The sequence below is a fragment of the Pipra filicauda genome, unplaced genomic scaffold (assembly GCF_003945595.2).
Source record: "Pipra filicauda isolate LSUMZ 115617 unplaced genomic scaffold, ASM394559v2 scaffold304_size882533_pilon, whole genome shotgun sequence".
NCBI lineage: Eukaryota > Metazoa > Chordata > Aves > Passeriformes > Pipridae > Pipra > Pipra filicauda.
In genome coordinates, this window is record NW_024104426.1 from 402,355 (window position 1) to 471,775 (window position 69,421).

The window sequence follows — 69,421 nt, forward strand, 5'->3', positions numbered from 1 at the left end:
AGGAAGGGGTGGAGTCAGCACTCCTGGAGGTGTATAAGGAAAGACTGGACGTAGCACTTGGTGCTGTGGTCTGGTTGACCTTGATCAGCCAAAGATTGGACTTAAAAACTTTGGACATCTTTTCCAACCTTAATGATTCTATGATTGTAAGTAAATAAAGAAAATAAAGCTTTTTGCTTTAGGGATCTACATTGTATCTCAACCCAGGACTTTATTTTACCAGTTCCTGTACAGTCCTCAGGTGACCTGGAACAGTCTCACGCAATACGATCAGCTCTGTTCTCCTCCACATAATATCAGGTGGGAAATTAGAGGTCTGATTTCAAGCCTTGGATACAAATCCTGAGCTCCTACTGACCATCACAGGCATGGTACATACATTTCTGATAGCAAAGCTTTGGTTTGCCAGGATGAGGGGGGAAACAGGAACAAGAGAAATACTCAAAAAGCTTGATTAATAGATTTTGCTGTACAGAAACCTCTAAACTTGGCATAACCTGGGCTGTCATGTATGAAGTTACTTTACAGGGGTTTTAAAGATTATCACAGGAAGATCAGGCTGGATGAAGATTTAATCAAATACGTACTTAAGAGAGGTGTGAGTTTAAGTAATACTCAGCATAAGGAAAAAGCTGAATTCTTTCTATTTTCATTACACATTTTCAATGTATTTACAAAAGCTCTTGGTAGTTTGTATTGTATTATGCAGCAAACTGACTTGTGCAGGGCTCATCTATCTCTGCTCATTGGTATTTAATTATCTTGATCTACCCTTTGGACATTATAAGCCTCTGAGTGTATGAAGTCTGAAAACATAGACACACAAATTGCTTCCCTTTCCATTATAGCCCTTTGTGTTTTGGGCTGCATTATGCTGCTGGGTCAGAGTGACTTTGAACCTCGAGGGGATTTGTGGTCTTAGATGTAACATTACCAGCAAAGAGCATAGAACCTGACAGGGTATATCAACAATTCAGCAATAGAAAAAATCATCTCCTCTTCCTTGAGGATTTATTCTTGAGGTTTTAGAATAAATGAATTGCAATAGGAAAGAGCAAAGGAGAAAAAAAAAGAGGCTTCTGACATAAATAGTAAAATGAAGATACGTAAAACAACTTCCACTACCCCACAGAAAAGACTTCAGCACTGTAGCAGCTATAGCCTGGTTTTCAATTCACCACATGTGTACTGCAGACCACCTGCTTTCCGTGTGTCTCACATCCTCTCCCTCAAACAGGCAAACCTCTGGGAGAGTATGACAGCACTGGGCTGGCCAGTGTGCGTGACTTCCCTTCCAGAGCATGCGATCAGACCCCATTTTGGCACAGGAGCCATGCTGTGGGGTAAATCAGGCACATGCTTGCCCTATAAGGCACAGAGTGATATTGGGTCTCCCAAAAGAAAAGTTGGAAACCTGATGAGAGTAATGACTCCTCCTGGGAAAGCCAAACTACTCAAAGCTGTCACTACAGAGAGGCAAATTACATGAGACAAAAGGTGACCTTTCCCCACAGCAAAGACCATCCATCATCTTTCAATCCACCAAGCAGCCCTTGCATAGTGGTCCTTCTGAGAGAGTCCCTTGGACCTTATGTTTTCACACCTTCTCCCTCTCCATCCTCACAAGCTCTGGCAATGAAACAGGGCAGGGCAGCCTCTCCAAGGTCCTTGTCCTCTACTCCTCCCACTGCTACAACTGCCAAGGCCAGTGCTTCAGTCCTGTTTGGAAACACTACCCCAACCTCCTGCTGAGCTTCAAGGCATCATCCACCTCCCCACCTCCCCCACAGCACTCCTGGGACCCACCACACAGGCTCCTATCCCAGTACAGATTTGTAACCTGGAGTAAATTGCTACACCACCCAGTGGGTCTTAGACCCCACTTTGGTCCTGAAAGCACAAGCATCCCAGTGCCAGGAAAGTGGCAGGAAAGTCCAGAAAAGACAGAAGTTTGAGTACAGGTGTAATCACAGCCTTCCCAGACAGTGTGGAGTGTGCTCTTCTTCATAATGAATGGCTGCAGAGATGAGACAGGTACTCTGTCCAAAACTGCAGCCCTGGAAAATGATCTCCTGGAGAGTCCCACCTCTTACCACATGCTGTAAAATGGAGAGACTGGTTCAAGTGGGGCCTTTAGTAAGTGCAATTTCAAAAATGCCGGACTCTAAATAGGAGCATTTTTACTGCATATTGTGTAATTTACCCCCCCTTCACTTTCCAAGCTCACACCCTCGGTTTTTAGCAGACAGTTCATTGCTCTGAGGTTCCCCTGGCAATGTACAAAGTCCCTGCCTGGCCCTTTAATTCCCACATCATGAGAGAGCTTTCAGCATCTCTAGCCCTCCAGTTGTAATGAAATGTGATTAAAGGTGGTGCTTTTCCTGGGTAAGCCTGACTGACTGCTCTGTCCTTCATCCCCCTCCACATCAGCAGCCTCAACAGCTCTAGGAGCAGTGAGGATTACCTCTGTTTCTCTGAAAAGAGAGTTTTACAAGGAAATCTGGTGACAGGAGCTTAAACAGCAAAACTATTGCACACGTGATCCAGCACAGCCATGGGGTGGGGATTTAGCAGGTGTCAGACAGGAGGAACCCAATGGGCCTCTGATGAACACGGCCATCTCCCCCTTCCTCCCAGCTTCAACCTCTCTGTAGAGAAGGAGAGCTGAGCAGAGTAGACAGGTGAGTAGGTGGGAGCTCTGTATATGCAAGATACATCAGTAGTGGCCTAGTTTCAGCAGTGCTTGGTAGCTGGATTGCCATCCAAGTGTCTGAAAGGCTCTGTAGTCGCCTCTAGAATATATGTCTATTGAAATGACTCCTTCTCCTGGAGGATGCTGGACCAGGAATCTGAATCTGAATCCATGATTTTAGCTTAAGATATTATTTGCAAGTGTATCCTCTATGTGACAGCAAGGTCTGTATGCTATTGCATCTTCAAAACAGTAATATTTTTCTGTTTTTACAGTGCTTGTCCTGGGAGCCCAGCCCAGGGTTATTAAAAAAAGAAGCATTAGAATTTGTCCTGTAGAGATTCCCAGCTGCTTCTTTAAGCTCTGGCAGAGCAGTTTCAGAGGCCAGGCATCACTGAGAAAAATATTCACACTGGCACCAATGGGTCTGGTGCTACTTAATTTCACTGTTAATGATCCAGCTGAAAAGAAAGTATGAGACAAGAGAGTCTGTGTGAGCTCTGAACAGATCACACAGTGACCAGAAGTTTATATGGTTTGATACTGGTAAAACAGTGAAAGTAAACCACAAATAACTACAATAAAAACATCCACAAATTTTCTTCCAGGAGAAGCTGAAGAAAGTGAGGCAAAGGTCTAGCCAGAATTGTATCCATCATCAGACAGTTAGGTTGGCACCCAAGAGGTACAGCCAGAGATGCAGAAACAGAGTCTTTTTTTATGAATTCTTATTCCCTTGCATTACATCAGAAGGCATTTGTGCACAGAGTGCTCTGTGCACTTACACAGCTCCTCAGCAAGTCCATTAGGGGTTGGCTTTTGAGCCCTGATTTATGCTGATACATGCCTTTATCAGGCTCTGAGTGTTGATTATGTACCATTAGCACATCTCCGGAAACTCAGAGATACTAAAGATTACAGCTTGTGAGCTGGAGGAAACAGAAATGGTTTTCATTTGTAATTTGTCGTGGCACAGAGGGTATCAAAGACTCAGCCTATGGAGATAAAACCTACAATCACTTCTAAAACCAACAAGAGATTACTGCTTTTAGTGTAACATCCACCATCCCTAGGACCCAGAACTGCTGTAATACGAAAATATTGACAAAATTGCAGTGAGAGGGAACACATCTTAGATAAAAACAATGCTTTGTGCCCAGAGATACCTCTAAGCAATTGTCACCTGAGGGTAATCAAGGCTTCTAAGACTGCTATGAGGATATCCATCCGTGTGCATGCCATTGGTTCATTTAAAGATACGGTGCCCATAGGTAAACTGAGAGATCAAATCTAATCTCAGTGGTCTTAGGACAGATGAGTTTGAATATGATAAAACTGAACATTGCAATAGCTGCCTCGGTGTAACCTTGATAGCTGAGACTCATATTCCCTCAATGAGCAACATACTTGCCTTTTCTTCCATTTTTATAGCACTGACCTAATTTTCTTGCCTTGTATTCAAATGAGAACCAAGAACTCCTTTACAGCAGCCACTGGGGCCAATCCATAAATCCAAATCAGCCTCAGAACTCCCCATTTCTAACTATTCACTTATTTATGTCATATGAGAAGAAGTTACCTGAGCAAGACGCCATTGCCTGTTGCCATTGCCTGTCAACCCTGAGCATGCCTGCTCTGCCTCAAAATAGACAGTAAATAATGGATGAGTCCAGCTGCCCTTTGGAGCTGGCTCTACCTTCCTGAAGGTTGGGTGTTATAATAGTGAACAGTTAGGCTGTAATACTGAACACAACCCTTTCCTAGTCAGTGCCCCCATCCCCCATCTATGACATGAGAATTGCAAAGCCCTGCAGTGCAAAGTCAAACACAGTCCTGAGGGATTTGGATGCTGGAGACTCACAGATGTCTGAGTCAGGCAGGATTTGTGTTTTGTCGGTGTGAAGCCAAGCTAAAGTTGTTCTGAGAACTTTAATCTATTTTTTATTAAATTCGTAAAATTAAACTCCAGTTAACAAGAGTGCCATACAACCAGGCTCTATTTTACATTTGTAATTAGTCCCATTGACTTCAAAGAATCTGTTTTTGTATAATAGTTGCAGGGTTGGGATTTGGTTTTGCATCCAATTGATATATCATTTAGCACTTGATATCAGCCCTTCAAAGGGAACATTATTGCTTTACATTTCAAAATCACTTTGTAGTGCATTCTGTATATCTTATTATTCAAATTGGAGAGAACAACCTGCAAATTCTCACCAGCTCTAGTCATCTGTGGCTTTATTTTGTGAACTAAATGTCTGTGATGAACACAAGGCTACATTCCCCAAACTCTAGCTGATGTCAGTGCTGAAAAAGCAAAACCAGGCAGGATTAATCCCTGATAAAAATAACCCCTAAAATCATCAATTTTTATTCTCTGCCCTTTGCAGTGGAGTCAGTAGATGAGTAAATACGTCTGATTACTTGTTTTTATAACTTGTGGCATGTTCTTTTCTTAATGTAACTGGACTTCTACAAAAAAATCAAACCTGAACTGAAAGCAGGGCTCTGCTAGTTTTACATGAACAGCTCCATTGTATAATTAAAGTCATTCTCGGCCAAAAAAAAAAAAAAAAAAAAAAAAAGGTGAAATCAGATCCAGGGCCCTCTGGTGGATTGTGAGAAAATTGTTATCTTCCTTAAAATGCTGAGATGAATCGCTGCCTTACAAAGCTCAGAGTTTGCATCAACATACAACCTTTGCCCTTTAACATTAGCTTTATGAAAACAGAACTACAGATTACGACTCACAGGCAACGTTACAGGGAAGGTTTTCCAGAGTAAGGCATAAAGAACCTGTCCAAAAAGGAAAAAACAACAACCCATTCACTGTAATTTCTTTATCTGAATGCTTATCAACTCATTACAGCTGAACACCGCAGAGGAATAGATAAGAAAACAGAGGCAGATCAGAGCCAGTGAAAGATTCTGTAAGAGGAAATGAGCTTTTGACCTTCACACAGTTTGAGGAGTTGGCAAGAAAAATTCAAGCAAGTGGAATGAGTTGAATATATTCTGTGCTTTACACTTGGAAGTCTTACCAACCCTTCCCTAAGGATTACCCTGCCTTCAAGTGCTGGAAAGACCACATGTTCTCACAATCCTGTCATCTACCCCGGGCAGCAGAAGTTTTGTGAGGTCTAGGACCTCAATCAGCAAAGAAAACTGGAGATGGGCTCTAGGGGAGGGGGGGAAGTGAGATAACTGGGCTCCCAGGGCAGCGTGAGCAAGGATAACTCCAAATGGAAGGAGGATTGTGATGCTAAGAGGAAGCATTCCAGGTCAGCAGTGTCTCTGTTCAGCTGTTAGTAGAACAGGTTTCACAAGCTCTTTCTGGAAAAAATTAACCTGGAAACCACAATTGATTCCTTCCTCCATGTCATGTACAGAAGGTAAAGAAGCTTCTGTAAAAGGGTGGAATCCTGGAAAGCCTGCCTTTCCAGCCAGCGGTGATGAGATCAAAATGACATGAACACATAGTAAGTGACCATATGATTCAATATAGAGTTGAAAACTAAAAAGCTGAGAAGAGGCTGCTTGAGGTTTGACTTGTAGAAACAGGGAGGAACCATTTGTGATTCTCGGTTTTTCTGACTTCTCAGAATTTTCTTAGCATTTCCTTCTTGCAGCTGTAATAAACTCCTAGGTTATTTGCCTTTGTGCTCATTAGTGGTGAATACATGGGGAGGGGGTTTACTGCATCTTTAAATGTTCCCTGTTCTATATAAAATAAGTTTTGAAATAGTTTTGATTAATATAATCACTTCTGTGAAAGTTAAACATTTTAAATGACACTATCTCAAAATAGCGATTTGGATTCTGGATTTGCATTTCCAGCTCCCAGTTGAAGCAGTTCAGCAGAATCAGTAGGAGGTTATTCATGATTCTGAACTTATATTTTCAGTGCTGAAAGTATTGCTGTCAGGGCTTTGTCCAGCTCTGGTATTCTCAGTATTGAAAGTTACTTCCAGTGAGATCATGAAAAAGAAATGTGAGAACCTGAAGTCTTTTTTACTTTAATTATTCATCTGCTGCTCTTGGACAGAGCCCAGAATTTCAATGCTTTTAGCAATTTGATTTTGTATTAAGAAAGGGTAACTGCTTGACATCTGTTGTGTAAGTGGGCATGGTCGGATACTAAATGCTCCCAGTGCATATTTATTTAATCAAGGAATGCAAGTTTCCAAGGGGTAGATTAAAAAACATCTCTGAGAAAAGTGAAAGGAGCTTGTACTGATGTGCATGGCAACGAGTCTTAAAATGTAAAGAGTCAAAACTTTTTAATTAAAATCAGAAAACTCATTTGGAGAACTTAATTTCCCAAAAATGTCTGCTTTAACTTTGGCTTATTTTCCACGAAAACATACCATCAATGAAGATAGAATTTGTATCTTCATCTTCTCTTAAAGCTGTGTTCTAGTTCACCAAAAACATCACTGTGAAGCCATTACCTGTTTGTGTGGTAATGACACTTTCTAAAACATGTCTTGTCCCTGGTGCCACAGTGATCCACTGCAAAGGATCCAGGATGCTATTTTAAAAATGCATTAAATCTAAGCACCAGTGACTGTTCTTGTCAGAGAAAAACATTTCAACCTGTTCTTCCACCCTACTGTATCTTCCACATGTTCCAGTCTCCATACCATCATTTTCACCATTGATCTGGAAAACATGTTCCAGCAGCTCTAAACAGAAACCCACTGCTGTGTTTGTCATTCAGATGACAGGAGACCTTTCTGTGTGCCTAAGAAAGGGAAGAAGGGATTGTCGAGCATTTCCAACATTGTATTTTCCCAAAGTGAAACACAAAATTAAATGGCAGCTTAATATTAAAAAAGAAACAACCAAATAAGTCATCTTCAGAGAGAACTATTAAGCTGTTTAAAGATAAAATTGAAATTAGAAACTAATTCTGTAGTCTGCGCTGGACAATCTTTATACCTGAGATCTGATCTTTTAGGTGTTGACTTTCATGGCTAGTGCCTTAGTTTTATGAACTTTTCTGAGGCCACCTGGTCTCAGAATCTGAGGTTCTTCCATGACATTTTTAATGATGTAGCTGGAAATGCTGGTCCTGAAGCTCCTTTTGAAATCATAGCATCACAGAATGGTTTGGATTGGAAGGCACCTTAAAGATCATCCAGTTTCAAACCCCTGCCATGGGCAGGGACACCTTCCACTAGACCAGGTTGTTCAGGGTCCCTGAGAACCCTCCACATGACAAGTATGCCTCCTGCATGCTTATTCCCAGGATGCAGACTCTGCTCACACCAACAACACAGAAACCTAACAACACTTGCCTACAAGCTGAGGTGAGCAAGCAGGAATCCCCAGCCCAACATTCGTGACTTTTGACCACTATTTCCTCCTTTTCTGCAACTTTCAGAGAATCCACCTCCCTGTGTACCACACCTCCAAGGCCCTGTGGCATGGCTCATGTTGAAGAGTGGCATTCAAGACTGCCTTGTTCATTAACCAGCACATCTTGAAAGTACCTGGATTGCTGCTTTATTCAGGTTTATTTTAGACAACCCAAATGGTGAGTCGTCCATGAGTCCCTTTGAGTAAATATTGCATAACCAGTCTCAGGAAGTTTCTCAAGAAAGTAATTCTCTTTCTGCCCTTCAAATGTTTGTGTTCTCAAATCTACCTTCATCTTATAATGCAGAATTGCTTAAAACAATGATATAAGGGACTTCCTGGCTTGCCAGACAGTACTTTTCTATTTCAGGAAACAGTATCATATAAACTATTCACTGTCATTTTAAAACGAGGTAGAGTGTTCTGTCCCTCTTGTTTCTACTGAAAAGCTGTTGCAAAAACTCACTCCTCACAAATTCTTCTAATTTCCATCTTAAATTTATTCACGGGCACTTTACAGCCATTTGTTCTTGTGCCAACAGTGTACTTTAGTTTAAACAACTTTTCCCCCCTCTCTGGTGTTTCCTTTTCTGATGTATTCATAGCTTCCCAAAAGTCACTCTCTATTTTCATTTTGCTGTAGGTTTTAAACTTTGTGCAATTTGTTCAGGTTTTATGCATAACAGTTTTCTGAAACTAGCTACAGTGTCAGAGATGTGCTTTTACTATGGTTAAATTAAAAGAGACTTCATGACATAATGCCTCTGTATATGTACATCAAATAGACCATCCCTGTTTTCTTTTCAATGTGCCACTGTAATTTCATTTTCCTGCTGCTGTTCACTTAAACTCTGGTTTTCTATGTACCTACTTACATTTCTACCTCCCATTGAGAGTAAGAATATAGGGAAGAGGAAGGGCAAAGCAATTTCCAGAAGTATTGGTTTACAAGAGAGAGGTCATTTTTTAAAACTAATTTCCAGATTCCATTTCCTAGATGCTCTTCTTCTCCCCCCCCCCCCCCCCCCCCAGCTGGTGTTTGCATCCTGTTCCAGAGCTGGATCACTCACACATTGTTTTAATTGTGCCTTGAATTGCTCTTTTAGATAATGGAAATTCATTCATGGAGAGTAACTCTGATATAGATTTTTTCAGTCTAGCTCAACTCACTAACTCTTGTCCCTGTGCCCTAAAACAGTCATCTCCAGTAATCAGAATTGTACCTTCAGTCTGTGGTGTGTCTCAGACAACTGCCCACACTTGCCTAGCAGTGTCTTCAAAAGCTTTTCCAAGATGCATCAAGGAAAATGAATTCCAAAGGTCACATACCCCAGAGCTAATTAGAAACCCTCCTTGCTTTTTCCAGGTGCTGAGCTTTAAGACAAGACACAAATAAGCTGTCCAACACTCCCAGGAGCCAAAAGGGGTTGCGAAGTCTGGTCAGCCAGCAGCTGCACTACTGTGAGCCTTAGTTAACCCAACGATTTGGTTATAAAAACTGAAGACAGATAAAGGGAAAAGAGAAAGGAAATAAAGTAAGAATTACAAAGAGTCATAATGAGTCAAGCCAAAGGATTGTTCAGGATCCTGTCTCTGAGAAGATCCAGTTGCAGCTGTTTAGAGAAAGTGCACACAGGGAGACCAGGAGCAAAAATACTCTCTTTCACAAGGACTAAAAATCCTCTGCCCTCCTTCCTCAATATATCCTTGCAGATTTCCTGCAATCTTTACTGAAAGATTTCCTGAGTCAGACGTTGGAAGCACATCCTTCGTTTAACAGCCTTTGATGGAGGTATATCCATAAATTTGCCTAATCACATTTTTAATTCATTTATGCTTTCGGCTTCCATGGCATCCTGTAGCAGTGAGTTCCACAATGTAATTATAGGTTGCTTGAAGAAATACTTCCTTTTGTTTGTTCTGGACCTGCACTACAATTTCATGATGTCCCTGTATAGTAAGAAATAATGGCTATTGTTCCTTATTTACGTCTTCATGCCACTTGTGGGATATATTTTATATATTTTATATACCTCAGTGATTTAGTCATCTGCTTTCCAAGGGGAACACTTCTATTTAACCTCTCCCCATATGGAAATTATTCCATATTGCCAGTCATGCTCAGTACTCTTTTCTGACCATTATCTAGCTATATTAAAACAAAACAAAACAAAAACAAAAAAAAAAAAAAAAAAAAAAAAAAAAAAAAAAAAAAAAAAAAACCAAACCAAACCAAAAACCAAAAACAAACAAACAAACCAAACAAAAAAAACCCACAAAACTTGCCAAGGAGGAACCGGGAAGAGGTCAAACTGCTTGTATGATGTAAGGTGTGGGTACACTGGGGATTTGCTGTTGCAGTGTGATGGGTTTTTTGTCTCACTCTACAGTGGTTTCTAACTTTTTTATCTGGGGTTTTTTTTTTCTTTTCATTGCTCCCAAACATGGAACTGATATTTTTATTGAATTATCACAAAATGAGTCTGAGATCATTTTTCCTGAGATGTGATAGCTAATTTGGAGCTCATTGGTGCATATCTACTCGTGGCTGTTCCTCCTTGTGTGCAGCAGTTTGCAGTTATCAATGTGGAGTTTCAGCTGTTGTTTCACGATCCGGTTGCTTGAATTTTATGAGGTCCCTTTTGCATCTCCTTGCAGACAGCTTTTGTTTTCAGTAGCCTAATTCCACATAATTTTTAATACTTGTCACATCATTGTTCTCCACTTTCCACATCATTTATGAGTATGACAAGCAGCACAGATGCAGCACATATCCCCCCTGAACTGAGAGGGTCTGTCCATTGAACATCATTGTCCCCTCTGCCTCCTCTTTTCAGCCATCATCTCCCAGTCTTTCGCCCTGCAGCTCACTGAGTCTTGCCCCCACTGCCCTCCCTCATGCCCAAGTTGCTGATTCTTCTCACAGCACTAAGTATGTGCTCCAACACTCTGCTTTGACAGATGTTTCAGCCATTTGTGTTCTCTGGTTTTGGAGAGACTGCTCTCTGGTTTTGGAGAGACTCTGAGACTGCCTGTCTCAGACCCTGATGTTCCAGTAATGGAAATATATGGAATTATAGAATCGTTTAGATTGGAAAAACCCTTAAGAACATCGAGTCCAACTGCTAACCCAGCACTGCCAAGTCCATCACTAAATGATGCCCCCAAGTGCCACATCTGAATGTCTTTTAAATCCTGCCAGGGATGATGACCTTGCCACTGCCCTGGGCAGCCTGTGCCAGTGCTTGACAACCCTTTCCATGAAGAAAGTTGTCTTAATATCCAATCTAAACCTCTTCTGGCACAACCTGAAGCCATTTCCTCTCATCCTGGTCACTTGTTGCCTGGTAGGAGAGCCCAACCCTCACCTGGCTCCACCCTCCTGTCAGGGCAGAGAGAGCAAGAAGGTCCCCCCTGGCCATCCTTTTCTCCAGGATAAGCTCTCCCAGCTTCCTCAGCTGCTCCTCATCAGACTTGTGCTCAGACCCTTCCCCAGCTCTGTTCCCTTCTCTGGACTCACTCCAGCCCCTCAATGTCTTTCTTGTCGTGAGGGGCCCAAAACTCAACTCAGGATTTGAGATGTGGCCTCACCAGTGCCCAGCACAGGGGCACAGTCGCTGCCCTGGTCCTGCTGCCACACATGGCTGGACTGCATACAGTATGGAGAGACCACATCACATGTCCAGCAAATGAGGATACTCATCACATGAGCCCCAGACTCAGGCACAGAGGAAGCAGCTCCGTGTCTGCTAAATTGGACCCCGCTGCATTCATCCTTCTCTGATGACATGGTGAGTGACAGAACTTCTTTTGCACACAAGGGTGTGATCACCTCTCACTGATTCTGCCTAGCGATACCTCAGTCCTGTGTGAGAGGCTGGAGAACAGGGTTTGCAGCTTCGCAGGCACATCCCAACAGCTGGAGAGGCTGCCTGGATTTGTTACAACTGCCTTAGCAGGAGTCTGGCCCATCTCCCCTTCTAGTGAAACACTAGGCAAAGGGGCAACAGGATCTAAGCATCTTTTGAATCGAACTGCAACCCCAAAACTCTAGAGAATAAAAGGGTGTGTAAGCTGATGCTAAAAGAAGTTGCTGCTTTCTGCCTGGGCTCCCACCCAACTTGGACCTCTGATATCTCCTCTGGTGACGGAAAGTCTAGAGGTATTAGCAACACACAGAAAGACGAAATTGGTTTTGCCACGAATATTGCCAGGGCCAAACCTCACTGCAGTCAATGAGCAGCGAATGTTTCAACCATCAAACCAGAATTCAGGAGCGTGTTGTGCACTGTTTGCTGCCTCCCCATCCACACATCACCAGTTTCTGATCTGCCTCTCACACCATAATCTTATAAATAATCCTCAGACATACATGTCATTCAGGGAAACTAATTTTGCCATGATTTTAAGGGGAAGAGATCAAGACAGTGTGGACTGTATTTGATGCATCTGGGTAGGAAAGTCAGCATGGCCATTCCTTCCCCTGCAGCAGAAGCAGCATTTGTCTGCGTGCTCCTGTGCTGTCTCTAACTGATTTGATTGAGGCATGACTGTATTATACCATCAGTAACATCTGTAAAAACATCTGAGATGTCTTTGTTTTATTGGAAAACTGAAGACTTCACTTGATCAATGGCTGGTTTTATTATAAGATCTCATGCAGGTATTACCACTCAGCCAGTGGCAGTTCTCCCACCTAAATCCCCTTGAATTAAGTTTTGAGAGGTTTCAAATACACATTCCATCAAATACAAGGGAGATTTTGGATTCCCTCTTTCTATTACATTTTATAATTATATTAAAAAAGCAATCAAATTTCCCTGGCAAGAGAGAATGAGTCTAACTTGATCCTAGTTCAATATGCAGAGTTTCATTATCATCGCCAAATTTAACATCTTTCTCAGTCTTTCTCCTCTATTTTTTCAGCATGTCCCTAGAAATGTGAGCTAGTTTCAGAAGGGAAAAACTGCTGCCTGAGCTTGTCTTTGTTACCTCTGTGGCAGCACAGTCCTAGGTCTGTCACACTGTAGAAGCTGCTGGGGTGTTGGGTGGCCTTTTTAAAGCATCCTTTGTGGTTGACCAGTACCAAAGACAAGTAACAGTAACAAATTAATTCACCTCTGTCCTCAACTCTTGTGCTCTTGAGGCTCAGAGCTTGTCTTCCAAACATGCTAAGGCAGTCCTGAAGGCTTTATTCACTTAATTCTACCACCATCACAGTACAGTACCATACCCTCCCTCTGTGGCTTTATTCATGGGTGTCATGAGTTAGTGAATATCTTAGCATCCCATTATCTTTAAACACCTGAGTGTTTCTGAAATAAGACTTGAAGAAAAATTTTGTTCAAGTTTAGCCCTGAACTAGCATATCAGCCTCCTTCATGGCTTTCCTGATTGTTTTCAAGCATCTTAATTGATTTAAAACTGCAGCCTAAAATTTGGGAAGAAATTACTTGCAAGTATAGCATTGAATTTTTAAAATTACATGTTTCATCATAGTAAATCCAGTGTGTTGGCTACAAACAGCAGAGGGTTAAATCTCTATTTCTTCCAGCACAACTATTTATCATACTTATCTTTTCCCCCAAAATGTGATGGGGAGATGTGATACAAACTACTTACATGTATTTCCCATGAGACTATCTTACACTCACAGCCAATTGAATCTAACTAGCTAAGTTCTTTTTTATATTTTTCTCTAGATTTCTCTTTTCCTTCTATCCTTGTTTTTCATTACGTCTTTTGTTTTCTTCCTTCTACATATAAACTGTAGGAAAAGCAAATAAATCTTGGCTATGTCTCTTGACTTTTCTCCTCTTACTGTGGTTCCTCCCAGACTCCTCCTGTTCTGTTCTCCCTCAGTTTATTGTCTCACAACCATGAGTGTTTTCTACCACTCTGGTACAATGATCTTAATGATTTGTAACTCTCTGTGTTCTCTTTACCTTTTCTGTCTTTCAGGAAATCTATTGTGCTGTGTAATTCCCCTGAGCTGTAATGAAAGAGTGCTCTCATTATCTAGAAGGTATATATAAGTATATATATATATAATTCTTCAATGTATAAGTAAAGACTATATAAGTAAATATCCATCAACCCAAAGCAGTTGTCTTCAAGCAATGGAAATACAGGCACATAATACTTTTAGTGGAGAAACAGAAACTTCAGCCTAGGCCTTATCTAGAAAGCTAATTAGATTTTGAAGTAGGGAACTGGTTCATTAAAAAAAAAAAAAAAAAAAAAGAGCTGATAATTAGCATGTCTTTCCATCTTTTGCTCATCTGTTGGAATTAATTTGGTCTGTGGGCAGCACGATCAGGAAACAAGTCTCATCAGCTCTCTTCATTATATCTGCTCTCCCTCATAATCTCAGAAGGCACTTTTTCTGCTCACATGTGCGTGCTGTCAATAGCAAACCAGCCTTTGTTACTGTTGCTCTAGAGGGGCTTTATAAGGAGTTTAGTTTAGTGAAACAAATAATGTGAATCACAGCTGGCCCAAGATGTGGTCAAGAACATGATGCTGTGTTGCAACCAACATTCTGGGGAGCCACATTTCCTCTTTTCTGCAAGAAGCCAAGCACCTGATGCTGTCAGTTTTTGTGTCTCTTCGCCTGATGGAGAAATTCTCTTCTTTGTTGGGCTGGCTGGAAATTCCCTACTGAGACACACACCCATGATTTATCCCACTCTGGGAATGAATGTTGATTGGCATCAGGCCATGTGACCCTTATGTGCGAATTTTGCTTTTTCTGTGTTTTTTTTTTTTTGCTGTGCTTTACTTTTGTTTGTTGGTTTGGGTTTTTTTGGTGGTGGTGGTGGTGGTTTTAATTTATGTTCTTTTCTTTGTTCATTTAAAAGAGCAAGGAGATCCAGGTCCAAGTGTGACTTCTGATAGGACAAGGGGAAATGGCTTCAAGCTGTGCCAGGGGAGGTTCAGGTTGGGTATTAGGAAAAATTTCTTCACTGAAAGAGTAGTTAAGCACTAGAACAGGCTCTCTAGGGAAGTGGTGGAGTCACCACTCCTGGAAGTGTTCAAAAAAGCAAGTAGACGTGGCATTTCACACAATATAGTTTAGTGGGCGTGGTGGTATTCGGTTGAAGGTTGGACTTGATGATCTTGGCGGTCTTTTCCAACCTTAACGATTCTATTCTATCATTCTATTCTATTCTATTTTATTCCCTCACAAATTATGACAGAATTAGTAAGATGAAGGTCTGGAAATGGAGCGTATGGGAAATTTTCAACATCTATTTCAACAACAGAAGCATCAGAGAAAGACACTTTCTTCACTTCAAAAATGGAACAGTAGAGTACCCTGAGCCCCAATATCTGGTTCTTATATTATGCTCAGAAAGACTGGTGTCTTATATTGCTAAAAGAATTTTCCAGAAATGTGAGTGCAGCCTTTCAGCTGCACTTTTGAAATCATAGTCCCTCTCCCAGAGCAACTGAAGGCAGTTGTCAGGACTCTTGATGCTCAGGGGCTCCACAGCCCTGACACCTCTCTTGACAGAGTCATTCTACATTTCAGGTGGACTCAGTCACTTGGGCTCCTCGAAATTCTCCTTTGCCTTGGCAATATCAGTATCTCAGCCTGTCAGAGCACAGTCACTTCCATCACAGAAACTCATACATAATCCTTTTGCCCCAGAACATTTTTACCTATGGTGATACCAGAAGGAGAATTAAAGACATGTTTTTACTGCATCTTTTCAAAGGAAATATATAAATTGTGGATCTCAAAACTGGGCAGAAATTCTTCACTTCCTTTTAAATTAACTAGAACACAAACAAAAGACCTTAAGTCCTTCTTTGAAAAGTAGAACTGTTTCATAGCAATATAAGTTGGTCATCTCTCAGTCTTCCTTTCCCTAGAAGATAAAATTGTTTAGCAGCCTTTTAGATGTTTCATTAACTTAGTCATTCATGACATTAACTTAGATTACTAATTTTATAATTTTAGTAATTTTAAGTCCTTTAGACTGTGTTATAACTATTTCACAGTGGGAACCTAGTGTCAGCTATATATGATTTCCTGTAAGATTATTTCAAAAATGGCTTTATGTTTTGGAGGTTTTCACTATTTATATTTTGGTGGTTTTTGATATATTAACCTGTTCAAAACTATACATTGGGTTTTCTTCTCCTACATCACAATAATAACTCAGAAGCCTACTTATTCAATTTCCTACTATCAATCTTCAGTTCAGGAATTTGAACAAGAAATGGATTCCTGACATAACATCAAGGGATATAAACTTGCACAATTAATTCAGAGACATGAGGGAAGCTCCTGACACGGTCAGATGAGACTTTGGAACTTCTAGGTTCTTTACACTACAGGAAAGTGTAAAAGGTAATGTAATATGAAAGTGTCATGGAGAATACCACTATTTTCTCTTGCATTCACCAACTTTCTCTGCTCTTTGGGATTAAAATTTGCCATTAGTCTTTGGTTTTGGAATTTCCACTACCAGTGACTTTTAAAAACAGGTTACAGAAACAGTACATAGGGAGTGTTTGAAAGAGTCCATTCTGCCTTGGAGCAAAGGGGTGAACTAGGTGACTTCCCAAGGTGCTTGCTAGTCTTGTTTCTGCGATGCAGGGAAAAAATATTAATGAAAAAAAAAAGAAATTCAAGAGAAATAAAAATATTCTTTTTAAGATTTCTTTAAGCTGGTTATGTAGGAGTCCACTACATACCCAAAACAGTGTCTTAAAGTATCCTTGTTCTGTGAATTACATTAGAAGTTCTCTCCATTAAAAGATACAAATAGCTCAAGGAAGGTTTGCTGACACCAGATCTCAGATGCTTTTCTCATCATATCTGTCAGACTGAGATGATAGGGCTTGGCATCCATGCAGACAGACCAATTAAGGTATTATTTCATCCTGCAAAGCTCAGGGCACTTGTTTCAGTCCGGCAGGTTTTCAATTTCCACGGTGCCTCAGAGATGCAGAGATGTGCTATTCCCCATGGAAGAATGCGAGAAAAGAAAAGCAGGTGCAAATTCCTCACTGCATTTGATTGTTGCTCTCAAGTGTGATTCTTCTGCCCCAAACAATAGACAAAATATTCCAATGACACCTTTTTGAGGTTCACATTTCCTAGAGACCCCTGGTAGCTGCCATTGGAGTGTGACTGCAGGATGTGCTCAAGAACTCGTGAATACTTTCGTTTGCTTCTCCCTACCACTCTGTAACTAGTGTTCTTGATCTCAGTGTATCCAGGCTCCAGGAAAAGAGGATTCTTAAGGATGCCTCATAAGACTGAAGTTATTTTTCCACACCTACTCTGACACTTGGGTTTCATGTCCTGCATGTAGATAAAGTCAGTAGCAGGGAAGAATATGACCAGAAAAGAGTTGTAGTCTTCAGCAGGCACAAAATAGCATCATTTCAAAGGATTCAGTGGAGCTATGCAAGTACACACAAACTGCAAGTTAGAGACAAAATTGAAGCCCTTGTGACTTCATTGTGGAGGCCCCAACCCTGTAAGTGTTCAAGGCCATTTTGGATTGGGCTTAGAACAACCTGGTCTAGTGGAGGGTGTCCCTGCCCATGGCAGGAGGTTGGAACGAGTTGAACCTTAAGGTTCCTTCCAAACCCAAACTACTCTGTGTTTCTATGATTTATGATCCTGTAATGACACCAGGTCCCATGAAAGATTTACTCTTGTTTCAATTAAGCTTGTTCAAACCTCCGATGAAAAGAAAGACAAAAAGGATGGAGAGAGAAAAAGGTGATGTTTTTCAAACAACAGTTTGTTCTCTTATAAAGATTGGAAATATTCACTACCAAGAAGAGAAACACACTTCACATTCCTGTATCTGCAGATTCTCCTTGGAAAGCATGGAAAGTTTAGATCCCCTCTCTTGGAGAAATTAACTTTGCCACCCATAAGCTTTGAAAAATATAGATTTTTAACTTTAAAGAGTTTAGTGGGTTGGATATTACTGATAGGTTATTGATATTATTGATTGCAAGGATAAAATTTTAATGAATAAAAAGCAATACCTTGGAACTGCCCATGCCAAGACTTGCTATGAAAATATCAGGTTGAAATTTCACAAGTTCTGATTTCTAAGATACCTCAGATCCCACTGAGATCAATGGTACAAAAAGATTCAGCGTTAACACAACAATACCCTCACTGATGCTCACAATACTTTATATGCCTGTTACAGCACATTGATCAACTTAAAACATCAGTGGCTGGATATTGTTGCACTTTCCTCTATCTAGCCCTGTGCTATCAGCTGTAAATCAGCCTTCATCACTGAGGATCTGTTAGCAGTGCATCAGCAAGTTTGGTTTCTGGTTCATAGCTAAGTTTGTGGCCCTCTTTTCTGGATCTCAGGCACATTAAATGAACACATTGTTTCAGGAGCTGTTTTATGAGTGCTGCATGCCAAAGAAAAATCCCTTCTTTGGCTTTTTCTCCGTCTTCATCTACTTGATAAACCCATAGATCACGTTGGTTAATTTAAGTAAAGCTCTACAGTAGGAGCTCAGGCTGAAGCAGTTTGCTATGGATGACCCTATATCCCTTTCCTGAGCCAAAGCATTTCAAGGTGGAATTTTTCATCGTGTAGCTGTAGGTGTCAGACCACATTTAGCTGCACTGAAGTGCACATTGCTGGACTGTCACCGTTTAATTAGGTGATTCAAATAAATTTGTAGGTGTGACTTTATTACTTAATGTTCAACAAGCCTGTGCCATTCGCAGATGTAACTGGAAGAGACCTATGCTGCCATTTAGATGCCCAATAAAATGATTAGACAGTTTCATTAAATTGGTCAATAATACCTGAAATTATTTTTCCCATTTTGAGACCCACTTTTAAACCAATTTGTAACCCAATTAATATGTCCTCTGCAAATTCTATTTTATTCTACACTGCTTATTTTCATATGTTTTTGTTGATAATTTGTGTGTGTGTGTGTGGTTTTTTTACCTTGCAGTGTTTTTACAGCAACATTCCTCTGTAGGTACCTAGCTGATGGTTTGTCAACAATTCCCTGCTTTCACTGACATTTTCAATTTCAAGTTACTCTCCCTGTCAAAATTTATGTCAAAAATTTCTGTCAGCTCTGGGACAGTGACCCTAACAAAAAATTGGCATATATCCATTACTGCATAGTGCTATTTTTTGTTTGCATCAAGTGAGTGAGCCAAGACCATGAGTCACTAGGCAACTGCTAATTTATAGATCAATGCTGAGCTCATTTCTGTCTGTTAACACAATATCCAGTCCAGAGCTGGCTGAAGAAGTCACTGCAACAATAAAACATTTTATAAGTAATGCCTTACCTATTGTTTTTAGAAGTACTAATGAAGTTTTATTGGTTTATGTTTTTTTTTTTTAATCTCCTTGCAGACTTTCAACCACTATCCCCAAACAATCATCTGAGATAACTCAGTCTTCCTTCACAACTGCCTCCAATAACAGCTGAAGGGGTGACATTTTCCAGTTGCTTAATGGGAAATCTGTCATTTTAAACACTGAAAAGGTGTTTCACATCAAAATGTTTCTACTGATAAAATTATTAGGAAAAAAAAAGCGAAAGCTATCTCATATATCTTACCTGATACTAAAAGCTGAAGTGATAACAGTTCTATTAATGCTGAGGCATAGAGAGATTAGTTTCCAAAATGTAATCTCTCTTAAACATTTACACAAGGTCTACCATGACAGATTCTTGCTATTTCATCTGACATTTCATCTAAATATGCACTGGTTTACAGAGATGATTCCAGAAGCACTTGGATTAAAAAATGACACAGTGAAAGTCAGAAATATCCCAGTGACACAAAGCAGAAGCAGACAAAAAGCTGCAGATAGATTACAAACACTATTTTTTAAAGGACTGAGATTTTTCTGGAAACAAATACAATAATGACTGCTTAGCAATGGTTGTGAAACCATCAAATATCGACATCAGCAGAAGGCAGAGACAGAAACACATGTCTATGACACACAGTGATCCATGAGATCGTGAAGAACATCGGTTTCAAAAGTTTCCATGACAGTCAGCAAACATACAAGGACAATTCCTAAAGTAAATACACAGCAGTAAAGCACCATCAGCACTTAAACAGTTGCTTTCACTATGCTATTAAATTATTTTAAATTATACTAAAAGGCATTAGCAGAATCAGAGCAGAATGTGCCACAGCAGAAGGTGAAAGATAACGCACTCAGAATGATTAATCCAGTCTGAGATAGGTTTGAAAATCCTTTACATTAAAAGAGAAACCTAGCAACTGCTGCCAGACATTTTTAAAATACTGTACATGCAAATATACATTTTAATGGCTTTATAAACCACCACAAGATTATGTAGCAGTAACATTAGCAAGTTCTTAATGAGCTGAGTTAATGATTAATACAGTAATGCTGCCCTGCATGTTTGCTGCAGTTAAAGAGCTCAGGAATATTATGCACACAGATTTTAGCCTACCAGAGCAGGTCTCTGTGAGATGATTTAGTTACCTAGGAAGGGACAAAAGGGTTGATTTTTACAATAATTCCCTTCTGGTGAGATAACAGTGCTTTCCATTCAAACAGAAATCCCTATACCCAAATTAGATCATTTGGCTTTCCTTACTGCCAATACTGAGTCATCCCCTTAGACACTCAGAAACAAAACCAGTTGCCACTGACAGTACCAATGCATATCTGAATTTGGATGCAATGTCCGGTTCTAATGCTTGTTCATTCAATTACCTTTTAAAAATATTAAACAGATCACAAAATGGTATCAGTTGGCCTTGCTGCCTAAACTAATTTACTGAGATTCTTTGTCAAGGAAAAAGGAAAGAAAAACCAGGTAATTTGCTAGACAAGACCCTCTTTCTTGCAGGATCTGATGTAAAAGCAACAGAATACTTAAGCAAAATTACATAAAAATTTCTCTGGAGAAGGCTCACAGTAGATGTTTCGGGGGGTTGGGGTTTTTTTTTCTCCTTGAATTAGAAAGTGTGCAGAGTTTTCAGAGCATTAATTTCAAATTGTACTATTATGTACTTTTTATGATATGTTAATTCAGAAAAGCCTATTTGGATTCATGGACTTAATTTGTTACAGACTTCTGCTAAAAGAAATGGTACATTTACATATGTATAAATGTGTGTACGTATGTATATGTAAATATATAAATGTGTGTGTGTGCGTATGTGTATATATATATATATATAATGTCTTTCGGTAAGTGAAATACAGCACCCATGAATAGGGAAGTCTAAGACTAAGCCAAAATATCTTTTTCAAGGTAGAAATAAACGGACGGTTTTGCCTTAAGTGGACTTGGAGTGACATCTCGTGTCGTAAAAAAGCAGTGCAAGTAACGAGCTACAGACAGACCTGCTTCGACAGAACTGCAGAAGCTGCTTGACCAGTTTTCTCCCTCTTCACTAGAAATGTCAAAAAACATTAACAAGAAGACTTTAACAAAAGTCTTTCTTATTTTCAATACGTTTAACCTCCATACTCACAAATCAGACGTCCTTGATGGCATTTGTTTCAGTGAGGATTCAATTTTCTACTACTGGGAAGTGTTCAGCAGGTCTGACTGCAACAAAATGAAAAGAAAAAAAAAAAAACCAAACCCACATAGTGATTTAATCATAATTACTCTTAATTTGATAAAATTCATCCAGTGCAAATGGCTCGGTGAGCATTTTTTTTCTCCTTGAGAATGGCCCATTTTAACTGATGCTGACATTTGCAATTGATTTCAGTTAATCCACAGTAAGGTGCTGTGCTGCACTTTGGCACGGTTAATCTCCACTGTCCCCCCCCACAAGATAATCTGCTGTACAGGAATGACACCCTCCCATTGCACAATCCAGAGTAAAACTCGCTAATCCTCTTTTTTTGACACTTCATAAACCAGCTTATCACCCCTGCTCCACTACCCTGCACATGAAAAGAGCAAGAGGAAAAGTCATTGCAGCTTGAATTAACCACCAGCACTGGGTCAGGTGCCTGGTGAAGGGATAGGGAAGCTGTCCAATGTGTTGCTGTCAGACTGTTGGCCAAGCACAGCTGAGGAGCACAAGCATCCAGTTTCCACTGTCCCGTTAGGACTGGAGCACTAATCCTACAGAGACAGGCTGAGAGAGCTGGGGTTGTTCAACCTGGAGAAGAGAAGGCTCCAGGGAGCACAACGTGAATTGGCTAATCTGCAAATGTTGGATAAAACACGAAGTAAGAAATCTGTGAGGAGGTAGCATTTGGAAAGTGAAAATTCAGTTCATGACAATGAAGATACACAAAATGCATGTCTTGAAATATAAGCCAAGCTTTGAGTCCTGTTACCTCTGAGTTATTTATCCTGTTACTTGCTGAGTCCAATACAAGGATAAGTGGGTGCAATCCTCAGATTCCTTATGAAGGTGGTCAGAATAGCTTATACTCCGCTACTTTCTGGATGGATAGAACCTCCAAACCACCTGCCACCATCGTACCTAAATCCAGCAAGACCTTGGAGGACCTTCCAGTGTCTAAAGGGGCTACAAGAGAGCTGGAGAGGGACTTTTCTAAGGGCATGGATGGAGGGATACAACAAGGGGGAATAGCTTCACACTAGCAGAGGGCAGGGTTAGATTGGATATTAGGAAGAAATCCTTGGCTCTGAGGGTGCTGAGGCACTGGCACAGTTTGCCAAGAGGAGCTGTGAATGCCATATCCCTTGGAGTGTTCCAGACCAGGTTGGAATGAGGCTTGGGGCAACCTGGTCCAGTGGGAAGTATATTCAGGGTGTGGTTTACATAGTGTGTGGTTAATACATCATGTAAGTGCTTTCAAAAGGAAAAAAACCAAACCTGCTGCAACAGTCCAGCTCATTATTAGTAAGTGTTTGGTAATTCTAAAGATTAACCATAACAGCTGTGTGATTACTTAAAAATATTGTGACGGGGTTTTTATACTCTTAGTTATATTCTGACACATTTTTTCATACCTGTGGAGGGGATTTTGTTCAGGTTTTTGGTGGATTATGAGCTCTGACTGGTTTGTTTTTACTGTATCTTTATGCTTTGTGCAAATACAATTTACTGAGCTCAGGGATAAGCGGGTGCAATTCCTCACCCTTCCTTATGAAGGTGGTCAGAATAGCTTGTTATTATTTTCTGGACTTTTAGAATCAAAAAAAAAAGGTTGCTTAAATTGCTTTAAAAAGCAATTAAGTATTCCAAGTAATTTCAAATTTCTTCTATTGTAATCCTTGTGATTCCATTAGAAATACAGATTCAGGAATGCAATCTTTAGGAATTTATATCTTCTTTCCAAATTCCTTGGAAATCCAGTGACTTTTACTCTGTGTGAGTGGCTACACATCTGATAATATTACTATACTTTTCCTAATACTAGAAAATAATAGTCACTACAGAGAACTCAAGAGAAGATGCAAGTGATAACTAGAACCAGAATCTTGAAGAAATAATTAAGGAGTCACGATCTGGAACTTCTTACTGAAGTATCAAAAAAAATTCCATTTTTAGATATGTATCAAATTGTTTATTACAGTTTTCTGTAATTTAGAACCTACTTCTGGAATTTTTTTCTTTCTCATTTGAAACAACATTTCTTAAAAATAGAATAATTACATTGAAACCATTACCAGAAAACTGGTTAGAAAGCAGATATGTTAATGACAATAATACACATAACAATTTATCATGAATTGTTGTAGCTGGTACTACTTTCTCTTCGTTGGCATAATTGAAAAGCTTTCTCAGTCAGCAGAATTCTGCACAGAAGGTGGGGTCTCAAATTATTTGGAATTACCTAACAATTTTCTATGCAAGTTATTAGCACCTTGACAAAAAAGAGTGGCATTTTGTTGTTCAGTGCTCCAAAATAATACCTCATCTGAGAAAATAGATGGTCTTCAAAAATGTGCAAATTTGCAAAAGCTTTATCTTTATTGCAATAAAATTTCCAGGATTGAAAATCTGAAAGCCCTAACAAATTTTAGTCTACTTTGGTTGAAAAATAACTGATGAAGAATATAGAGCTGAGTCTGATGTCTTTCTTATGATTTCTTCTCTTCTAACTGGTCTAATGTATAGTATTTTAATAGTATGATATATAAATGTGTCTAATAAGTGGGGAACTTTTAGAATTATTGAACAACAGAAAGGAAAAATTTTAACTTCAATTTATGAAAATTAAGGGTGAAACATTATTTGGAACTACTCATCTGTCAAGGTTTTCACTAAAAGACCTCTGAGGTTCTTGGTGTCAATAAGATTTCTTTCAGTTTTCTTATACCTGCAGATTTTTTTCTCAATTTCACTATTATGTGAAAGGATTACCATGTAATTTTTTATGGGAGTTTTTTTGTTGTGGTTTTGCTTTGGGGGCTTTGGTGGGTTTTTTAGTGTTTGGAATTTTTCTTATTTTTGTATAACTTGGAGACATTAACTCCTTATCAGGAGGAAGTTTTATCCTGGCTTCTTCTTATGCTATTATATATCAAATTAGCTCCTATGAAAAATTAATTTCCCCCCATGCCAACCTTCGAATTGGAGGGTGGTCCAGAACCAGTGAGAGTCTGCAATTAGCAGCTTGGCACATAAAGGGAGAAGGAGAAATGTCTAAATGTCCATTTCTACCAAAAAAACCATGTAGCTTTCTCAATTCCCTGACTCTTCGCACCCCCACAGGGAGATGGAATTGCTGCAGCTCAGTCCATTTTCCCTTGGGAGAGCACATGAAAAAAAGGGAGATACTGATGCCAAGACAAAAGCAGTTAGAGCAGAGGGAGGTGCTGATAAGGATGAATGAGACCAAATCACTGTGAACCTTCAAACCCATAAAAAAAGAGGAGAAATTGAAGCATGATGACAGGTAAGGAAAGGGAAGGCTGAGAAATGACAGCCGACAAAGTACAAGTGTAAAGGCAAGCGAGCGTTTCCAGAAATGATTATTTACTAGCAAGGATGCTACAAACACCAGGGGCATCTCACTGCAAAGAACTGTGGTGTCATCACGGAGAGCAATGATTGACATCAGTGATTTAGTTCTCATGAGATCCCCCAGGCCAAGACATGGGCTGCAGCCAAAAGCTAATGAGCACTCATGACATGAGGCATGATCTGTTAGGTTTCTCCTGCACAACTGTGAAACTAAGGCTAGGGGACTGTTTATTTTCATCACAGTATCATTTACAGAGGCTTTCCAAGCTAATTCCCTTTTGGCAAAATGCATTCTCTCTTTCCATGTCAAAAGAAAGCTATAGTTTGCAGCAGAGGCCAACATTGTTTAGACTCCAGTCAAATTTGTTTTTACATTTGAATGATCTGCCTCTTAGCCTACAGGCTCTTCAGCATTTGCAGTGTTATATTAGATTAAAACTATATTGTTTAAAACATTCACAGGGCTTACACACTCTGCAGAATTTGCAAGAGGTCAAACTCACTGGGAACTTAGGAAAAATAGGAAGGTGATACCAGCCTGTCATCATTCTCATTACTGCCAAGTACATGGTTTCATCTTTCCCTGATCCTAATAAAACTTTCCTACCAACTTGCATGGTTCAGTGTCATATCCAAAAAACACTGATCACTATAAAGTCTGTGTCAAAACTCCCTAGGGCTTGTCTCTGTTTAGTCCAAAATCCTTTCCATTGATGAAGGACAGAAAATACATATCAGTGGGATTTGTGCATAAATTTATTCTTATTTTTCACTGCCTTTAGTATAAAGGGCTTTTAAATTAAATCTAAATCAAGACTGTTCGGTTGTAAATGTAAATGGAAATAATGACTATATTTCTAAGCAGATACTAGATAATTATTAATTTTTCTTTGTTTATCTTTATCTGTAATAAAAAAAAAATCTTCCAAATCTATCCCTTCATTTTGAGTGGAAATAGAAAACAGTTATAATTATTATTACATTTGTGATTTCATTGTTCGTTATTCTTTAGCATTATCAACAACGAACTTTCTAGAACACTTAGTGTGTTGCAGAGCATCCCCTTTCAGTTTCAGTTCTGCCAGATTCTACTTATTTAAATTTAATACCTCAAGCCTTAGGTAAGAGCTTTGACCAGTGGGCTCTTAAATGGAACTGCATCAAAAAAGAAGCCTGAAGAGATCCAGTCCAGAACTGTGGACTAGGTAACATACTTAATGTGGTAAACTGGATTTCAATTAGCCACCCAGTAAAGGGGTTTGCAGAAGACCCTCCTACAGAGTTCCCCAATTATTACGGTTATTGGTTGGTACCACAAATATGTCTCAAATGTTTTGGATATCAGAAATGTCTTTCTCACCCAACTCTCAAGCTAATGGGTGAGTTTATGGTTTTTTTTTTTCTGATTTCCAGCTGATCAGTCTATGTCTCCTCTTTTAAGAACAATACAAGTAACATAACAAATCAGAGTTAGACTGTAGTTGCCTCAGTGCAACCACAGTTATTCTAAGATGAAAAGATCTGTTACTGACTTCCTGTACAGCAGTTTTTAAACATTCCTAGTAGTCTTTAATGTATTCTGAGTGAACTCCTTGCACCTATATCTGTAACTGGAAAATCTTACTGATTACATAAATCAGACCCCTTAAAAGTACTTTGATCCAGAGTCAACAGATTCTTTTGACTGAGTGTGCACAGACCAAGGACTCTATTGCTGCAGGATCCTGCCATTATGGTCATATCTTCCTCCTTTGGTTGCCATATGTAGATCAGGTCATCTTGGAAGCAGACATGAGCTTCAGTCACCTCATCTCTCTCAGAAGTGCCTATAGCTACTGCATATATGAATATTTTAAATAATAATCTCATTTAAATAATAATCTCATTGAGGTGTATAGGCAGAGTGCACTAAGCTGTCTTAAGAAGAGTTTTATGGAATTTTTATACTTGAGAGTCAAATCCTTGATAGTTATTCAGAGGCAGTGAGTGGTTTATGCTCTTGCTTTACCTTATCTTAGCTGTATAGCAGTTTGATAGATCCTAAAGATTTACCTCTTAAAATAGAATGCAAAAGGAGTTTTGCTTTCACAAAGCAGGGAGTCATTATTATGCCACCCAGTGATCAAACATGTGGAGAGAAGTGATCACTGGCCTCAGGTGTCTGAAGAAAAGCTACACTTCCATTTTAGCTGTAGCCTCTAACTCTTGTTGCTGAGACCTGCGTTGGAATGAAGTCATGTTGAGGGGTCAGTCCTGCCTGGGTGAAACAATAGCCTGAAGTTGTGTCAGGAGAGGTTTGAGTTGGACATTAGGAAAAGGTTCTTCACCCAGAGCATGGCTGGATGCTGGAACAGGCTCCCCAGGACAGTGGTCAAAGCACCAAGGCTACTAGAGCTCAAGAAGTGTTTGGACAATGCTCTCAGGCACATGGTGTGACTCTTGGGGATGGTCCTGTGCAGAGCCAGGAGATGGACTTGATGATCCTTGTGGGTCCCTTCCAGCTCAGCATATTCTGGGATTCTATGATTCTATGGTATAATTGATAGGAAAAGGAATGGGACAGAAGTCAGCCTACAACAGAGGAGTACATGCAGTAGCTCAAAGCAGAACTGTCCCTTTAGCAAAGAAATTCAGCTTTTTCTATTGACAACCAAAAGTTTGAATTTATTAAAATAATTTTCTGTTGTGATGTGGAAGAAACAGGGTTGCAGTGCACAAGGGGGATTCTGGCATAAGAAATCAAGCCATTTTCCATGCAGAAACTGTCCCATCATTTCCTCAATGCATCCATGCTTCAGAAATCACTGTTTTCAATACTGAGTACATGGAGCAGGCAACATGATCGGGAAAGGCCTTTGAACAAGCGGGTCAGCTGCACAGTGGGGATGAGAACTGGGTTTAACTGAAGCTCTAACACCACTGACAAATGAACTGGGCCTCCTCACCGAGTCAGTCTTTCTCAAGGGAGTGACAGGAGCAGCCAAACTCGCAAGATGCTGCACTGAAATAATCATTGGAGTACTTGTTTGGACATTTCAGGTCCAGAATGACCTGAGAGTAAACTAACCTGGTAGCCTCAGGCCTGTCGGCACAGTTCACCATGTCCCAAGAAATGGCATGGGCACCAGAGCCAGACCTTGTTTTGTACATACCAAAAAAACAAGAGGGAAGGAAGTCAAGGGAAAGAGTTGCATTTCTTTGAGTCAGACATCAGAGACAGGCCTCCCTGTGATTTGTATCAAACGAGCGGCCTTGTATCAAAGAGGGCCACACAAGAACAGAGCTCAGCACCAAAGGAAGCCATCTCAACTCACAGGAGGGGATCTCAGGGAGCAAAGCATCCATGAGTCACACCACCCAATTTCATGTTTGACAAGGCTTTGGGGGCTTCTGCCTGCTTTGGCAAGGGGGTCGCCGAGACCCATTGCAGAGAGGTGGGCCTGCATTTTGGGGGTGTGGGGCCTTTGGTTGTGCGGGGGCCATTTTGAGTCCCTGAGCCGGGGTGGGGACAAGGGGCGGGGCTGGCCTGGCTGTGATGTGCTCTGGTCCCTGTGACATCACAGGGCTCATGTCACAATGGGGGCAGCTGCAAGCGGCCCCGGCAGGTAACGCTGCCCCAGTCCAGCCTGGGCGAGCGACGAGTGCGCACAGGCGGGAAGCTGCACCTGAGCGAGTGGTTCTCACTTGGAATTCAGGAGCGACCTTTCACAGGAGTATCTTGGGTGTGGAACGGTGCTGCTGCAGGGGCAGTGGGACGGGCCTTGCTACTTGCCAACTGCCTGGGCCCTCTCCTTCCTGCCCCAGCTTTCCTGCAGCTCCCATCCACCCTCCCACCCTGCCCATTCCTCCCCCACCCCACCCCCTAAACAACCCCTCCCCTTCCAGTCCCACTTAACCCCTTGTCTCCCTAATCCTGCAGGCCATGGAGGCCTTAATAGTCCTTGTCCTTCTCGTGCAAACCCTCATCCAGTACCCACACGTGGTGGGTGATGGGCTGGATGAGGCCACCCGTTTGCGCATGGAGATGCGGGAGAAGTATCTCAACCAGGAAATGACTCGGCTGCTGCAGGAGCTGGAGCAGAGCAGCCTGGAGCCCGGTGTCAGGGCCTGGGGAGCCCTGCTCTGGGCTACCTTGGAGCAGTGGCACTTCTGGGCTCTTCTTGGAGTCCTGGGCCTTCTCTTGGCACTGGCCTTTAGCCGCAGGAAAAGGAGCCGTGAGCCACACGGCAGTGCACCGCAGGAGAATGCCAGCAGCAACTTGGAGGCGCAGGAAGATCAAGTTAACGGCCGTGCAAATGTGGAAGAAAACAATGCTGCTGGAAGAGAAGAAAGGAAATACGGTGCAAATGGAGACCAAGAGCAAGATCGTGACAGTAAGCTTGGCAGGTTTATAGAGGAGTCCATACGCTGGCCTGTTCTGGACAGAGGTTGCGTGATAACTGACCTGATAGATGATTTGACACGTGCCTTTGGACACCACTTGTCAAATCGTTTCTACCCAGTGCCACAGCAAGCCATCGGCATGGGCAGTGCCTTTGAAGGTTGGAGTCCCCGCAAAGAGGATGTTGTGTACCACGTCCTCGTACCCCTCAGTCCTCCCCCGGGGCACACCTTCCACCTGGAGCCGAACACTGCCGCAGGCATGCCAGGAAAGGACTTCTGCGTCCGTGTGGAGCAGGTCCACATCCCGGAGGAAAAGCTGAGGAGGAATAAGAACTCCATCCTCCTCTACAACCTCTGTACTCGTTCCTACCTCGATGTGGAGAAAACTACCCTATGGTTCCGTCTGATGGCGAGAGCAAGTTGGTCGCGTTTGCCTCAGTCCAAACACTGGCGTTTAAGGGTGCTGCCCTCCAGACGCTCCTGTACACTCCGGCTGACCAACAACAGAGAAAGCTTCTGCGTTGAGGTGCTGTTTGGGGTGCAGCAAGGAAACTCAGACATCTATGTGAGCAGCCAGTCTAGAGAGGCCCTCTTCACCCCAAGCACAGTGTGGCCGGAGACCTACGGCGTGGCAGAGATGAAGTTCTTCAGCCACATTGCCCGGCAGGCTCCACCTGACAGCTGCCACCTCAGATGCCTGCAGCTCTTGGCCCGTGCCGGGGGGGGCAGAGCCTTTTCCAATTATACCCTCAAGACCATCATGATGCACCTCCTCAACACCATCCCCATGGCACAGTGGGGCAGGAGGCATTGCCGCCAGCGGCTGCTGGAGAGCTTGGATTACCTGCGCTGCTCCCTGCAGAAGAAACGCCTGGACTGCTTCGTCATAGGCAACCAGAGCATCCCACCGCAGATCGACTTGCCTCGGCACTTCCAAACGCTTCAGCCACCCAACCTTTTCTGGCACCTGGCACAGGATCCAGACGCCCACAGAGAGGCCCGGCAAGACTTCTCTTTCCTCCGCTATCGGCTCAAACAACTGTTCACGGCCATTGACGGAGAAGCCAGCTCTGCTCCGGGGGCTCCCATCGCATAAATGAAGAGCTCGGATTAGCAGTAGCTAATATCTAAGTAATTCATTGTAGTTAGTCTATTTTTCCCCAGAAAACAGAGAAGTAATTAATACGTAGTTGAGGCACTTGTTCCCAGCAAATCTATAAGGAGTTATTATGCTACTAGTATATTTTTCCCCAGAAAATAGATAAATATTTAATACACAGTTGGGGCACTTGTTCCCAGCAAATATAGAAGTAGCTATTATGCAATTAGTATATTTTTCCCCAGAAAAAACATAACTAATTAATACATAGTTGGGGCACTTGTTCCCACCAAATATATAAGTAGCTATTATGAAGTTAGTATATTTTTCCCCAGAAAATAGATAAGCAATTAATACATAGATGGGGCACTTGTTCCCACCAAATCTTTAAGTAGGCATTATGTAGTTAGGATATTTATCTCCTCCAGCAGTTTAATTACCTAGGTAACCTCATCTCCTCGGATGGTAAGATTGGAGGGGAGATAGACAACAGGTTAGCAAAGGCATAGAGTGCTTTCAGAAAGCTTCATAAAAGAGTCTGGCGAAACAAACACCTGAAGAAAAGTACAAAGATCAGTGTTTACAGAGCCATAGTGTTGTCTGCTCTCTTAAAAGGATCTGAATCATGGGTCATCTACTGCCACCACCTGTGACACCTAGAACGCTTCCATCAACGCTGCCTCCATACAATCCTAAACATCCACTGGTCAGATTCTGTGACCAATACATCTGTTCTAGAATAAGTAGCAGTCACCAGCATTGAGGCCATGTTGCTGAGAACTCAGCTGCTTTGGGCAGAGCACGTCTCCAGGATGAGGGACCACCGCCTCCCTAAGATCCTGCTTTACGGTGAACTTGCCTCCGGCTGCCGCAAGAGAGGAGCCCCGAAGAAAAGATACAAGGACTCCCTGAAACAACATCTCAGCCTTGGCCACATTGATCATCATAAGTGGTCTACTCTGGCCTCCAATCGGGAGACCTGGAGACACACCATCTATAGCGCTGCTGATGCTTTTGAGAAAGCACGCAGGATCACCCTTGAGGAGAAAAGGCAACACAGAAAGAATCGTGCCTTGCAGATTATACCATCTAAAGAGTCTTTCTGCTGTGCCTTTTGCAACCACCATGCCTATCACTTATTAGCCTCCTCAGCCACCAATGCGCTTGCAACAAACATGGGTAGAGTCCTTCCCAAATCTTCGTTCGTGAAGCCCAGCCATGATGATGATGATATTTATCCCCAGAAAATAGAGAAGTCATTAATGGGTAGTTAGGGGATTTTCCCCCCAGGAATCTTCAACCTGATGTCCTGTTATTTCCATCAAACATATTGTTTCAATAAAACTCACTCTTTCAAAATCTGGACTGGTGTTCTTACTGTACTCGACCAGACCTATAGTGCTGAGTTGCTTTGAATCAGAAATCAAGCCCAGTTGCACCCAGCCCTACTCATGTCTGAGGACCAGCTGGAACTCCAGGGGCTTTCTTTCCTGCTAAACTTCTATACCTTGAATGCATCAGACACCCTATACGCTCCCCAGGGAGCCGGTGCCACACAAGTGGGCACCCTGGCTACAGAGAACAGGCTGCTCTCTTGGCAGTAGGATTTGCTGCTGCCCCTTCCCTTCACAGCCAAAGCAGACTCTGGGCACTCAGAGCTGATGCAGCTGAAGAGCCCGTGGAGGCTGACTTCAGTGGGGACGCTGTGCAAGGAGAAAGAACTTGACATTTGGGACAGTGTTCACCTGTGTTTTGCTTTCCCCTCCCATCACAGAGCAACCTCTGCAGCCAAGGGGACAAGGTGGCCACTTAGCTCCTAAAAGTAAACGCTGCTCTCAGCTGCACTCCTGCATGCAATGTTTGCACATCCGATATTCACCTTTGCCACTCTGGCAAGCATTAGTTGCCTCAAATCCTAAAGAGTTCCAGAGCGTGTGTCACGTGCAGATTGTGAGGAGGGAAAGCATCATCACTCCCATTTACAGGGGACTTAAGGGACTATTCCATGACTGCCCCGGGAAGACCCTAGCAGGACCTCAAATCCATCAGAGCCCTCGAGGCACAGGGCTGCTCTTTCCCTGGCACTTTGGCAGCCATCCTTTTGGGGAAAGGTGTCCCTTGCCAGTGGGACAGGAGCAAGAGAGAATTCAGCAAAGGCCCTTGGACAAAGCTTTGGGTGACCCACATTCAAATCAGACCCTTGCATACCCTGAGATGGCATTTCCAAGACCAGGCAGCTGGACCTCATGCGCAGCTTCATGTCACGCTGGAGACAATGCCAGAGACTTTAGAGAAGCAGCTGCCTCCTGCTTCCAAAAGTCACCCAGACTTTGGCCAAAACTCATCTCTTCCAGCCTTCCCAGCAAACAAATTGGTGTTCTTTCTCTTGACAAGAAGCTAAAAATTATCCCATTGGAAGCAGAAGAGCAACTGGAGGAGCTGTGCTCTGGCCAGCTCGCAGGCGTTTTGTTTTAGCAGGGAAGGACAGAACCCTTGAATTTAAGGGAGATGCCTCCCCTTTTAGCCAGGTTGTTGCCTTGATGGAACTTCTGCCCAGATTGATCTCCGATCGTGGAAACTGCCCATCCACTCTGCTTCTCTCCCTCGCCCTCCCTCCTTTTTCTTGCACTAAACCACAATTCTAGAATTTAAAAATCCCTCCCTGTCCTTTGTCTGATGTGCCTTGCACAGGAACTGACAGTGCAGAAACCATGGACTCCCTGGACAGAGTTGCCACTCCCAAGTCAGAATTAATTGACTCTGGCATTTGGACGTGACAATTTCAGCAGCTTCGACAGAGTCAACTGAGCAGAAGAGTCAAATTCAAAGGAATCTCTGAACAGCCAACAGAAGCCTAGAGATCACAAAGGAAGTGATCCTACAAGGAGTAAGAAAACCATTCATTGAGAACTTTATTCCCTTTGCCGTGGTGTTTCAATAGAGCTCTTTTAGCCAGCCACAGATCCGCAGAATGGATCCACAGATCCACAGAAAAACTCTTCTTCTCAAATCCCTGCAGTGTCAGTGTCAGCCGGTCACCAGTAAACAATCACAGCTCTAAAAGGATCCAACAGATGCTTAGGCTAGAGATGAGTTGTCTGAAATACATCTGCAGGGCCAAATCACATCCTCTTTTTGATGCTGCACTCTGCCATTTTTGGCCCACACTTGGCACTTGGGTTCCAAATGCAGGTAGCGCGACAGCCACCAGCACAGGCTGGGATGGGGCGGGATGGGGGGGATGTTGTCACAGGGGGCCCTACCCGCAGTGACCACCCACAGACCAGTGGTTCTCCTAAGTAGGTTGATTGGAGATTTATTGGGATGATTATTATTACTGTTTACCCCTCCAATATCCCTGGAATACAGCACCAGGGGCTTTGCTGGTGCAAACAGCACTCGTACCAAACGTGCGGCCTTGTATCAAAGAGGCCCCCACAAGAACAGAGCTCAGCACCAAAGGAAGCCATCCCAACTCACAGGAGGGGATCTCAGGGAGCAAAGCATCCATGAGTCACACCACCCAATTTCATGTTTGACAAGGCTTTGGGGGCTTCTGCCTGCTTTGGAAAGGGGGTCGCTGAGACCCATTGCAGAGAGGTGGGCCTGCATTTTGGGGGTGTCGGGCCTTTGGTTGTGCGGGGGCCATTTTGAGTCCCTGAGCCGGGGTGGGGACAAGGGGCGGGGCTGGCCTGGCTGTGATGTGCTCTGGTCCCTGTGACATCACAGGGCTCATGTCACAATGGGGGCAGCTGCAAGCGGCCCCGGCAGGTAACGCTGCCCCAGTCCAGCCTGGGCGAGCGACGAGTGCGCACAGGCGGGAAGCTGCACCTGAGCGAGTGGTTCTCACTTGGAATTCAGGAGCGACCTTTCACAGGAGTATCTTGGGTGTGGAACGGTGCTGCTGCAGGGGCAGTGGGACGGGCCTTGCTACTTGCCAACTGCCTGGGCCCTCTCCTTCCTGCCCCAGCTTTCCTGCAGCTCCCATCCACCCTCCCACCCTGCCCATTCCTCCCCCCACCCCACCCCCTAAACAACCCCTCCCCTTCCAGTCCCACTTAACCCCTTGTCTCCCTAATCCTGCAGGCCATGGAGGCCTTAATAGTCCTTGTCCTTCTCGTGCAAACCCTCATCCAGTACCCACACGTGGTGGGTGATGGGCTGGATGAGGCCACCCGTTTGCGCATGGAGATGCGGGAGAAGTATCTCAACCAGGAAATGACTCGGCTGCTGCAGGAGCTGGAGCAGAGCAGCCTGGAGCCCGGTGTCAGGGCCTGGGGAGCCCTGCTCTGGGCTACCTTGGAGCAGTGGCACTTCTGGGCTCTTCTTGGAGTCCTGGGCCTTCTCTTGGCACTGGCCTTTAGCCTCAGGAAAAGGAGCCGTGAGCCACACGGCAGTGCACCGCAGGAGAATGCCAGCAGCAACTTGGAGGCGCAGGAAGATCAAGTTAACGGCCGTGCAAATGTGGAAGAAAACAATGCTGCTGGAAGAGAAGAAAGGAAATACGGTGCAAATGGAGACCAAGAGCAAGATCGTGACAGTAAGCTTGGCAGGTTTATAGAGGAGTCCATACGCTGGCCTGTTCTGGACAGAGGTTGCGTGATAACTGACCTGATAGATGATTTGACACGTGCCTTTGGACACCACTTGTCAAATCGTTTCTACCCAGTGCCACAGCAAGCCATCGGCATGGGCAGTGCCTTTGAAGGTTGGAGTCCCCGCAAGGAGGATGTCGTGTACCGTGTCCTCGTACCCCTCAGTCCTCCCCCGGGGCACACCTTCCACCTGGAGCCGAACACTGCCGCAGGCATGCCAGGAAAGGACTTCTGCGTCCGTGTGGAGCAGGTCCACATCCCGGAGGAAAAGCTGAGGAGGAATAAGAACTCCATCCTCCTCTACAACCTCTGTACTCGTTCCTACCTCGATGTGGAGAAAACTACCCTATGGTTCCGTCTGATGGCGAGAGCAAGTTGGTCGCGTTTGCCTCAGTCCAAACACTGGCGTTTAAGGGTGCTGCCCTCCAGACGCTCCTGTACACTCCGGCTGACCAACAACAGAGAAAGCTTCTGCGTTGAGGTGCTGTTTGGGGTGCAGCAAGGAAACTCAGACATCTATGTGAGCAGCCAGTCTAGAGAGGCCCTCTTCACCCCAAGCACAGTGTGGCCGGAGACCTACGGCGTGGCAGAGATGAAGTTCTTCAGCCACATTGCCCGGCAGGCTCCACCTGACAGCTGCCACCTCAGATGCCTGCAGCTCTTGGCCCGTGCCGGGGGGGGCAGAGCCTTTTCCAATTATACCCTCAAGACCATCATGATGCACCTCCTCAACACCATCCCCATGGCACAGTGGGGCAGGAGGCATTGCCGCCAGCGGCTGCTGGAGAGCTTGGATTACCTGCGCTGCTCCCTGCAGAAGAAACGCCTGGACTGCTTCGTCATAGGCAACCAGAGCATCCCACCGCAGATCGACTTGCCTCCGCACTTCCAAACGCTTCAGCCACCCAACCTTTTCTGGCACCTGGCACAGGATCCAGACGCCCACAGAGAGGCCCGGCAAGACTTCTCTTTCCTCCGCTATCGGCTCAAACAACTGTTCACGGCCATTGACGGAGAAGCCAGCTCTGCTCCGGGGGCTCCCATCGCATAAATGAAGAGCTCGGATTAGCAGTAGCTAATATCTAAGTAATTCATTGTAGTTAGTCTATTTTTCCCCAGAAAACAGAGAAGTAATTAATACGTAGTTCAGGCACTTGTTCCCAGCAAATCTATAAGGAGTTATTATGCTACTAGTATATTTTTCCCCAGAAAATAGATAAATATTTAATACACAGTTGGGGCACTTGTTCCCAGCAAATCTAGAAGTAGCTATTATGCAATTAGTATATTTTTCCCCAGAAAAAACATAACTAATTAATACATAGTTGGGGCACTTGTTCCCACCAAATCTAGAAGTAGCTATTATGAAGTTAGTATATTTTTCCCCAGAAAATAGATAAGCAATTAATACATAGATGGGGCACTTGTTCCCACCAAATCTTTAAGTAGGCATTATGTAGTTAGGATATTTATCTCCTCCAGCAGTTTAATTACCTAGGTAACCTCATCTCCTCGGATGGTAAGATTGGAGGGGAGATAGACAACAGGTTAGCAAAGGCATAGAGTGCTTTCAGAAAGCTTCATAAAAGAGTCTGGCGAAACAAACACCTGAAGAAAAGTACAAAGATCAGTGTTTACAGAGCCATAGTGTTGTCTGCTCTCTTAAAAGGATCTGAATCATGGGTCATCTACCGCCACCACCTGTGACACCTAGAACGCTTCCATCAACGCTGCCTCCGTACAATCCTAAACATCCACTGGTCAGATTCTGTGACCAATACATCTGTTCTAGAATAAGTAGCAGTCACCAGCATTGAGGCCATGTTGCTGAGAACTCAGCTGCTTTGGGCAGAGCACGTCTCCAGGATGAGGGACCACCGCCTCCCTAAGATCCTGCTTTACGGTGAACTTGCCTCCGGCTGCCGCAAGAGAGGAGCCCCGAAGAAAAGATACAAGGACTCCCTGAAACAACATCTCAGCCTTGGCCACATTGATCATCATAAGTGGTCTACTCTGGCCTCCAGTCGGGAGACCTGGAGACACACCATCTATAGCGCTGCTGATGCTTTTGAGAAAGCACGCAGGATCACCCTTGAGGAGAAAAGGCAACACAGAAAGAATCGTGCCTTGCAGATTATACCATCTAAGGAGTCTTTCTGCTGTGCCTTTTGCAACCACCATGCCTATCACTTATTAGCCTCCTCAGCCACCAATGCGCTTGCAACAAACATGGGTAGAGTCCTTCCCAAATCTTCGTTCGTGAAGCCCAGCCATGATGATGATGATATTTATCCCCAGAAAATAGAGAAGTCATTAATGGGTAGTTAGGGGATTTTCCCCCCAGGAATCTTCAACCTGATGTCCTGTTATTTCCATCAAACATATTGTTTCAATAAAACTCACTCTTTCAAAATCTGGACTGGTGTTCTTACTGTACTCGACCAGACCTATAGTGCTGAGTTGCTTTGAATCAGAAATCAAGCCCAGTTGCACCCAGCCCTACTCATGTCTGAGGACCAGCTGGAACTCCAGGGGCTTTCTTTCCTGCTAAACTTCTATACCTTGAATGCATCAGACACCCTATACGCTCCCCAGGGAGCCGGTGCCACACAAGTGGGCACCCTGGCTACAGAGAACAGGCTGCTCTCTTGGCAGTAGGATTTGCTGCTGCCCCTTCCCTTCACAGCCAAAGCAGACTCTGGGCACTCAGAGCTGATGCAGCTGAAGAGCCCGTGGAGGCTGACTTCAGTGGGGACGCTGTGCAAGGAGAAAGAACTTGACATTTGGGACAGTGTTCACCTGTGTTTTGCTTTCCCCTCCCATCACAGAGCAACCTCTGCAGCCAAGGGGACAAGGTGGCCACTTAGCTCCTAAAAGTAAACGCTGCTCTCAGCTGCACTCCTGCATGCAATGTTTGCACATCCGATATTCACCTTTGCCACTCTGGCAAGCATTAGTTGCCTCAAATCCTAATGAGTTCCAGAGCGTGTGTCACGTGCAGATTGTGAGGAGGGAAAGCATCATCACTCCCATTTACAGGAGACTTAAGGGACTATTCCATGACTGCCCTGGGAAGACCCTAGCAGGACCTCAAATCCATCAGAGCCCTCGAGGCACAGGGCTGCTCTTTCCCTGGCACTTTGGCAGCCATCCTTTTGGGGAAAGGTGTCCCTTGCCAGTGGGACAGGAGCAAGAGAGAATTCAGCAAAGGCCCTTGGACAAAGCTTTGGGTGACCCACATTCAAATCAGACCCTTGCATACCCTGAGATGGCATTTCCAAGACCAGGCAGCTGGACCTCATGCACAGCTTCATGTCACGCTGGAGACAATGCCAGAGACTTTAGAGAAGCAGCTGCCTCCTGCTTCCAAAAGTCACCCAGACTTTGGCCAAAACTCATCTCTTCCAGCCTTCCCAGCAAACAAATTGGTGTTCTTTCTCTTGACAAGAAGCTAAAAATTATCCCATTGGAAGCAGAAGAGCAACTGGAGGAGCTGTGCTCTGGCCAGCTCGCAGGCGTTTTGTTTTAGCAGGGAAGGACAGAACCCTTGAATTTAAGGGAGATGCCTCCCCTTTTAGCCAGGTTGTTGCCTTGATGGAACTTCTGCCCAGATTGATCTCCGATCGTGGAAACTGCCCATCCACTCTGCTTCTCTCCCTCGCCCTCCCTCCTTTTTCTTGCACTAAACCACAATTCTAGAATTTAAAAATCCCTCCCTGTCCTTTGTCTGATGTGCCTTGCACAGGAACTGACAGTGCAGAAACCATGGACTCCCTGGACAGAGTTGCCACTCCCAAGTCAGAATTAATTGACTCTGGCATTTGGACGTGACAATTTCAGCAGCTTCGACAGAGTCAACTGAGCAGAAGAGTCAAATTCAAAGGAATCTCTGAACAGCCAACAGAAGCCTAGAGATCACAAAGGAAGTGATCCTACAAGGAGTAAGAAAACCATTCATTGAGAACTTTATTCCCTTTGCCGTGGTGTTTCAATAGAGCTCTTTTAGCCAGCCACAGATCCGCAGAATGGATCCACAGATCCACAGAAAAACTCTTCTTCTCAAATCCCTGCAGTGTCAGTGTCAGCCGGTCACCAGTAAACAATCACAGCTCTAAAAGGATCCAACAGATGCTTAGGCTAGAGATGAGTTGTCTGAAATACATCTGCAGGGCCAAATCACATCCTCTTTTTGATGCTGCACTCTGCCATTTTTGGCCCACACTTGGCACTTGGGTTCCAAATGCAGGTAGCGCGACAGCCACCAGCACAGGCGGGGATGGGGCGGGATGGGGGGGATGTTGTCACAGGGGGCCCTACCCGCAGTGACCACCCACAGACCAGTGGTTCTCCTAAGTAGGTTGATTGGAGATTTATTGGGATGATTATTATTACTGTTTACCCCTCCAATATCCCTGGAATACAGCACCAGGGGCTTTGCTGGTGCAAACAGCACTCGTACCAAACGTGCGGCCTTGTATCAAAGAGGCCCCCACAAGAACAGAGCTCAGCACCAAAGGAAGCCATCCCAACTCACAGGAGGGGATCTCAGGGAGCAAAGCATCCATGAGTCACACCACCCAATTTCATGTTTGACAAGGCTTTGGGGGCTTCTGCCTGCTTTGGAAAGGGGGTCGCTGAGACCCATTGCAGAGAGGTGGGCCTGCATTTTGGGGGTGTCGGGCCTTTGGTTGTGCGGGGGCCATTTTGAGTCCCTGAGCCGGGGTGGGGACAAGGGGCGGGGCTGGCCTGGCTGTGATGTGCTCTGGTCCCTGTGACATCACAGGGCTCATGTCACAATGGGGGCAGCTGCAAGCGGCCCCGGCAGGTAACGCTGCCCCAGTCCAGCCTGGGCGAGCGACGAGTGCGCACAGGCGGGAAGCTGCACCTGAGCGAGTGGTTCTCACTTGGAATTCAGGAGCGACCTTTCACAGGAGTATCTTGGGTGTGGAACGGTGCTGCTGCAGGGGCAGTGGGACGGGCCTTGCTACTTGCCAACTGCCTGGGCCCTCTCCTTCCTGCCCCAGCTTTCCTGCAGCTCCCATCCACCCTCCCACCCTGCCCATTCCTCCCCCCACCCCACCCCCTAAAACAACCCCTCCCCTTCCAGTCCCACTTAACCCCTTGTCTCCCTAATCCTGCAGGCCATGGAGGCCTTAATAGTCCTTGTCCTTCTCGTGCAAACCCTCATCCAGTACCCACACGTGGTGGGTGATGGGCTGGATGAGGCCACCCGTTTGCGCATGGAGATGCGGGAGAAGTATCTCAACCAGGAAATGACTCGGCTGCTGCAGGAGCTGGAGCAGAGCAGCCTGGAGCCCGGTGTCAGGGCCTGGGGAGCCCTGCTCTGGGCTACCTTGGAGCAGTGGCACTTCTGGGCTCTTCTTGGAGTCCTGGGCCTTCTCTTGGCACTGGCCTTTAGCCTCAGGAAAAGGAGCCGTGAGCCACACGGCAGTGCACCGCAGGAGAATGCCAGCAGCAACTTGGAGGCGCAGGAAGATCAAGTTAACGGCCGTGCAAATGTGGAAGAAAACAATGCTGCTGGAAGAGAAGAAAGGAAATACGGTGCAAATGGAGACCAAGAGCAAGATCGTGACAGTAAGCTTGGCAGGTTTATAGAGGAGTCCATACGCTGGCCTGTTCTGGACAGAGGTTGCGTGATAACTGACCTGATAGATGATTTGACACGTGCCTTTGGACACCACTTGTCAAATCGTTTCTACCCAGTGCCACAGCAAGCCATCGGCATGGGCAGTGCCTTTGAAGGTTGGAGTCCCCGCAAAGAGGATGTTGTGTACCACGTCCTCGTACCCCTCAGTCCTCCCCCGGGGCACACCTTCCACCTGGAGCCGAACACTGCCGCAGGCATGCCAGGAAAGGACTTCTGCGTCCGTGTGGAGCAGGTCCACATCCCGGAGGAAAAGCTGAGGAGGAATAAGAACTCCATCCTCCTCTACAACCTCTGTACTCGTTCCTACCTCGATGTGGAGAAAACTACCCTATGGTTCCGTCTGATGGCGAGAGCAAGTTGGTCGCGTTTGCCTCAGTCCAAACACTGGCGTTTAAGGGTGCTGCCCTCCAGACGCTCCTGTACACTCCGGCTGACCAACAACAGAGAAAGCTTCTGCGTTGAGGTGCTGTTTGGGGTGCAGCAAGGAAACTCAGACATCTATGTGAGCAGCCAGTCTAGAGAGGCCCTCTTCACCCCAAGCACAGTGTGGCCGGAGACCTACGGCGTGGCAGAGATGAAGTTCTTCAGCCACATTGCCCGGCAGGCTCCACCTGACAGCTGCCACCTCAGATGCCTGCAGCTCTTGGCCCGTGCCGGGGGGGGCAGAGCCTTTTCCAATTATACCCTCAAGACCATCATGATGCACCTCCTCAACACCATCCCCATGGCACAGTGGGGCAGGAGGCATTGCCGCCAGCGGCTGCTGGAGAGCTTGGATTACCTGCGCTGCTCCCTGCAGAAGAAACGCCTGGACTGCTTCGTCATAGGCAACCAGAGCATCCCACCGCAGATCGACTTGCCTCCGCACTTCCAAACGCTTCAGCCACCCAACCTTTTCTGGCACCTGGCACAGGATCCAGACGCCCACAGAGAGGCCCGGCAAGACTTCTCTTTCCTCCGCTATCGGCTCAAACAACTGTTCACGGCCATTGACGGAGAAGCCAGCTCTGCTCCGGGGGCTCCCATCGCATAAATGAAGAGCTCGGATTAGCAGTAGCTAATATCTAAGTAATTCATTGTAGTTAGTCTATTTTTCCCCAGAAAACAGAGAAGTAATTAATACGTAGTTCAGGCACTTGTTCCCAGCAAATCTATAAGGAGTTATTATGCTACTAGTATATTTTTCCCCAGAAAATAGATAAATATTTAATACACAGTTGGGGCACTTGTTCCCCGCAAATATAGAAGTAGCTATTATGCAATTAGTATATTTTTCCCCACAAAGCAGATAAGCAATTAATACATAGTTGGGGCACTTGTTCCCAGAAAGTGTATAAGTACCTATTATGCAAGTAGTATATTTTCCCTCATAAAATACATAAGTAATTAATACATAGTTGGGGCACTTGTTCCCAGCAAATCTAGAAGTAGCTATTATGCAGTAGTATATTTTTCCCCAGAAAATAGATAAGTAATTAATACATAGTTGGGGCACTTGTTCCCAGCAAATCTAGAAGTAGCTATTATGCAATTAGTATATTTTTCCCCAGAAAAAACATAACTAATTAATACATAGTTGGGGCACTTGTTCCCACCAAATCTAGAAGTAGCTATTATGAAGTTAGTATATTTTTCCCCAGAAAATAGATAAGCAATTAATACATAGATGGGGCACTTGTTCCCACCAAATCTTTAAGTAGGCATTATGTAGTTAGGATATTTATCTCCTCCAGCAGTTTAATTACCTAGGTAACCTCATCTCCTCGGATGGTAAGATTGGAGGGGAGATAGACAACAGGTTAGCAAAGGCATAGAGTGCTTTCAGAAAGCTTCATAAAAGAGTCTGGCGAAACAAACACCTGAAGAAAAGTACAAAGATCAGTGTTTACAGAGCCATAGTGTTGTCTGCTCTCTTAAAAGGATCTGAATCATGGGTCATCTACCGCCACCACCTGTGACACCTAGAACGCTTCCATCAACGCTGCCTCCGTACAATCCTAAACATGCACTGGTCAGATTCTGTGACCAATACATCTGTTCTAGAATAAGTAGCAGTCACCAGCATTGAGGCCATGTTGCTGAGAACTCAGCTGCTTTGGGCAGAGCACGTCTCCAGGATGAAGGACCACCGCCTCCCTAAGATCCTGCTTTACGGTGAACTTGCCTCCGGCTGCCGCAAGAGAGGAGCCCCGAAGAAAAGATACAAGGACTCCCTGAAACAACATCTCAGCCTTGGCCACATTGATCATCATAAGTGGTCTACTCTGGCCTCCAATCGGGAGACCTGGAGACACACCATCTATAGCGCTGCTGATGCTTTTGAGAAAGCACGCAGGATCACCCTTGAGGAGAAAAGGCAACACAGAAAGAATCGTGCCTTGCAGATTATACCATCTAAGGAGTCTTTCTGCTGTGCCTTTTGCAACCACCATGCCTATCACTTATTAGCCTCCTCAGCCACCAATGCGCTTGCAACAAACATGGGTAGAGTCCTTCCCAAATCTTCGTTCGTGAAGCCCAGCCATGATGATGATGATATTTATCCCCAGAAAATAGAGAAGTCATTAATGGGTAGTTAGGGGATTTTCCCCCCAGGAATCTTCAACCTGATGTCCTGTTATTTCCATCAAACATATTGTTTCAATAAAACTCACTCTTTCAAAATCTGGACTGGTGTTCTTACTGTACTCGACCAGACCTATAGTGCTGAGTTGCTTTGAATCAGAAATCAAGCCCAGTTGCACCCAGCCCTACTCATGTCTGAGGACCAGCTGGAACTCCAGGGGCTTTCTTTCCTGCTAAACTTCTATACCTTGAATGCATCAGACACCCTATACGCTCCCCAGGGAGCCGGTGCCACACAAGTGGGCACCCTGGCTACAGAGAACAGGCTGCTCTCTTGGCAGTAGGATTTGCTGCTGCCCCTTCCCTTCACAGCCAAAGCAGACTCTGGGCACTCAGAGCTGATGCAGCTGAAGAGCCCGTGGAGGCTGACTTCAGTGGGGACGCTGTGCAAGGAGAAAGAACTTGACATTTGGGACAGTGTTCACCTGTGTTTTGCTTTCCCCTCCCATCACAGAGCAACCTCTGCAGCCAAGGGGACAAGGTGGCCACTTAGCTCCTAAAAGTAAACGCTGCTCTCAGCTGCACTCCTGCATGCAATGTTTGCACATCCGATATTCACCTTTGCCACTCTGGCAAGCATTAGTTGCCTCAAATCCTAAAGAGTTCCAGAGCGTGTGTCACGTGCAGATTGTGAGGAGGGAAAGCATCATCACTCCCATTTATAGGGGACTTAAGGGACTATTCCATGACTGCCCCGGGAAGACCCTAGCAGGACCTCAAATCCATCAGAGCCCTCGAGGCACAGGGCTGCTCTTTCCCTGGCACTTTGGCAGCCATCCTTTTGGGGAAAGGTGTCCCTTGCCAGTGGGACAGGAGCAAGAGAGAATTCAGCAAAGGCCCTTGGACAAAGCTTTGGGTGACCCACATTCAAATCAGACCCTTGCATACCCTGAGATGGCATTTCCAAGACCAGGCAGCTGGACCTCATGCACAGCTTCATGTCACGCTGGAGACAATGCCAGAGACTTTAGAGAAGCAGCTGCCTCCTGCTTCCAAAAGTCACCCAGACTTTGGCCAAAACTCATCTCTTCCAGCCTTCCCAGCAAACAAATTGGTGTTCTTTCTCTTGACAAGAAGCTAAAAATTATCCCATTGGAAGCAGAAGAGCAACTGGAGGAGCTGTGCTCTGGCCAGCTCGCAGGCGTTTTGTTTTAGCAGGGAAGGACAGAACCCTTGAATTTAAGGGAGATGCCTCCCCTTTTAGCCAGGTTGTTGCCTTGATGGAACTTCTGCCCAGATTGATCTCCGATCGTGGAAACTGCCCATCCACTCTGCTTCTCTCCCTCGCTCTCCCTCCTTTTTCTTGCACTAAACCACAATTCTAGAATTTAAAAATCCCTCCCTGTCCTTTGTCTGATGTGCCTTGCACAGGAACTGACAGTGCAGAAACCATGGACTCCCTGGACAGAGTTGCCACTCCCAAGTCAGAATTAATTGACTCTGGCATTTGGACGTGACAATTTCAGCAGCTTCGACAGAGTCAACTGAGTAGAAGAGTCAAATTCAAAGGAATCTCTGAACAGCCAACAGAAGCCTAGAGATCACAAAGGAAGTGATCCTACAAGGAGTAAGAAAACCATTCATTGAGAACTTTATTCCCTTTGCCGTGGTGTTTCAATAGAGCTCTTTTAGCCAGCCACAGATCCACAGAATGGATCCACAGATCCACAGAAAAACTCTTCTTCTCAAATCCCTGCAGTGTCAGTGTCAGCCGGTCACCAGTAAACAATCACAGCTCTAAAAGGATCCAACAGATGCTTAGGCTAGAGATGAGTTGTCTGAAATACATCTGCAGGGCCAAATCACATCCTCTTTTTGATGCTGCACTCTGCCATTTTTGGCCCACACTTGGCACTTGGGTTCCAAATGCAGGTAGCGCGACAGCCACCAGCACAGGCGGGGATGGGGCGGGATGGGGGGGATGTTGTCACAGGGGGCCCTACCCGCAGTGACCACCCACAGACCAGTGGTTCTCCTAAGTAGGTTGATTGGAGATTTATTGGGATGATTATTATTACTGTTTACCCCTCCAATATCCCTGGAATACAGCACCAGGGGCTTTGCTGGTGCAAACAGCACTCGTACCAAACGTGCGGCCTTGTATCAAAGAGGCCCCCACAAGAACAGAGCTCAGCACCAAAGGAAGCCATCCCAACTCACAGGAGGGGATCTCAGGGAGCAAAGCATCCATGAGTCACACCACCCAATTTCATGTTTGACAAGGCTTTGGGGGCTTCTGCCTGCTTTGGAAAGGGGGTCGCTGAGACCCATTGCAGAGAGGTGGGCCTGCATTTTGGGGGTGTCGGGCCTTTGGTTGTGCGGGGGCCATTTTGAGTCCCTGAGCCGGGGTGGGGACAAGGGGCGGGGCTGGCCTGGCTGTGATGTGCTCTGGTCCCTGTGACATCACAGGGCTCATGTCACAATGGGGGCAGCTGCAAGCGGCCCCGGCAGGTAACGCTGCCCCAGTCCAGCCTGGGCGAGCGACGAGTGCGCACAGGCGGGAAGCTGCACCTGAGCGAGTGGTTCTCACTTGGAATTCAGGAGCGACCTTTCACAGGAGTATCTTGGGTGTGGAACGGTGCTGCTGCAGGGGCAGTGGGACGGGCCTTGCTACTTGCCAACTGCCTGGGCCCTCTCCTTCCTGCCCCAGCTTTCCTGCAGCTCCCATCCACCCTCCCACCCTGCCCATTCCTCCCCCCACCCCACCCCCTAAAACAACCCCTCCCCTTCCAGTCCCACTTAACCCCTTGTCTCCCTAATCCTGCAGGCCATGGAGGCCTTAATAGTCCTTGTCCTTCTCGTGCAAACCCTCATCCAGTACCCACACGTGGTGGGTGATGGGCTGGATGAGGCCACCCGTTTGCGCATGGAGATGCGGGAGAAGTATCTCAACCAGGAAATGACTCGGCTGCTGCAGGAGCTGGAGCAGAGCAGCCTGGAGCCCGGTGTCAGGGCCTGGGGAGCCCTGCTCTGGGCTACCTTGGAGCAGTGGCACTTCTGGGCTCTTCTTGGAGTCCTGGGCCTTCTCTTGGCACTGGCCTTTAGCCTCAGGAAAAGGAGCCGTGAGCCACACGGCAGTGCACCGCAGGAGAATGCCAGCAGCAACTTGGAGGCGCAGGAAGATCAAGTTAACGGCCGTGCAAATGTGGAAGAAAACAATGCTGCTGGAAGAGAAGAAAGGAAATACGGTGCAAATGGAGACCAAGAGCAAGATCGTGACAGTAAGCTTGGCAGGTTTATAGAGGAGTCCATACGCTGGCCTGTTCTGGACAGAGGTTGCGTGATAACTGACCTGATAGATGATTTGACACGTGCCTTTGGACACCACTTGTCAAATCGTTTCTACCCAGTGCCACAGCAAGCCATCGGCATGGGCAGTGCCTTTGAAGGTTGGAGTCCCCGCAAGGAGGATGTTGTGTACCACGTCCTCGTACCCCTCAGTCCTCCCCCGGGGCACACCTTCCACCTGGAGCCGAACACTGCCGCAGGCATGCCAGGAAAGGACTTCTGCGTCCGTGTGGAGCAGGTCCACATCCCGGAGGAAAAGCTGAGGAGGAATAAGAACTCCATCCTCCTCTACAACCTCTGTACTCGTTCCTACCTCGATGTGGAGAAAACTACCCTATGGTTCCGTCTGATGGCGAGAGCAAGTTGGTCGCGTTTGCCTCAGTCCAAACACTGGCGTTTAAGGGTGCTGCCCTCCAGACGCTCCTGTACACTCCGGCTGACCAACAACAGAGAAAGCTTCTGCGTTGAGGTGCTGTTTGGGGTGCAGCAAGGAAACTCAGACATCTATGTGAGCAGCCAGTCTAGAGAGGCCCTCTTCACCCCAAGCACAGTGTGGCCGGAGACCTACGGCGTGGCAGAGATGAAGTTCTTCAGCCACATTGCCCGGCAGGCTCCACCTGACAGCTGCCACCTCAGATGCCTACAGCTCTTGGCCCGTGCCGGGGGGGGCAGAGCCTTTTCCAATTATACCCTCAAGACCATCATGATGCACCTCCTCAACACCATCCCCATGGCACAGTGGGGCAGGAGGCATTGCCGCCAGCGGCTGCTGGAGAGCTTGGATTACCTGCGCTGCTCCCTGCAGAAGAAACGCCTGGACTGCTTCGTCATAGGCAACCAGAGCATCCCACCGCAGATCGACTTGCCTCTGCACTTCCAAACGCTTCAGCCACCCAACCTTTTCTGGCACCTGGCACAGGATCCAGACGCCCACAGAGAGGCCCGGCAAGACTTCTCTTTCCTCCGCTATCGGCTCAAACAACTGTTCACGGCCATTGACGGAGAAGCCAGCTCTGCTCCGGGGGCTCCCATCGCATAAATGAAGAGCTCGGATTAGCAGTAGCTAATATCTAAGTAATTCATTGTAGTTAGTCTATTTTTCCCCAGAAAACAGAGAAGTAATTAATACGTAGTTGAGGCACTTGTTCCCAGCAAATCTATAAGGAGTTATTATGCTACTAGTATATTTTTCCCCAGAAAATAGATAAATATTTAATACACAGTTGGGGCACTTGTTCCCCGCAAATATAGAAGTAGCTATTATGCAATTAGTATATTTTTCCCCACAAAGCAGATAAGCAATTAATACATAGTTGGGGCACTTGTTCCCAGAAAGTGTATAAGTACCTATTATGCAAGTAGTATATTTTCCCTCATAAAATACATAAGTAATTAATACATAGTTGGGGCACTTGTTCCCAGCAAATCTAGAAGTAGCTATTATGCAATTAGTATATTTTTCCCCAGAAAAAACATAACTAATTAATACATAGTTGGGGCACTTGTTCCCACCAAATCTAGAAGTAGCTATTATGAAGTTAGTATATTTTTCCCCAGAAAATAGATAAGCAATTAATACATAGATGGGGCACTTGTTCCCACCAAATCTTTAAGTAGGCATTATGTAGTTAGGATATTTATCTCCTCCAGCAGTTTAATTACCTAGGTAACCTCATCTCCTCGGATGGTAAGATTGGAGGGGAGATAGACAACAGGTTAGCAAAGGCATAGAGTGCTTTCAGAAAGCTTCATAAAAGAGTCTGGCGAAACAAACACCTGAAGAAAAGTACAAAGATCAGTGTTTACAGAGCCATAGTGTTGTCTGCTCTCTTAAAAGGATCTGAATCATGGGTCATCTACCGCCACCACCTGTGACACCTAGAACGCTTCCATCAACGCTGCCTCCGTACAATCCTAAACATGCACTGGTCAGATTCTGTGACCAATACATCTGTTCTAGAATAAGTAGCAGTCACCAGCATTGAGGCCATGTTGCTGAGAACTCAGCTGCTTTGGGCAGAGCACGTCTCCAGGATGAAGGACCACCGCCTCCCTAAGATCCTGCTTTACGGTGAACTTGCCTCCGGCTGCCGCAAGAGAGGAGCCCCGAAGAAAAGATACAAGGACTCCCTGAAACAACATCTCAGCCTTGGCCACATTGATCATCATAAGTGGTCTACTCTGGCCTCCAATCGGGAGACCTGGAGACACACCATCTATAGCGCTGCTGATGCTTTTGAGAAAGCACGCAGGATCACCCTTGAGGAGAAAAGGCAACACAGAAAGAATCGTGCCTTGCAGATTATACCATCTAAGGAGTCTTTCTGCTGTGCCTTTTGCAACCACCATGCCTATCACTTATTAGCCTCCTCAGCCACCAATGCGCTTGCAACAAACATGGGTAGAGTCCTTCCCAAATCTTCGTTCGTGAAGCCCAGCCATGATGATGATGATATTTATCCCCAGAAAATAGAGAAGTCATTAATGGGTAGTTAGGGGATTTTCCCCCCAGGAATCTTCAACCTGATGTCCTGTTATTTCCATCAAACATATTGTTTCAATAAAACTCACTCTTTCAAAATCTGGACTGGTGTTCTTACTGTACTCGACCAGACCTATAGTGCTGAGTTGCTTTGAATCAGAAATCAAGCCCAGTTGCACCCAGCCCTACTCATGTCTGAGGACCAGCTGGAACTCCAGGGGCTTTCTTTCCTGCTAAACTTCTATACCTTGAATGCATCAGACACCCTATACGCTCCCCAGGGAGCCGGTGCCACACAAGTGGGCACCCTGGCTACAGAGAACAGGCTGCTCTCTTGGCAGTAGGATTTGCTGCTGCCCCTTCCCTTCACAGCCAAAGCAGACTCTGGGCACTCAGAGCTGATGCAGCTGAAGAGCCCGTGGAGGCTGACTTCAGTGGGGACGCTGTGCAAGGAGAAAGAACTTGACATTTGGGACAGTGTTCACCTGTGTTTTGCTTTCCCCTCCCATCACAGAGCAACCTCTGCAGCCAAGGGGACAAGGTGGCCACTTAGCTCCTAAAAGTAAACGCTGCTCTCAGCTGCACTCCTGCATGCAATGTTTGCACATCCGATATTCACCTTTGCCACTCTGGCAAGCATTAGTTGCCTCAAATCCTAATGAGTTCCAGAGCGTGTGTCACGTGCAGATTGTGAGGAGGGAAAGCATCATCACTCCCATTTACAGGAGACTTAAGGGACTATTCCATGACTGCCCTGGGAAGACCCTAGCAGGACCTCAAATCCATCAGAGCCCTCGAGGCACAGGGCTGCTCTTTCCCTGGCACTTTGGCAGCCATCCTTTTGGGGAAAGGTGTCCCTTGCCAGTGGGACAGGAGCAAGAGAGAATTCAGCAAAGGCCCTTGGACAAAGCTTTGGGTGACCCACATTCAAATCAGACCCTTGCATACCCTGAGATGGCATTTCCAAGACCAGGCAGCTGGACCTCATGCACAGCTTCATGTCACGCTGGAGACAATGCCAGAGACTTTAGAGAAGCAGCTGCCTCCTGCTTCCAAAAGTCACCCAGACTTTGGCCAAAACTCATCTCTTCCAGCCTTCCCAGCAAACAAATTGGTGTTCTTTCTCTTGACAAGAAGCTAAAAATTATCCCATTGGAAGCAGAAGAGCAACTGGAGGAGCTGTGCTCTGGCCAGCTCGCAGGCGTTTTGTTTTAGCAGGGAAGGACAGAACCCTTGAATTTAAGGGAGATGCCTCCCCTTTTAGCCAGGTTGTTGCCTTGATGGAACTTCTGCCCAGATTGATCTCCGATCGTGGAAACTGCCCATCCACTCTGCTTCTCTCCCTCGCCCTCCCTCCTTTTTCTTGCACTAAACCACAATTCTAGAATTTAAAAATCCCTCCCTGTCCTTTGTCTGATGTGCCTTGCACAGGAACTGACAGTGCAGAAACCATGGACTCCCTGGACAGAGTTGCCACTCCCAAGTCAGAATTAATTGACTCTGGCATTTGGACGTGACAATTTCAGCAGCTTCGACAGAGTCAACTGAGCAGAAGAGTCAAATTCAAAGGAATCTCTGAACAGCCAACAGAAGCCTAGAGATCACAAAGGAAGTGATCCTACAAGGAGTAAGAAAACCATTCATTGAGAACTTTATTCCCTTTGCCGTGGTGTTTCAATAGAGCTCTTTTAGCCAGCCACAGATCCGCAGAATGGATCCACAGATCCACAGAAAAACTCTTCTTCTCAAATCCCTGCAGTGTCAGTGTCAGCCGGTCACCAGTAAACAATCACAGCTCTAAAAGGATCCAACAGATGCTTAGGCTAGAGATGAGTTGTCTGAAATACATCTGCAGGGCCAAATCACATCCTCTTTTTGATGCTGCACTCTGCCATTTTTGGCCCACACTTGGCACTTGGGTTCCAAATGCAGGTAGCGCGACAGCCACCAGCACAGGCGGGGATGGGGCGGGATGGGGGGGATGTTGTCACAGGGGGCCCTACCCGCAGTGACCACCCACAGACCAGTGGTTCTCCTAAGTAGGTTGATTGGAGATTTATTGGGATGATTATTATTACTGTTTACCCCTCCAATATCCCTGGAATACAGCACCAGGGGCTTTGCTGGTGCAAACAGCACTCGTACCAAACGTGCGGCCTTGTATCAAAGAGGCCCCCACAAGAACAGAGCTCAGCACCAAAGGAAGCCATCCCAACTCACAGGAGGGGATCTCAGGGAGCAAAGCATCCATGAGTCACACCACCCAATTTCATGTTTGACAAGGCTTTGGGGGCTTCTGCCTGCTTTGGAAAGGGGGTCGCTGAGACCCATTGCAGAGAGGTGGGCCTGCATTTTGGGGGTGTCGGGCCTTTGGTTGTGCGGGGGCCATTTTGAGTCCCTGAGCCGGGGTGGGGACAAGGGGCGGGGCTGGCCTGGCTGTGATGTGCTCTGGTCCCTGTGACATCACAGGGCTCATGTCACAATGGGGGCAGCTGCAAGCGGCCCCGGCAGGTAACGCTGCCCCAGTCCAGCCTGGGCGAGCGACAAGTGCGCACAGGCGGGAAGCTGCACCTGAGCGAGTGGATCTCACTTGGATTTCAGGAGCGACCTTTCACAGGAGTATCTTGGGTGTGGAACGGTGCTGCTGCAGGGGCAGTGGGACGGGCCTTGCTACTTGCCAACTGCCTGGGCCCTCTCCTTCCTGCCCCAGCTTTCCTGCAGCTCCCATCCACCCTCCCACCCTGCCCATTCCTCCCCCCACCCCACCCCCTAAAACAACCCCTCCCCTTCCAGTCCCACTTAACCCCTTGTCTCCCTAATCCTGCAGGCCATGGAGGCCTTAATAGTCCTTGTCCTTCTCGTGCAAACCCTCGTCCAGTACCCACACGTGGTGGGTGATGGGCTGGATGAGGCCACCCGTTTGCGCATGGAGATGCGGGAGAAGTATCTCAACCAGGAAATGACTCGGCTGCTGCAGGAGCTGGAGCAGAGCAGCCTGGAGCCCGGTGTCAGGGCCTGGGGAGCCCTGCTCTGGGCTACCTTGGAGCAGTGGCACTTCTGGGCTCTTCTTGGAGTCCTGGGCCTTCTCTTGGCACTGGCCTTTAGCCTCAGGAAAAGGAGCCGTGAGCCACACGGCAGTGCACCGCAGGAGAATGCCAGCAGCAACTTGGAGGCGCAGGAAGATCAAGTTAACGGCCGTGCAAATGCGGAAGAAAACAATGCTGCTGGAAGAGAAGAAAGGAAATACGGTGCAAATGGAGACCAAGAGCAAGATCGTGACAGTAAGCTTGGCAGGTTTATAGAGGAGTCCATACGCTGGCCTGTTCTGGACAGAGGTTGCGTGATAACTGACCTGATAGATGATTTGACACGTGCCTTTGGACACCACTTGTCAAATCGTTTCTACCCAGTGCCACAGCAAGCCATCGGCATGGGCAGTGCCTTTGAAGGTTGGAGTCCCCGCAAAGAGGATGTTGTGTACCACGTCCTCGTACCCCTCAGTCCTCCCCCGGGGCACACCTTCCACCTGGAGCCGAACACTGCCGCAGGCATGCCAGGAAAGGACTTCTGCGTCCGTGTGGAGCAGGTCCACATCCCGGAGGAAAAGCTGAGGAGGAATAAGAACTCCATCCTCCTCTACAACCTCTGTACTCGTTCCTACCTCGATGTGGAGAAAACTACCCTATGGTTCCGTCTGATGGCGAGAGCAAGTTGGTCGCGTTTGCCTCAGTCCAAACACTGGCGTTTAAGGGTGCTGCCCTCCAGACGCTCCTGTACACTCCGGCTGACCAACAACAGAGAAAGCTTCTGCGTTGAGGTGCTGTTTGGGGTGCAGCAAGGAAACTCAGACATCTATGTGAGCAGCCAGTCTAGAGAGGCCCTCTTCACCCCAAGCACAGTGTGGCCGGAGACCTACGGCGTGGCAGAGATGAAGTTCTTCAGCCACATTGCCCGGCAGGCTCCACCTGACAGCTGCCACCTCAGATGCCTGCAGCTCTTGGCCCGTGCCGGGGGGGGCAGAGCCTTTTCCAATTATACCCTCAAGACCATCATGATGCACCTCCTCAACACCATCCCCATGGCACAGTGGGGCAGGAGGCATTGCCGCCAGCGGCTGCTGGAGAGCTTGGATTACCTGCGCTGCTCCCTGCAGAAGAAACGCCTGGACTGCTTCGTCATAGGCAACCAGAGCATCCCACCGCAGATCGACTTGCCTCCGCACTTCCAAACGCTTCAGCCACCCAACCTTTTCTGGCACCTGGCACAGGATCCAGACGCCCACAGAGAGGCCCGGCAAGACTTCTCTTTCCTCCGCTATCGGCTCAAACAACTGTTCACGGCCATTGACGGAGAAGCCAGCTCTGCTCCGGGGGCTCCCATCGCATAAATGAAGAGCTCGGATTAGCAGTAGCTAATATCTAAGTAATTCATTGTAGTTAGTCTATTTTTCCCCAGAAAACAGAGAAGTAATTAATACGTAGTTCAGGCACTTGTTCCCAGCAAATCTATAAGGAGTTATTATGCTACTAGTATATTTTTCCCCAGAAAATAGATAAATATTTAATACACAGTTGGGGCACTTGTTCCCCGCAAATATAGAAGTAGCTATTATGCAATTAGTATATTTTTCCCCACAAAGCAGATAAGCAATTAATACATAGTTGGGGCACTTGTGTTCCCACCAAATCTGAATGTGGGCATTTGCCTGTCTCAATACTATTCTCTCAAGATGTGGGTGTTAGTATAGGTGTTGTCCGGGGGGGCCAGGTGGCAGGTGGGCGGGTGGAGGGGGGGGGCGGAGGTGGGAGGAGGGGGGGGGGGGGCGGGTTGTGGAAAAACATAGATGGGGCACTTGTTCCCACCAAATCTTTAAGTAGGCATTATGTAGTTAGGATATTTATCTCCTCCAGCAGTTTAATTACCTAGGTAACCTCATCTCCTCGGATGGTAAGATTGGAGGGGAGATAGACAACAGGTTAGCAAAGGCATAGAGTGCTTTCAGAAAGCTTCATAAAAGAGTCTGGCGAAACAAACACCTGAAGAAAAGTACAAAGATCAGTGTTTACAGAGCCATAGTGTTGTCTGCTCTCTTAAAAGGATCTGAATCATGGGTCATCTACTGCCACCACCTGTGACACCTAGAACGCTTCCATCAACGCTGCCTCCATACAATCCTAAACATCCACTGGTCAGATTCTGTGACCAATACATCTGTTCTAGAATAAGTAGCAGTCACCAGCATTGAGGCCATGTTGCTGAGAACTCAGCTGCTTTGGGCAGAGCACGTCTCCAGGATGAGGGACCACCGCCTCCCTAAGATCCTGCTTTACGGTGAACTTGCCTCCGGCTGCCGCAAGAGAGGAGCCCCGAAGAAAAGATACAAGGACTCCCTGAAACAACATCTCAGCCTTGGCCACATTGATCATCATAAGTGGTCTACTCTGGCCTCCAGTCGGGAGACCTGGAGACACACCATCTATAGCGCTGCTGATGCTTTTGAGAAAGCACGCAGGATCACCCTTGAGGAGAAAAGGCAACACAGAAAGAATCGTGCCTTGCAGATTATACCATCTAAGGAGTCTTTCTGCTGTGCCTTTTGCAACCACCATGCCTATCACTTATTAGCCTCCTCAGCCACCAATGCGCTTGCAACAAACATGGGTAGAGTCCTTCCCAAATCTTCGTTCGTGAAGCCCAGCCATGATGATGATGATATTTATCCCCAGAAAATAGAGAAGTCATTAATGGGTAGTTAGGGGATTTTCCCCCCAGGAATCTTCAACCTGATGTCCTGTTATTTCCATCAAACATATTGTTTCAATAAAACTCACTCTTTCAAAATCTGGACTGGTGTTCTTACTGTACTCGACCAGACCTATAGTGCTGAGTTGCTTTGAATCAGAAATCAAGCCCAGTTGCACCCAGCCCTACTCATGTCTGAGGACCAGCTGGAACTCCAGGGGCTTTCTTTCCTGCTAAACTTCTATACCTTGAATGCATCAGACACCCTATACGCTCCCCAGGGAGCCGGTGCCACACAAGTGGGCACCCTGGCTACAGAGAACAGGCTGCTCTCTTGGCAGTAGGATTTGCTGCTGCCCCTTCCCTTCACAGCCAAAGCAGACTCTGGGCACTCAGAGCTGATGCAGCTGAAGAGCCCGTGGAGGCTGACTTCAGTGGGGACGCTGTGCAAGGAGAAAGAACTTGACATTTGGGACAGTGTTCACCTGTGTTTTGCTTTCCCCTCCCATCACAGAGCAACCTCTGCAGCCAAGGGGACAAGGTGGCCACTTAGCTCCTAAAAGTAAACGCTGCTCTCAGCTGCACTCCTGCATGCAATGTTTGCACATCCGATATTCACCTTTGCCACTCTGGCAAGCATTAGTTGCCTCAAATCCTAAAGAGTTCCAGAGCGTGTGTCACGTGCAGATTGTGAGGAGGGAAAGCATCATCACTCCCATTTATAGGGGACTTAAGGGACTATTCCATGACTGCCCCGGGAAGACCCTAGCAGGACCTCAAATCCATCAGAGCCCTCGAGGCACAGGGCTGCTCTTTCCCTGGCACTTTGGCAGCCATCCTTTTGGGGAAAGGTGTCCCTTGCCAGTGGGACAGGAGCAAGAGAGAATTCAGCAAAGGCCCTTGGACAAAGCTTTGGGTGACCCACATTCAAATCAGACCCTTGCATACCCTGAGATGGCATTTCCAAGACCAGGCAGCTGGACCTCATGCACAGCTTCATGTCACGCTGGAGACAATGCCAGAGACTTTAGAGAAGCAGCTGCCTCCTGCTTCCAAAAGTCACCCAGACTTTGGCCAAAACTCATCTCTTCCAGCCTTCCCAGCAAACAAATTGGTGTTCTTTCTCTTGACAAGAAGCTAAAAATTATCCCATTGGAAGCAGAAGAGCAACTGGAGGAGCTGTGCTCTGGCCAGCTCGCAGGCGTTTTGTTTTAGCAGGGAAGGACAGAACCCTTGAATTTAAGGGAGATGCCTCCCCTTTTAGCCAGGTTGTTGCCTTGATGGAACTTCTGCCCAGATTGATCTCCGATCGTGGAAACTGCCCATCCACTCTGCTTCTCTCCCTCGCTCTCCCTCCTTTTTCTTGCACTAAACCACAATTCTAGAATTTAAAAATCCCTCCCTGTCCTTTGTCTGATGTGCCTTGCACAGGAACTGACAGTGCAGAAACCATGGACTCCCTGGACAGAGTTGCCACTCCCAAGTCAGAATTAATTGACTCTGGCATTTGGACGTGACAATTTCAGCAGCTTCGACAGAGTCAACTGAGTAGAAGAGTCAAATTCAAAGGAATCTCTGAACAGCCAACAGAAGCCTAGAGATCACAAAGGAAGTGATCCTACAAGGAGTAAGAAAACCATTCATTGAGAACTTTATTCCCTTTGCCGTGGTGTTTCAATAGAGCTCTTTTAGCCAGCCACAGATCCACAGAATGGATCCACAGATCCACAGAAAAACTCTTCTTCTCAAATCCCTGCAGTGTCAGTGTCAGCCGGTCACCAGTAAACAATCACAGCTCTAAAAGGATCCAACAGATGCTTAGGCTAGAGATGAGTTGTCTGAAATACATCTGCAGGGCCAAATCACATCCTCTTTTTGATGCTGCACTCTGCCATTTTTGGCCCACACTTGGCACTTGGGTTCCAAATGCAGGTAGCGCGACAGCCACCAGCACAGGCTGGGATGGGGCGGGAGGGGGGGGATGTTGTCACAGGGGGCCCTACCCGCAGTGACCACCCACAGACCAGTGGTTCTCCTAAGTAGGTTGATTGGAGATTTATTGGGATGATTATTATTACTGTTTACCCCTCCAATATCCCTGGAATACAGCACCAGGGGCTTTGCTGGTGCAAACAGCACTCGTACCAAACGTGCGGCCTTGTATCAAAGAGGCCCCCACAAGAACAGAGCTCAGCACCAAAGGAAGCCATCCCAACTCACAGGAGGGGATCTCAGGGAGCAAAGCATCCATGAGTCACACCACCCAATTTCATGTTTGACAAGGCTTTGGGGGCTTCTGCCTGCTTTGGAAAGGGGGTCGCTGAGACCCATTGCAGAGAGGTGGGCCTGCATTTTGGGGGTGTCGGGCCTTTGGTTGTGCGGGGGCCATTTTGAGTCCCTGAGCCGGGGTGGGGACAAGGGGCGGGGCTGGCCTGGCTGTGATGTGCTCTGGTCCCTGTGACATCACAGGGCTCATGTCACAATGGGGGCAGCTGCAAGCGGCCCCGGCAGGTAACGCTGCCCCAGTCCAGCCTGGGCGAGCGACGAGTGCGCACAGGCGGGAAGCTGCACCTGAGCGAGTGGTTCTCACTTGGAATTCAGGAGCGACCTTTCACAGGAGTATCTTGGGTGTGGAACGGTGCTGCTGCAGGGGCAGTGGGACGGGCCTTGCTACTTGCCAACTGCCTGGGCCCTCTCCTTCCTGCCCCAGCTTTCCTGCAGCTCCCATCCACCCTCCCACCCTGCCCATTCCTCCCCCCACCCCACCCCCTAAAACAACCCCTCCCCTTCCAGTCCCACTTAACCCCTTGTCTCCCTAATCCTGCAGGCCATGGAGGCCTTAATAGTCCTTGTCCTTCTCGTGCAAACCCTCGTCCAGTACCCACACGTGGTGGGTGATGGGCTGGATGAGGCCACCCGTTTGCGCATGGAGATGCGGGAGAAGTATCTCAACCAGGAAATGACTCGGCTGCTGCAGGAGCTGGAGCAGAGCAGCCTGGAGCCCGGTGTCAGGGCCTGGGGAGCCCTGCTCTGGGCTACCTTGGAGCAGTGGCACTTCTGGGCTCTTCTTGGAGTCCTGGGCCTTCTCTTGGCACTGGCCTTTAGCCTCAGGAAAAGGAGCCGTGAGCCACACGGCAGTGCACCGCAGGAGAATGCCAGCAGCAACTTGGAGGCGCGGGAAGATCAAGTTAACGGCCGTGCAAATGTGGAAGAAAACAATGCTGCTGGAAGAGAAGAAAGGAAATACGGTGCAAATGGAGACCAAGAGCAAGATCGTGACAGTAAGCTTGGCAGGTTTATAGAGGAGTCCATACGCTGGCCTGTTCTGGACAGAGGTTGCGTGATAACTGACCTGATAGATGATTTGACACGTGCCTTTGGACACCACTTGTCAAATCGTTTCTACCCAGTGCCACAGCAAGCCATCGGCATGGGCAGTGCCTTTGAAGGTTGGAGTCCCCGCAAGGAGGATGTCGTGTACCGTGTCCTCGTACCCCTCAGTCCTCCCCCGGGGCACACCTTCCACCTGGAGCCGAACACTGCCGCAGGCATGCCAGGAAAGGACTTCTGCGTCCGTGTGGAGCAGGTCCACATCCCGGAGGAAAAGCTGAGGAGGAATAAGAACTCCATCCTCCTCTACAACCTCTGTACTCGTTCCTACCTCGATGTGGAGAAAACTACCCTATGGTTCCGTCTGATGGCGAGAGCAAGTTGGTCGCGTTTGCCTCAGTCCAAACACTGGCGTTTAAGGGTGCTGCCCTCCAGACGCTCCTGTACACTCCGGCTGACCAACAACAGAGAAAGCTTCTGCGTTGAGGTGCTGTTTGGGGTGCAGCAAGGAAACTCAGACATCTATGTGAGCAGCCAGTCTAGAGAGGCCCTCTTCACCCCAAGCACAGTGTGGCCGGAGACCTACGGCGTGGCAGAGATGAAGTTCTTCAGCCACATTGCCCGGCAGGCTCCACCTGACAGCTGCCACCTCAGATGCCTACAGCTCTTGGCCCGTGCCGGGGGGGGCAGAGCCTTTTCCAATTATACCCTCAAGACCATCATGATGCACCTCCTCAACACCATCCCCATGGCACAGTGGGGCAGGAGGCATTGCCGCCAGCGGCTGCTGGAGAGCTTGGATTACCTGCGCTGCTCCCTGCAGAAGAAACGCCTGGACTGCTTCGTCATAGGCAACCAGAGCATCCCACCGCAGATCGACTTGCCTCTGCACTTCCAAACGCTTCAGCCACCCAACCTTTTCTGGCACCTGGCACAGGATCCAGACGCCCACAGAGAGGCCCGGCAAGACTTCTCTTTCCTCCGCTATCGGCTCAAACAACTGTTCACGGCCATTGACGGAGAAGCCAGCTCTGCTCCGGGGGCTCCCATCGCATAAATGAAGAGCTCGGATTAGCAGTAGCTAATATCTAAGTAATTCATTGTAGTTAGTCTATTTTTCCCCAGAAAACAGAGAAGTAATTAATACGTAGTTGAGGCACTTGTTCCCAGCAAATCTATAAGGAGTTATTATGCTACTAGTATATTTTTCCCCAGAAAATAGATAAATATTTAATACACAGTTGGGGCACTTGTTCCCAGCAAATATAGAAGTAGCTATTATGCAATTAGTATATTTTTCCCCAGAAAAAACATAACTAATTAATACATAGTTGGGGCACTTGTTCCCACCAAATATATAAGTAGCTATTATGAAGTTAGTATATTTTTCCCCAGAAAATAGATAAGCAATTAATACATAGATGGGGCACTTGTTCCCACCAAATCTTTAAGTAGGCATTATGTAGTTAGGATATTTATCTCCTCCAGCAGTTTAATTACCTAGGTAACCTCATCTCCTCGGATGGTAAGATTGGAGGGGAGATAGACAACAGGTTAGCAAAGGCATAGAGTGCTTTCAGAAAGCTTCATAAAAGAGTCTGGCGAAACAAACACCTGAAGAAAAGTACAAAGATCAGTGTTTACAGAGCCATAGTGTTGTCTGCTCTCTTAAAAGGATCTGAATCATGGGTCATCTACCGCCACCACCTGTGACACCTAGAACGCTTCCATCAACGCTGCCTCCGTACAATCCCAAACATCCACTGGTCAGATTCTGTGACCAATACATCTGTTCTAGAATAAGTAGCAGTCACCAGCATTGAGGCCATGTTGCTGAGAACTCAGCTGCTTTGGGCAGAGCACGTCTCCAGGATGAAGGACCACCGCCTCCCTAAGATCCTGCTTTACGGTGAACTTGCCTCCGGCTGCCGCAAGAGAGGAGCCCCGAAGAAAAGATACAAGGACTCCCTGAAACAACATCTCAGCCTTGGCCACATTGATCATCATAACTGGTCTACTCTGGCCTCCAATCGGAAGACCTGGAGACACACCATCTATAGCGCTGCTGATGCTTTTGAGAAAGCACGCAGGATCACCCTTGAGGAGAAAAGGCAACACAGAAAGAATCGTGCCTTGCAGATTATACCATCTAAAGAGTCTTTCTGCTGTGCCTTTTGCAACCACCATGCCTATCACTTATTAGCCTCCTCAGCCACCAATGCGCTTGCAACAAACATGGGTAGAGTCCTTCCCAAATCTTCGTTCGTGAAGCCCAGCCATGATGATGATGATATTTATCCCCAGAAAATAGAGAAGTCATTAATGGGTAGTTAGGGGATTTTCCCCCCAGGAATCTTCAACCTGATGTCCTGTTATTTCCATCAAACATATTGTTTCAATAAAACTCACTCTTTCAAAATCTGGACTGGTGTTCTTACTGTACTCGACCAGACCTATAGTGCTGAGTTGCTTTGAATCAGAAATGAAGCCCAGTTGCACCCAGCCCTACTCATGTCTGAGGACCAACTGGAACTCCAGGGGCTTTCTTTCCTGCTAAACTTCTATACCTTGAATGCATCAGACACCCTATACGCTCCCCAGGGAGCCGGTGCCACACAAGTGGGCACCCTGGCTACAGAGAACAGGCTGCTCTCTTGGCAGTAGGATTTGCTGCTGCCCCTTCCCTTCACAGCCAAAGCAGACTCTGGGCACTCAGAGCTGATGCAGCTGAAGAGCCCGTGGAGGCTGACTTCAGTGGGGACGCTGTGCAAGGAGAAAGAACTTGATATTTGGGACAGTGTTCACCTGTGTTATGCTTTCCCCTCTCATCACAGAGCAACCTTGGTAGTCAAGGGGACAAGGTGACCACTTAGCTCCTAAAAGTAAACACTGCTCTCAGCTGCACTCCTGCATGCAATGTTTCCACATCTGATATTCACCTTTGCCACTCTGGCAAGCATTAGTTGGCTCAAATACTAGTACAACACCAGGGGCTTTGCTGGTGCAAACAGACTCTCAGAAAGGGTGCACACTGATACATATTTTTAAAATCTCAGACCTGATGTAGGATTTAATACCCAGTGGGGTTGTGTTGGTATGTGCAAAAAACAAAGCACCAAAGCCACAGCTGCTGCAGGGAAATGGAATGGGGTTATAGCAGAGACAGATCGTGTCCCAACAGAGGATGACACCACTGTGCTGCCCAAGGCAAGATGGTGGAGGCTTAGATGAAGGAGGGGACAGTTACTTGCCATCCTACACCCGTGGTTCCACATACACAACACACCCATGGTTCCACATACACAACTGATACTCTGAGATGACCCTGGGTTACCTGAGGATGCAGATTAGCTAACTATTTGTTTGAAAGGGCAGTTCTCTTGCGGTAGTGTGAGTTACTTGAGATGCAGGCTATCTGCATGAAAATACAGTTCTTTGAGTTCCTCAATTCAGGGCATTGTGATGTGATAGTGAGATACATATTAGAGGCTATTAAATCATGTATACAGCACTGATTACAAATTCTCATAGTCCTTTGTCAGCATGCATGGTATGCTCCAAACTGTTGCTCAGTCTCTGGGAGAGGATGCTGCTTAAGTGATACCTTCATTTTTCCAAGCCTCTGGAAATCTTTCTGAGTCGGTACAGCTTGTAGAAAGCCCATGCCACTTGCAGAGAAGGTCCAGTAGATGTTTGGGCACAGCAGTTACATCCAGCCACTGCCACTCTTCTTACACAGAACTACAGACACAGGCCAGCTGGTGGAGAGTCAAATCCTGGCCCTACAAAAACTTGTGGATTGACTTCCGTAGGCCAGGGTTTCACTAGGCACATTCCTGCTCAGCTTCATAGCTTTCTTCATTGTTCATTAGAACCATGACAAAAACCACACACCAGGACAGACACATAAATCTGCAAATAGCAAATATATCCTGTATCCCTGAGGTCTGTTGTATTTTCCTGTTGTCCCTCAACCTCCAGGACCTTGGTTGTTACCCAGGGCTGTTGTTCCACATACATATTCTTGATTTACAAAGCTTTTGCAGCTTGTCAGTGAAAATATTACCTTTGATGCAGGGACCTCTAAGAGTACAGGGCTGCACCAGGTTGGGCTAAATAAGCAGATTGAGCCTGCCAGTCTCCAAATTTTCAGATGAGAACAATGTCCCTTGTAAAAGACCACCAAGCAGTGGCTTGATGCTGGGAGGAATTCGGACCAATCTGCACTCGCTGGGCTGGATGCTGAGCCTCTCTCTGCACATCCATCTTTTATAGCCTGAGATGACACAGTTCTTCAGGCTGAGACTTTCCTTGAAGCTCTGGAAAGCCCAAGGTCATAAAGGGAGTTAATTCAAATTGCTTGAAAATAAGCTTGGTTGAAAACAAACAAATGAGGCATCTCTCCTGGAGTCGAATGCTCTTTCTGGAGAGCTCAGCTGGGCTTTAAAGGGCTTTACTTCTTTCAGAGGTCTTGGAGAGGTCTGTGGCTTCTCTGACTTGCAAGTTTAGACCAGGACGTATTTCAGCCCCTTTAATGATTGAAAGACATTGAGTCTTCTTACTCCAAAGGAACAGATAAGCAGCTTTCTGAGTACTCAAACTCAAACTGGTTTTATAAGGGGCATTAGTGCAATAGTCTTTCTGTGCTTAATAATGTGTCTTGTAGCCTAACAGGAATATCAGCGTACACACAGGCTTAGAAGAATAGTCTAATACTGTTATTGTTTGGCATTTGCTTTTCTTTAAATGGTAATACCAAACTATTGTAAGCTAAGACAGCGTATTATAAGCTGAGATGCACAATCTTTGTTGTATGTGAATACACTGTCACACTAAACAGCAACAGCTGAATGGTGTCATTTGGAAAGGAGGAGGTGAGCAAGCACTTTCAATAACTCAGTGCTCAAACACAGATCCCATGGCAGAGCGTACATGGATGAATCAAGGAGGAAAATGGGATCCCAGCCTTTGTGCTGCATACAGTTCCTGAAATCCTGTTTTTTCACTGACTGTTTTTCACTTGTTGGACTTATGTACACAAATGCTGGAAATTACAGAAATTTTAGAAGAATTCATTTGATCTAGAGCATCCATGATCTGTACACAAATGGCTGGTGAGTGGGCTGAGCACTGCATCAGTTTAATGACCTGGAATGCTGTTGAGTCGCTCCATATCGGATAACAGCTCCATATTGGATGCTGTTTCAAGAGATCTGACATCTTTGGGTGGCACAAAGGGGCAGGCACACTTCCTCGTGATCCAGCTGGCCCAAAACTTGTTAAAGGGAAGGAAATAGTTCCCAACCTGCACAGATGGCTCCTGTTAACTCGCCTGTCTCATCCCAATGGCTCAGCCTGGTGTCACACAGCAGAGCTTGTGCTGCTTTGCTGTCAGAATGAGAAGGGGTGTCAAATGGCCCAAGCTGCTTTTGATTGCTGTCCTGTAGACAAGTACTTAGCTTTTGTTTTGAACAAGGAATAGGATGGATACTTGCAGCTGGAGGAAGGCTGTAGCAGTCAAGCATGTTGCACAAGGCACCAGATTACTGCCCTGACAGCCTCGTGGGCTCTTCCCAAGCATTAGAGGCTGTGGGAGTCTTGGCTAGAGGTGGGTCCTGAGCCCCATGAAACATTAAGAGTGGTCCTGTTTAGCTCCATATTCCCCTCCCAGACCTGCCTGCTCCCAGGGGCTCAGCAATCTCTATTTTTCTTGAAAAAAAACCAAACAAATTCTTATTCCACATAAGAGATCTAAATATAGTACCCAAGGAAAAAAAGTTCCTCATTTTAATATCATGAGTAAACTCTCTGTGTTAATTCTGCCCTGCTGTGTGCATGTTCTGGATGTGCTTTATGAAGCCAGTGAGGCAAAATCAGCCCTGGGAGCTCTTCCCACTTCCCTCAGAGTGACACTCCTCTCTGGGTGCCTGCCCAGTTGCTGTGGAACCCCCTGACCCAATCCAAAAGCTGCTCAGGTTGATTGTTAGGATTGGGGAAGTAACAAGGAGGATCAAGGAGGTCTCAGTTTCTTTATCCCTTATAAGAGGGTTTGCCCTTTAAGATCATATCTTACTTCAGAGCATCCTGGTCAAGTGGAAATCAACACTAGCTAAGTAAATGCTGATCATCCTGCTTAGCAACTTGAATTAAAAAGCTTTGCCAATCAGCCTTGATTGACAGAAAAAGGACAGGGCATTAGGATCAGTCATGCGGCTTTAGAAGGCAAGAACTTTGGTTCAACCTTATAGTTTCCACTTTAATCAAACTCAAACAGACCTGTATCATCAATTGCAGAATACTTACACATCGCTTTTGCCAGTGAGAAAATACAAATCTACATATTAGAGTCCATGTAGGAGTCGAATCTGTGCTAGAGAGAGCTGTTGCTCTGCTGTGATCAATAAGCCCATTACCCTTCACTCAGTGCCTTGGCTACGAGAGAGTCCCAGGAATCAGATCTGATTACTGTGATGTATTGGTGTGAATTTGCCTGTGCTCCTCTGAGAGGCTGGGATGAGATTGCATGGAAGAGCAATAAAAGGAAATAAAACCAGAAGGAAACAAACACCCTGAACAAAGACATTAGAGGTAAAAGAAAGTCATTTGGAAAGATGAAGCTGGCAGCACGATCGGGAAGATGCAGCAAATAAGAACATTGGGTACAAAGCCGGTGCCTGCCTTGGCTGTCTCCTGCACATTGCTCCAGCTGAGTGCTGCCCAGAAGCTGCTTGGTGTGATGCTGCTGCTGCAGATGGGACAGTCTACACCCCCACAAAATCAGCTGGTCAGGGATGCAAAGGGTCGAGGCTGCTTTAGAGGGCCAGCACGAGGCTTTGCAATTTTCATACACACCTGACATTGACCTTACACTGCTCCATTGTTTTGCCCTGGGAGCCGTTGCAAACCCCTCCCTGCTCTTAACAGATATTGCATAAATATTGGACGAAAGTGTCAGAGGGAGAGGTTGCTCACTCCAGCAAATGGGGGTTTCTGAGGCACTTCCACGACTAAGCACAAACCTTGAATGTGATCTTGGCTGTAGTAGTACATAAAGGTCTCAGCAGCAATCAGGACACACTGTACTAGACAGAGCATTGGAGAGCCCACCTTAAAGCACCTTCCAATGTAAATACATCAGACAGACAGAAGTTACTCGCTTCTCACAATAACTCAGCCTTTGATTCACCACAGACCAAACCCAGCTCAACATAGCTTTGTCAGAACTTTCACAAAATGTGTCTGACTTCACAGACGAAGGCTGCTCCTTCTTCAGTGGCTTTCCAAGGAACTTTCCTCCCTTTCAGTAGGAGAAGCAGCATGTTGCAGTTATAAAAGCGTTTTTTTAAAAAAGCATGATTTATTTACACACCTATTTAGATATGCAGTGGTATAAAATCAGCCACTGAACACCAGCAGGCACCTGTGCTGCGTTTAGTCCAGTTGCTAAGTTCAAGTTTGCATATTTGTAGTATTTATCTTCTGAACAGACTTAGCACCTCAGTACTCCTGGAGGCAGATATAATATAGGCATGTTGACTAAGTCAGTGAATAACATAAACCAGTGGACAATTAAATTGGCAGATTTGATTCTCTTTCATTCATGCTCATAACAGTTTCACATGACAAATAGTCCACATCTAAACTACGCTGATAGAACAAGTAATACATCTTCTAATTAGGTCACTTTATTAAGTCAAGCTGTATTGCTCAGTACACCTGTACAGGTTGCACAGGCTTCCATGTAAACTGCACAAGTCATGATAAAATCACAGTAAAGCACTTCCAATCATTAGATTCCAAGTGTTATCTGAGGAGTAAGTCCCATTCTTCCCTTGTAGGTGATAAGGAATCTGAGACCACAGAAAACCTCAGAGAAATCATGTATTTGACACCTCAGAGTTAAATTAAAAGAATTTGGCCTCTGTAATTCCACTCTAGAGGACAAAGTTTGATCTAATTAATCATGTATTACCCATAAAGCAAACAAAGGAGCATGTGGAAGCCCCCACACTTGACTCCTCTATCACCATCACTGCTGCCCAGCATTGTAGTGGGAACAAACAGAAGCACATAATCTTACAGCTGCTCTATTGTTAACACATTAGCAGAAGGATTTACAGACACGTTTGCTTATGAAATAAAGGTTTACATGTTCAGAAAGGCAAACACCTCCTCTGCACAGGAGCTACACTCCACAGAGAGCTGCTCCCTGGAAGCTGTGCTGAGCTGAGGAACATAGTCAGGGCATCTATGACTATTAAGGTTTGCTGCTTCCCTCCAAAAAATATCAAAAAATGCAGTGAATACACAGTTGCCAGTATGTACAGTTCACAGTGACAAGCTCCCGTGGCAGCTGCACTGAGGGCCTGAGCAGCTCTTCAAAATAGTGCCATGAAAGAGGAGAACTGACACATTTACTTAACCTTTGCACAAGAATCAACATTTGCCTCTCAAAGGCAAATCCTGGCCCCAGTGATGCCAGTAAGTGTTTTGCTAATAATGGAAATTGGGCCAGGATTCTAATTCAGATTTTACTTCCAAATTTATTTCAAGAAAGATATGGTCTGTGAGAAGTTGAGTTGATCAAGGCAGGCAGATTTGCAGTTTTCCTTACCCACAGAACCAGCAAAAAAGCTTTTCTTAAAATCCCAGTGCTTTACCTTTCTGGTAGTTGGGGTGCTGGGTTTTTTTGGAACCACATGAAGCTGAAGATGACACCCATGGTCTTCAGGAAAGTCTCATCATAAGCAAACTTCACGGAGTCTTCTAAAGGTATTTCTACAGCGTCAATCAGCTCTCCTTCCTCAAGCTGGCCACCTCCTCCCCTGGTTCTGATCTGGTCTGTTACTTCAGCATAAAACAGTGTCTGCTTAGAACCCATCACAACAACTCCAGACCCGGAAAAAAGCAGAGGGAACTCTGTTCTAGATAAAAAGAAGGCAGCAAAGAACTAGGAATGGAAACCTGGGTCCCTAAAATGTGTCACTAAGCAACAACAAAATGCATGTCCTTACTCTCTGCTAGTGTCAATTAGAAACTACAATTGTAATTTTATTAAGACAGAAATTGATTGCCAGTTCCAAGGCCCCTGCCAAGGGCAGGGACACCTTCCACTAGACCAGGTTCTCCAAGCCCCTTCCAGCCTGGCCTTGAACACTTCCAGGGATGGGGCAGCCACAGCTTCTCTGGGAAACCTGTGCCAGGGCCTTATTACCCTCACAGTCAAGAATTTCTTCCTAATAGCCAATCTAACCCTGCCCTCCTTCAGTTTGAAGCCATTCCCTCTCATCCTGTCACTTCAGGCCCTTGTCCAAAGTCCATCTCCAGCTCTCTTGGAGCCCTTTAGGTACTGGAGGAAGCTCCAAAGTCTCCCCAGAGTTGGGTGTGATGGTGCCTTGTGGTTGGGAGATCAACGACAGGACTTCAAACCTGTCTTGCATTTGGTTTTCATAAGGTCCAAACTAGGAGTATTGCAAATATCAGTAAAGTGGCAGATATTATGTGGTCTGATCTTATGTGGATTCAAACCAGCTTCTAGTAAGCTCCTAGATGCTGCCATTCCCATTACTCATGATGTCAGAAAACAGGAAAATGATTGAACAAAAATAGCTGGGATAAATAGTTATATTGGACCCACACTTGGAAAAGTTTTCTGGGCCTTTAAACAGTAGAGATCCAGCAAAGAGCTGGGGGTTTTTTGTTTGTTTGCTTTTTGGAGTGGGAGAGTTGCTTGTAATTCCAGTGTGATCTTAATGACCTCTTTTTCTTGTCATTCTCAATTCTCTCTTAGGAATTCATGAGTCAAATTCATCTAAAATCAATGGCCAGCACAAAGTCTACACACAGAGAATCCTTCCTGAAAGGGCACGTGGAGGATGTCAGTGATGCCACAGACCTAGTGTTGGATGCCAGCATAGCCCTGAAGCTCATGCATCAGAATGAAGCTTGGTGTTATGGATCAATATAGGATCAGTATATCCATGTATTAGGATCACTGTAACCACATTTGTAGTCTGGCATCATCTATCACCTTCAGATTTATAAAAAATAAATCCCAAAAAGACCCCAAACAAACAAACCTTTCTGTAATCATTCATCTCTCTAAATTCGTTATTTACAAAAAAATCAAAATTATGTCAATTTACCCTTTTTGTTGTCGTTGTTCCAGGCAGAATTTTAAAATATTTCCAAGTGGAAATTAGTAAAAGTTTTAGTTTGGTAGTACAATTCTTGTTAATGTAATTGGAAACAGTGGAAAACATTCCCTTTGATGAAGGTTTATCAAACAATCCATGGTAAACTTTTAAAGGTACTTCAATTACCTGTTTCTTATGATTCCAAGTTGATAGCTTTTAACAAAACAGATTTATTACAAAGATCTGGAGTATTTTGAAGTATCAGTGCTCCACTTGAAGACAGCTGACAAGAAAGAAAACACTCCCTCTCCTCTCCTCTCCTTCTCTTGGTGGTGTACTGGGCTGAAGTTTTGAGCCCACAAAGACCAATTTTTTTGCTGCCTTTATTTTATTTTACCTATATATGAAGGTCTTGATCTTAAAAAAGGAGAGTAAAAGAATAAGCAAGCTATCCAATTGCTTTATAACAACGGAAATGTGATTATTCTAAGTTCCTACACATCTTTACTTGCAAAGAAGCATTAGAAGGCACTTACATAACCTTTGTATGAATAACCTTGATGCTCAGTTGAGGGGAGATTCAAATTTAGACTGGCAGTATTTCAAGGACTGTTTTCTGCTTGAATACTCCAAGCTTGTCCACCTCAGGTAAGCCTTTTCTCTGTGTTCAGGGATGTTTGTTAAAGCTGCAAGTACTCCTGTGCTTACAGTTTGCATTTGAGGTTGTTTATAAATAGAATTCTCTTTACTTCTAATGCCACTTTCTCAAGCCAAGGGTCTTCTTGTTCTGGCAAGGAGAAATTAATAAATCACTCCTGTAGGGATGAAAGCCAAACCAAAGGTTTTTGGATGAGTAATCTTAGCACAGAATCTTTTCTTTTTGAGAGAGATAGAACAATAGTTTTAATAGTTGTAGTACTGATTTTGGCTGTTATATATTATTCTTTTTAAAAAAATATTCCCATTGACTGAAAAACTGGGGAACCTACCTCATTTCTAGGATGGTTCTCATTTTAAGGTGACTGATTACCCCATAATCTTTAAGAAATCTTGTAGCACCAGATGGAATATGAGAGTTTATTATCTTCAT

General features: G+C 45.7%; 6 protein-coding genes and 4 long non-coding RNA genes across 10 annotated transcripts; 7 read left to right on the plus strand and 3 right to left on the minus strand.

Annotated features, from left to right (window-relative positions):
- Positions 1 to 6,058: 6,058 nt before the first annotated feature.
- LOC120323634 lies at positions 6,059 to 9,597 on the plus strand. The gene is made up of 3 exons (XR_005564290.1): positions 6,059 to 6,171; positions 8,079 to 8,231; positions 9,420 to 9,597. It is a non-coding gene; the product is annotated as an uncharacterized LOC120323634 (long non-coding RNA).
- Positions 9,598 to 28,602: 19,005 nt separating this feature from the next.
- LOC113994129 (inositol 1,4,5-trisphosphate receptor-interacting protein-like 1) lies at positions 28,603 to 31,119 on the plus strand. Its single transcript, XM_027732822.2, has 2 exons — positions 28,603 to 30,497; positions 31,081 to 31,119. Exon 1 carries the CDS (start codon positions 28,906 to 28,908, stop codon positions 30,460 to 30,462), a length of 1,557 nt encoding a protein of 518 aa, XP_027588623.1. The 5' UTR covers positions 28,603 to 28,905; the 3' UTR covers positions 30,463 to 30,497; positions 31,081 to 31,119.
- Positions 31,120 to 33,353: 2,234 nt separating this feature from the next.
- LOC113994125 lies at positions 33,354 to 34,106 on the minus strand. Its single transcript, XR_003542952.2, has 2 exons — positions 33,946 to 34,106; positions 33,354 to 33,522 (listed from the first exon to the last, which is right to left on the minus strand). It is a non-coding gene; the product is annotated as an uncharacterized LOC113994125 (long non-coding RNA).
- Positions 34,107 to 34,250: 144 nt separating this feature from the next.
- Positions 34,251 to 36,768, plus strand: LOC113994124 (inositol 1,4,5-trisphosphate receptor-interacting protein-like 1). The gene is made up of 2 exons (XM_039383322.1): positions 34,251 to 36,146; positions 36,730 to 36,768. Exon 1 carries the CDS (start codon positions 34,555 to 34,557, stop codon positions 36,109 to 36,111), a length of 1,557 nt encoding a protein of 518 aa, XP_039239256.1. The 5' UTR covers positions 34,251 to 34,554; the 3' UTR covers positions 36,112 to 36,146; positions 36,730 to 36,768.
- A 2,234-nt stretch (positions 36,769 to 39,002) lies between these two features.
- On the minus strand, positions 39,003 to 39,755 carry LOC113988832. The gene is made up of 2 exons (XR_003541034.2): positions 39,595 to 39,755; positions 39,003 to 39,171 (listed from the first exon to the last, which is right to left on the minus strand). It is a non-coding gene; the product is annotated as an uncharacterized LOC113988832 (long non-coding RNA).
- A 375-nt stretch (positions 39,756 to 40,130) lies between these two features.
- Positions 40,131 to 42,687, plus strand: LOC113988830 (inositol 1,4,5-trisphosphate receptor-interacting protein-like 1). Its single transcript, XM_039383323.1, has 2 exons — positions 40,131 to 41,796; positions 42,649 to 42,687. Exon 1 carries the CDS (start codon positions 40,205 to 40,207, stop codon positions 41,759 to 41,761), a length of 1,557 nt encoding a protein of 518 aa, XP_039239257.1. The 5' UTR covers positions 40,131 to 40,204; the 3' UTR covers positions 41,762 to 41,796; positions 42,649 to 42,687.
- Positions 42,688 to 46,049: 3,362 nt separating this feature from the next.
- On the plus strand, positions 46,050 to 48,517 carry LOC113994131 (inositol 1,4,5-trisphosphate receptor-interacting protein-like 1). The gene is made up of 2 exons (XM_039383325.1): positions 46,050 to 47,715; positions 48,479 to 48,517. The coding sequence occupies exon 1, from the start codon at positions 46,124 to 46,126 to the stop codon at positions 47,678 to 47,680; it is 1,557 nt and encodes a 518-aa protein (XP_039239259.1). The 5' UTR covers positions 46,050 to 46,123; the 3' UTR covers positions 47,681 to 47,715; positions 48,479 to 48,517.
- Positions 48,518 to 50,751: 2,234 nt separating this feature from the next.
- LOC113994133 lies at positions 50,752 to 51,504 on the minus strand. The gene is made up of 2 exons (XR_003542954.2): positions 51,344 to 51,504; positions 50,752 to 50,920 (listed from the first exon to the last, which is right to left on the minus strand). It is a non-coding gene; the product is annotated as an uncharacterized LOC113994133 (long non-coding RNA).
- A 375-nt stretch (positions 51,505 to 51,879) lies between these two features.
- On the plus strand, positions 51,880 to 54,259 carry LOC113994128 (inositol 1,4,5-trisphosphate receptor-interacting protein-like 1). The gene is made up of 2 exons (XM_039383324.1): positions 51,880 to 53,545; positions 54,221 to 54,259. Exon 1 carries the CDS (start codon positions 51,954 to 51,956, stop codon positions 53,508 to 53,510), a length of 1,557 nt encoding a protein of 518 aa, XP_039239258.1. The 5' UTR covers positions 51,880 to 51,953; the 3' UTR covers positions 53,511 to 53,545; positions 54,221 to 54,259.
- A 3,362-nt stretch (positions 54,260 to 57,621) lies between these two features.
- LOC113983019 (inositol 1,4,5-trisphosphate receptor-interacting protein-like 1) lies at positions 57,622 to 59,909 on the plus strand. Its single transcript, XM_039383326.1, has 2 exons — positions 57,622 to 59,287; positions 59,871 to 59,909. The coding sequence occupies exon 1, from the start codon at positions 57,696 to 57,698 to the stop codon at positions 59,250 to 59,252; it is 1,557 nt and encodes a 518-aa protein (XP_039239260.1). The 5' UTR covers positions 57,622 to 57,695; the 3' UTR covers positions 59,253 to 59,287; positions 59,871 to 59,909.
- Positions 59,910 to 69,421: the final 9,512 nt, after the last annotated feature.

What these genes read in the sequence shown, in the direction of transcription:
- LOC113994124 (XM_039383322.1), top strand. Translation starts at nt 34,555, where the DNA reads ATGGAGGCCTTAATAGTCCTTGTCCTTCTCGTGCAAACCCTCATCCAG.
- LOC113994131 (XM_039383325.1), top strand. Translation starts at nt 46,124, where the DNA reads ATGGAGGCCTTAATAGTCCTTGTCCTTCTCGTGCAAACCCTCATCCAG.
- LOC113988830 (XM_039383323.1), top strand. Translation starts at nt 40,205, where the DNA reads ATGGAGGCCTTAATAGTCCTTGTCCTTCTCGTGCAAACCCTCATCCAG.
- LOC113994129 (XM_027732822.2), top strand. Translation starts at nt 28,906, where the DNA reads ATGGAGGCCTTAATAGTCCTTGTCCTTCTCGTGCAAACCCTCATCCAG.
- LOC113994128 (XM_039383324.1), top strand. Translation starts at nt 51,954, where the DNA reads ATGGAGGCCTTAATAGTCCTTGTCCTTCTCGTGCAAACCCTCGTCCAG.
- LOC113983019 (XM_039383326.1), top strand. Translation starts at nt 57,696, where the DNA reads ATGGAGGCCTTAATAGTCCTTGTCCTTCTCGTGCAAACCCTCGTCCAG.